A 72,089-nucleotide genomic window follows, 5' to 3' on the forward strand; every position below is an offset into this window, starting at 1 on the left:
ATGTATATTTTACTTCGCATGTTAGATTTGTCTCGGTTCAATAAAAAGCAGAGTTGGTGATGATGGTGTGCCTGCCATCCTGCAATATAGGCCGTCCGATCTATATCTAACGGATAGGAAGGAAACTATGACAATTTACCCGCACTCCTCTCCACATTTGCAGATAAGGCTTTCCCTCGTTCATCCTTTTCTCCCACAAGATCTTGATCTTCCGTGCAACGCACGGGCATCTTGCTAGTACTCCTACAATATGTATATTATTGTGAAAGATCATATACACCGGGCGAGATTAATGCAAACACGGTAGATTTTCATTACATTTCGAACTTTTATAGGATAGAAAAATAAAAGAAACCCGACCCTAAACCTATTCTACGGCGGCGACCGACGTCCTCCATCTGTGATCTCTATGTACGGGGGCGGGGTTCAAGACCCGTGAAGTGAAGGTGCGGTCTCCGGCGAGGAAGAGTAGAACACGGGATACGGACCGGCCAGTTGGCACACCATGCCCTGCCGCCTCCCATGCCCTTCTCATCCTCGGAGGAGTCCCCGACCTCGGCGGTGCCGGACGTTGGACGGCGGCAAGTAGGACGCGTGGCTGACGGTGCTCCCGTCATCGGCCGCGAGCGTGGCCACCGCTTGTGCGGTCACGTCCGCATCCGGCTACGCCGCTATTGCGTCGCGAGAGGCGACTTCAGCGAGGGCGGCGACCTCGAGCTTCATCCCCGAAGACAAGCTCTCCCGCAGAGCGTTTGCACTTGCGGTCATGGCGGATGTGGTGCCAGGTAGGAGGACGATGCGCTATGGTGTGGAGGTTAGCTGGGTGTTGCCGCTTTAAGTAGCGCATTCCGGTGAGGCCAAGCGTCCGGGTGCGTCATTAAGTCGCCGGAGTTGGTTCCTCAGGCACCGAGCCTCTTAACGACGACATACGAACGGACGGCATGAATGCGGGCAGCTGGCGCCAGCTGGGAACACACCGCGCGACGACGCGAGGGACGAGGGTTTTGGTGTGCCAGGGTAGTCAGCTGCGGTCGTGGCAATGTTGGAGATGCCCTTTTCTCACATGCAATCCCCGCATGTCATTGAAAAAGCAAGACAACCCGGCATGGTCTCAGGTCCAGAGGATGCAGTTGGCTGCGCTACACCACTCCGCGGACGCGTCGCGGCGCCCCGTGCATCCTCGACGAGCCGGGTGTTGGGGTGTGTTTGGATTGTCGCCAAAGTGCACCTTACCAAAATTTTGGTCATGACCCAAAGATTGGTCTTTGTTCGGATGGTTGCCATTTTTTGGCATGCCAATGAACTCTAGCCAACTCTAGTTCATTTTTCTTGCCAATGTCGGCCAAATCATGGGCAACCAATACCTCAACCAAAATTTTGGTCATGACCCAAAGATTGGTCTTTGTTTGGATGGTTGCCATTTCTTTGGAATGCCAATGAACTCTAGCCAACTCTAGTTCATTTTTCTTGCCAATGTCGGCCAAATCATGGGCAACCAATACCTCAACCAAAATTTTGGCTACCCAATGCTTTGATGGGGCAACCTTGGGCACAAACCAAACATACCGTTGGTCGTGCCACAGCACTAACGCGACCCTCGGCACATTGAAACCGACCGTGTCTAGCGACGATATGAGTGTGTCGCTCACCGCGGTCGCCGTGTCCAGAGGCGGTGCTGGAGCTGCGCCCCGTTGTTGGCCCCAATGACCCACATGAACGGTTGTCGGTGGCGAGGAGGTTGTGGGCCAGCTCCTCCATTGGACTAGTCTGCGCTACGTCGTCCCGACGGGTGTGCCCCACATGTCGGTTTCCCTGTTTTCCCGGCCATATTCGAGCGTCAGTGCTCCGCGTTGCGCATTAGGCCTTTCACTTTGTAGGCCAAGCGAGACAACTTATTGTTTATTTGAGCCGTTCAAGTATAATCATGTGGCGTTTGCTTATTTCTCATTCCTCTCCAACCCTCTTCTCCATCGATCATGTCGCCCTCCAGTCGAGTCCATCCTCCCGCATGCCTCATTTGAACATTCCGCCGAGTATCATTCGCATGTACCCACCCTAGTCCTCTTTCAATAGATCTCCGGACCCCGAGATGAATTCGAGAGGGAACGAGTGGGGGCACGTGATACCTAAGGCGGATTCAAAATTTTGAACCGGTGATCATAGCATCCGCAAATCATATATAAAGGGTATTCAATGTTCATTTCGTTTTTGAACGTACAATATACTCCCCCTATCCTTTCTAGTTTACATATAAGTTTTATGTGTAGTCAAAGTATCTCTACTTTGATCAAAAAGGTATCAACATTCAACAACGCCCAATCAATATTGTTAGATTTGTACTCGAGATGGTTTCGAATTTGACTATTGACAAGATTAATAGTACATGAGATGTATAATGTGAAAATTATACCATTGGAAACTCCTTTCACATATGAATTTGACCGTATGCTTTGTGTAAGTTGCATGTCATGTATTATTACTCTAACATTTGGTCAAAGTTAGCCTCGAAAAACGCATTAGACCCTGTATGCTTTGTGTAAGTTGCATGTCATATATTATTACTCTAACATTTGTGTAAGTTGCATGTCATATATTATTACTCTAACATTTGGTCAAAGTAGTATAGTGGAAGTGGATCCTCTGACGTAGGTATCCCTGCCTTACCCTCCCTTTCGGTCACTTACTGGCGGACCCCATGCTTGCTAGGCCCCGCATGTCAGTTACTCAATGGGTTCGGCCATGTCAGGGGATCCTCATCCGTAGTATACTCCCTCTGTTTTTATTTACTCCGCATGAAATAGAGGGAGTGGTGGTATAATAAATGACGTGGGCGGGGGAGTGGGAGGGACGCCGGTTTGCTCTCAACTGCGGTTCCACAAGCGAGCGAAAACGCAAGACGAAGCGTGTTCCATTCGGTGAGCGACGTGGAGGGTCCAGCGTGCCGGGCTGCAACGCCAAGGCGACAAGAGCGATGTACAGTCAAAACCAATTGACCGGTCATCACCGGAACCACTATTCACACCAGAACCTTCACTGCTCGGCCTACGCCAGCCACTGCCCTAAAACCACACCAAATCTCTAGCCCATTCCCCCACCTTTCGATTCCCTAGCCCGCATCAAGCGTCCCCTAGTTCGCCGGAGAGCCATGGTGCGCCGCAAGATCACTTACTACAAGATGCTGACGCCGGAGCGCCGCGCAGAAATCGCGGCGGCGGTCGGCGCCACAGACCTCCGTTCCCAAGCTCGCTTTGCGGCGGGCCAATCCCCGAGTTCTCCGGAGCCAAGCTACGAGGAGGAGGAAGCCGATCCAATGTTCATGGCGGAGGTCGCGGCGCAGAAGGCCCCCGATGGGTATGAGACGATGGACGTCGACTTCGTGCCAGCGTCCGAGTCCCCCATGGTGCAGGCGGACCAGCGGTTCAACATGGCGATACTAAAGGAGGACCGGGAGGTAGAGGCTCAACTCAACGCGGAGCGCGCGCATGCCACTGCCATCGAGGCTCTCCTGCAGGCGAAACCGGATGTCGTGGATGTGAACCGGGCGGCGGAGGCTCAACTTGAGGCGGAGCGCGCGGATGCTGCTGCCATCGAGGCCCTCTTGCAGGCGGAACCGGTCGTCCTGGACTTGAACCGGGAGGCAGAGGCTCGACTCGACGCAGAGTGCGCGGATGCCGCTCTCATCGACGCCCTCCTGCAGGCGGAACCGGACGTCCTGGACTTGAACCGGGCGGCGGAGGCTCGACTCGACGCGGAGCGCGTGGATGCCGCTGCCATCGAGGCCCTCCTGCAGGCGGAACCGGACGTCCTCGACTTGAACTGGGCTGTGCTCTCGTCCGTGCAGAGCGCCCGCACGCTCCGCTTGAACGAGTAGCTGGAGGCCGAGAACAACCACGGTGCGGAGACACACGTCGGCAGCGACGGCTGGTTCACGCTGGCAGCCAAAGACGACGAGGTCGTCTCTTTCCGCGAGCAGTGATAGTTTTTCTTTATATTGTTGTTTTTATGGATCTTTTGCTGTGTAAAAACATATATTTGTTATGCAAGTCGCCTGACTTGGGTCAGTCTACCATTTCAGGCGGTTGGATGAATATCCTACATCTCCTAACCCTTCTTTCCTTCTTCCTCACCTCTTCTTCTTCCCAGCAGACCACCGCACGGGCCGTACGGATACTCCCCAACATGCGGTTGGATAAACATACTCTATGAACGAAAATTATGTGTCAGCGATAGGATGGCTGAGGTTGGTTTGTTCACATGCGACAGCACATGTCAGTGAGGGTGCGTTCCCTTGGTTGGGTTTGCGGCGTGCAGGAGCGACTGTGTGAGGGTGCGGTGCGACCGCGGCATGCAGGAGCGACCGTGTGAGGGTGCAGTGCGACTGCGACAGCTGTGCGCAAGTGTACCTCCTTCTCATTTTGAAAACTTTAGGCAAGCTTGGCAAAAATGTGTGGCGAAGTTTGGCAATGCAAGGCCTAGACCCAAACAAGATAAGTACGTACGTACTAGGAGTACTAGTGTTAAAAGGAAAGGCGGGGTTTTCCTTCGCGGGATTTAATCGATACAAATCCTCATTTCATGTGTCAATTAATGCGTATTTTTTTCTCCAAAGACCAAAGAGCTAACCATCTCACTCCTCATCGCTTGATTAATGCACCGCCATGCAAACCAACCTTCTCACTTCCGCATGCATGCAGGGGATATTAATGTCCTTGGTTGCTAACCCCATCAATTTTGCCTCGATTAGTGTTAGTGGCCCTTTGCAAATTGTAATTTTGATATACTGGCCTTGTGTACAAAAAAATGGAGGTAGTAACTATATTTGACTTCCTTCCCCATTGCGGTGACGTCGACGATATCTTTTTTTTGGTGGTTTGGCGAAGTGCGTTCGACGGAGAACACCATTGAGGGAGACCACGGTAAGTCGTTCGCAAGTGCCGCCTGCAAGCCAAGACAACCGCCTTATTTGCATCCCGGAAATCCTTTACTAGTACTACTAGGAGTACTAGTGCGGTGAGATGGTTTCTCGAAGAAGACGATGGAGAAGCGAAATCAGCGAAGAGTGAAATGATGGTTGCTTTGTCCGTGCTTTTGTGATTTGACGCCTCACTGCTTTGTGATTTGTGATAGAAGGGACAAGGGAGTAGACTCTGTGCTCTATACTATACTACATGCGTCCAAGCATGGTAGAAAGAGGAGAGACGTTGCATTTTTCTATTCCTTCAATCAATCAATCAGGGAGCTTCCGTTCCATCTTTTTGGCTTTGGCAACACCGTCCACAATGGTTCCCACGATGCCAAAAGCTATTTTCACATTTGGCTACACATTGTGGATGCCCTTAACCGTACCACTTGGTTTTGCTCCTCTGTGCTATCTATACAAAGCTCAGTTATATTGATCTAAAAAATTATAGAATCAAGATTAGTAAAAAGGAGGCGATTTTGCCGCGCGGATGGCAGGGGAGGTTTCTTATTTGAGCAATGCTACATCCACGTAATGGTTTATGTAAAGTTACAAACTGATGCGATGTGGGACTATTTGATTGGATTAAAGGAGAGGATTAGGCCCACCCCACCTGAAAATCAGGGGGCATATATAGATTAGATGGAAAGTATATGTAGCAGCTACGTAGCCCTTTGTAAGTCTAGGATTAGGCTTCTTATTTTCGGAGGAAGTTGTCCTGGCGGTCTGCTAACATGCGGTCCCACGTGTCAGTGCTTTACCAAGCCGATCCGCGTCCCACATGAGGCAGAACAACGCAGAAGCAACACGTGGTTAAGTTGAAGAAGATGAGGGAGAAGCGGATTCAGCAACGAGTGAAATGATGGTTGCTTCGTCCCTCCAACTTAACTGCGGGAAAGGTGCAGCTTGTGATTTGACGCCTCATTGCTCATTACTACGCCGGAACCATGACTGGGGTGCTTCACCCCGGCTGCTCTGCACTATATTTCGGTATGGCACGTGGACCCGGTAGCTTGATGTCCCACATGTCGGCGAAAGGGACTAGAAGATTTATGAAAGCAAGCGCTCCACTCTTACGACGGAGGAGTAGACGACACGACGGCCCAGTGAACTGTCACTTGTAGTACTGTATAGTACTATAGTTTTGCTGTTTCGCACGATCCATCGATACAAACCCGATTAAACATGAAAGGGAGGGATTTTTCCCGTGCGGTAGATGATACTGGCCATACATTTCAAAGGCAATTTTAATGTATGCAAACTGAATAATTATAAGTAACAATGTCATATCTAGTAAAACTAAAAACACATATGATTTATTGTGTTAGAGTGTAGTAGTAGTGCTGTATTGCATAGTTGTTAGATGTAACATGCGAGAACGTGTAGAGATGTAGTTTTGGAGGGCCTACAGAGAGAAAAGCGTAATACGGTCACCGAACATCAGAATAAGCTGATTACGGTCACTATATACGTTTTGCGGTGATTATACGGTCACTTGCTCACAGTTCAGCATCGGATTGCACTCTGTTGACCGGCCAAATAGTCTGTGTGGCGCCATGTTGACTAGTTAAATTGACCACGTTCCTTGTGGGTCCCACCTGTCAGTTCGCATAGGCAAAAGTTCAGATAAACACAAATTTACGCAGGCGCGACAAGGCTCCAACCCGTGCGCGGGAATCACCTGGTTGTGTATGTGTCTGTCAGGGCCTGATGTGTGCGCATGCACGTGTAGGTTGAGCACTTGAGAGTGAGAGTGTGTGTTGGTCGTGTGGTGTACTGGTGTGTGCATGCATGTGTGTGTGTGTGCGTGTGAGTATTGCGTGCGTGCGTGTGAGTGTTGCGTGCGTGCGTGTGAGTGTTGCGTGCATGCGTGGCTGCGTGTGTACGTGTGAGTGTTGTGTGCGTGCATGGGTGCATGTGTTTGTGTGAGTGTTGCGTGGATGCAGTTCATGTGCATGCGTGCGTGTGTGTATAATCACCACACCAGCTCCTGTGTGTTAAAACAGATGGCTCAGCATACCAATACAAGGCCACCTTGTCCGCTGTGCCCGCGGTCATGACTTCGAACCACCGTCCAAATATTTTTTTGTCGTTTGTTTTCATTCTTACTAGCAAGATGCCCGTGCGTTGCACGTAACATCAAGATGCATTTGTATGACTTGTTTATCTTGTGAGAGAAAAGGATGAACGAGGGAAGGCCTTATTTGCAAATGTGGAGAGGTGTGTGGGTACCTTTTTGCAAAATTGCCATAGTTTCTTTCCTATCCATCAGATATAAATCGGACGGCCTATATTGCAGGATGGCAGGCACACCATCATCACCAACTCTGTTTTTTATAAGAGTGTATTTTATGTATTTTATAAGAGTGTAGATGTAGAGTAGATACAAGTCGACAGGTGGGCACGATGGTAGTGAGATAATGTGATGCAACACTAGAGGTACCACGTGGAGCGATTAACTGGTCAACTAGTCATGTCATGAGCAAATACAGAGTTGTACGGTGAGCCCGTGACTGTATAATAACCACTAAACATAAATGGTGACCGTAATGAGTGGATTCTGAAGTCCAATGTATGTATCGTGCTTTCGCATCAAATACAATGATCGTCATTGCATATATCGCGAGAGAAAGATGAAACATGCGTGAATTTTCCAAAGGGGCAACAGGGCGGACGGCAAAGAGTGGCGGACGGCAAAGAGGAAAATTCACGATGTATGTATCCGCTGGCAGACGGCAAGGAGGCAACAGGGCGGACGACAAAGAGTGGCGGACGGCAAAGAGGAGACTACCTAACGGCCCATACCCCCGCCCGTTACTCTCTGTTCTCTCCCTCTCTCTCCTCGCCGACGCGCCCCGCCACCACATCCCACCCCAGTGCCGCCGCCGCCCCCACCACTCGCCGCCGCCCGGTCGCCCCACCACCCCGGCGCCCCACCGGCCCCCCGGTCGCCCCACCACCCCGGCGCCCCACTGGCCCCCCGCCCCGTCGCCACTGCCGCCCGGCGCCGTCGCCCCACCACCGGTCGCCCGTTTTTTCCTTTTTTCTGTTTTATTAGTTTTAGGTTTATGTTTAGTTTAGATTTAGTTTTAGTTTTAGTTTTAGTTTTAGATTTAGGTTTAGTTTTAGTTTTAGGTTTAGTTTAGTTTGAGGAAAGAGGAAGAAGAAGAGAAAAAGAGCAGAGGAGGAGAAGAAGAAGAGGAAAAAGGAAAGGAAGAAGAAGAAGAAGAGGAGGAGAAGAAAAAAGAAGAAGAGGAAGAAGAAGAAGAAGAAAAAAGAGGAGAGGAGGAGAAGAAGAAGAGGAAAAAGGAAAGGAGGAGGAGGAAGAAGAAGAAGAAGAAGAAGAAGGAAAAAAAAGGAAGAAAAGGAAGAAAAGGAAGAAGAGGAAGAAGAAGAAAAGGAAAAAAGAGGGGAAAAAACCCCGACCCGACACAGCACCCCGACCCCGACCCGGCACCCCGACACGACACCCCGACCCCTAGACCCCGACCCCGACACCCCGACCCCGACCCCGACACCCCGACCCCGAGCCTGACCCGACACCCCGACCCCGACCCCGACCCGGCACCCCGACCCCACAACCCTAGACCCCGACCCCGACACCCCGACCCCGACCCCGACCCTGACACCGAGCCTGACCCGACACCCCGACACCGACACGGCACCCCGACCCCGACCCGGCACCCCGACCCGACACCCCGACCCCGAGACCCCGACCCCGACACCGACACCCTGACACCACACCCACCCTTACCCCGACACCGACACGGCACCCCGACCCGACACCCCGACCCCGAGACCCCGACCCCGACCCCGACACCCCGACCCCGAGACCCCGACCCCGACCCGACACCCCGACCCCGAGACCCCGACCCTGAGCCTGACACGACACCCCGATCCGACCCGACACCCCGACCCCGAGACCCCGACCCCGACCCCGACACCCCGACCCCGAGCCTGACCCGACACCCCAACCCCGACACGGCACCCGACCCCGACCCGGCACCCTGACCCGACACCCCGACCCCGAGACCCCGACCCCGACCCCGACACGGCACCCCGACACCGACACGACACCCCGACCCCCGACACCTCCCGAAAAGGTGTTCTTTGGCCTTCCAGAAGCCGACGGGGTCATATATTTGTGAATTATTAGTTAGGTCATATATTTTTCGATTTTGTTATGAAAAACATCATATATAATTGTGTTGATCGGGTAGTTTTAAATGTGCAGTTGTTTCATCGCTGCGAGGTTTGGTGTTCGACGACCTCGCCGTGCGTTTGACGAGCTCTGCCCCTTCGTTCGTGGGTGAGCACAAATGACATGTCCTCCTCCCCCATTAATTATTTGATATATTCCGATGAAACTTGATAGCTAGCTATATATGTGTCTTGAATCATCAGTATGCGTAACCAATATGTGTCTCCCGTTCGAAATTGTCATAGTTATAAATATGCATGCATTTGCATATTTATAACCTTGATTCTGTCGAATTGTCCAACGCTATCCATGGACAACCCGAGTATGTTTAGATTGGGTTCGTTTTCCCATATGCTTTGCTCCGGATCCGACGCATAAATTTCGTCAGTGCCTCCCCTGTTGTTCTCCGGGTACACATCCTCTCTGTTTATTGCAGAGACGTGTACAGGAGAACAGCGGGGAGGTGCTGCCAAAATTTTGCGTAGGATCCGGAGCATAGCATGGGAAAATGAACCCAATCTAAACATACTCGGGTGGGATTAGGACCTATCATTACCTATTAGAGTGTAGGTTGCATGGACGTAATAAAATTGACAAAGTAGATCAACTGATGAATATATACATGGTGAATTATATATATATATATTTGTTGTGTGTCTAGTAGCTCTGAAAGTCAAGATGAGTGATCGTGCGTGGATGTACACCGGTCACACTGGTCAGAACAAATGGAGCACTGAATGGTTCACAAAAACCAAGGGGTTTGTGCGAGCCGCATTTGCAAATGGCCAGAGGAAAACCTGGTGCCCCTGTTTACGGTGCGGCAATTGGGAAAAGAGGACAGAGGCTGAAATGGGCAAACACCTGCAGAAGAGTGGTTTTACGCCCGATTATACGGTGTGGACATTTCATGGTGAGTCTGCCCAACGTGACCGAGCTGAGGTGGATCGTCGTCGCACCGACGAGCATGGTACCGGGATGGAAAACATGGTGCAAGACTTCGATGATGCTCGGGATTCGGACGAGGAGATGGAGGAATCTGCAAAGGCCTTCAATGAAATGTTTGAGTCTTCAAAACGTCCGCTCCATGAGCACACTGAGCTTTGTCAGTTGGATGCCATCTCACAAGTAATGGCTCTGAAGGCTCAGTTCAACTTGGGCAGAGAATGCTACGATGCAATGATGACAGTATTTGGACACTTTCTACCCAAAGGCCATGTAATGCCTGCAAACCTGTACCAGTCGGACAAAATCCTCCGTGCACTGAAGATGCCCTATGATAAGATACATGCCTGTGAGAAAGGATGTGTCTTGTTTAGGCTTGACTATGCGGACTTGAACTATTGTCCCATTTGCAAGTCTTCTTGGTATGTTATGGTAGACAACGGTATGGGTGAGAAGACACAGACCAAAATCCCCGTTAGTGTTCTTCGGTATATGCCAATCGTACCAAGACTTCAACGTCTTTTCATGGTCGAAGAGACGGCCAGACAGATGACATGGCACAAAACGGGCAAAAGAACCGAACTAGATGCAGATGGGAATCTGATGATTGTACACACATCGGATGGTGTTGCGTGGAAATTTTTTGATGAATTACATGGTGACAAAGCGGCAGATCCGAGGCATCCTCGAGTCGGCATCAGGACGGATGGGTTCAGTGTGTTTGGTATGACGGCAGCCCAATACAGTTGTTGGCCCGTATTTGTATTTCCACTCAATCTCCCCCCCGGACAGATTATGCAAAGAAAGAACATTTTCCTGACGTTGATAATTCCAGGGCCCAACTATCCGGGGAAAAATATGAATGTGTACATGCAACCGCTTAAGGACGAATTGCAAAAAGCCTGGGATAATGGGTTCAAGACATACAACGCCTATAGCAAACGGAACTTCATAATGCGTGTCTGGTACATGTACTCGACGCATGACTTGCCGGCGTATGCGCTATTCGTTGGCTAGTGTGTGCATGGAAGGTTCCCGTGCCCCACATGCAAGGGAGCTCTTGAGTTTCGTTGGCTTCAGGCCGGTTGCAAGTTTTCTTGCTTCGACATGCATAGACAGTTCCTGAATCCTCGCCATAAGTTCAGGAAAGACAAGAAGAACTTCATCAGAGGTAGAGTTGTCAAAAACTCTGCACCACCTGCATTGACAGGCCAACAGACCCTGGATCAGTTAGACGCTCTCGAGCCAGATCCAGAGCGTCTAGGGTACTTCAAGGGGTATAATTCTAAGCACGCCTGGAATCACAAAACATGCTTATGGGATCTGCCTTACTTCAAAGACCTCCTTTGCCCACACAACATCGACGTGATGCACACTGAGAAGAATATCGCCGAGGCACTTTTTGGTACATTGTTCGGCATAGATGGGAAGTCAAAGGATAATACTAAGGCTAGAGTCGATCCGGAGGCGCTATGTGATAGGCCGTTACAAAACATGAAAGAACCGAAAGGAAAGCAGAACTGGACGAAGCCAAAGGCATGGTTCAATCTTGGAAGGCCAGCTATGAGGGAAATTATCTTGTGGGTGAAAATGCAGTTGATGTTCCCCGATGGGTATGCAGCGAATCTACAGAGGGGAGCCAGTCTTGATAAATTGAAGATATTTGGTCTCAAGAGTCATGATTGGCACATATGGATTGAGCGGGTAATGCCGGTGATGTTGTGTGGCTTCATCCCTGAGGATGAATGGCTAGTACTGGCAGAACTCAGCTATTTCTTCCGTGTTCTTTGTGCGAAAGAACTATCGCCTAGCGTGCTAGAAGAAATGGAAGAGTTGGCGCCGGAGTTGATCTGCAAGTTAGAGAAGATCTTTCCACCGGGCTTCTTTAATCCAATGCAACATTTGATTTTGCATCTCCCGACCGAGGCAAGATTGGGGGGGCCCGTGCAAAATCGTTGGTGCTACGCAACTGAGAGGATGCAGAAGACGCTTCGACAAAAATGTAAAAATAAACGTAGAATTGAAGCATCGATGGCTGAGGCATTCATCACTGAGGAGGCGGCAAACTTCGTGACAGCACACTACGAAGCCAAAAATCGTCATTTGCATAATCCGAAGCCTCGGTACAATGCTGTCGACCCTAAAAAGGGTGGATCCAACCTCAGCCTATTCAAAGGGAATCTCGCACCAGCCAGTGTTTCAAATCCAGTATCTTTGGATAACGAACAATGGCGGACCATTTCGTTGTATATCTTCAACAACCTGATAGAAGTGCGGCCGTACATCGAGTAAGTTCTCGGTACATAGTTTCACAACTTCTATTTCCTTTGAACTGCTCTTATTCCTGGATATTTCATACAGTCGATACGTCGCCTTATTCTCGTATGGAGCGGTGATCCAAAAAGATTCTGTCGAAGAGTATGAGCTTCTCGCAAAGCAAGGAGACGGCTATCCCGGTTTCATCTCTTGGTTCAAACAAACGGTAATTTCTATTAGACTTGTAGGCTAATTTGTAGGCGGCTATCCCGGTTTCATTCGCTAATTTGTGCGTAATGCAACAATCCTTTCATATAAAACTTGTAGGCTAATTCAGAGTCTATGGACGCCGAATTGAGACAAGTCGCTAATGGTTTTGACTATAAGGTCCGTTCATTTGACAAATACGGCATCAACGGGTATCGCTTTCGTACCTATGGCAAAGAGCTATCTATGGCCGACCGAAAGTCTACAAATTGTTGTGTATCTGCTATCGGCGAAGGAGGAACCGAGTATTATGGGAGAGTTGAAGCAATTTATGAACTTCTATTCTATGGTGAAAACCCACCGAATGTCGTAGTCTTCAAATGTTATTGGTTTCAGCCAAGGAGACTAGAAGGACTCATGAACATATAGGGCTAGTTGAAATCAACCAAAGCACCCATTTAGATGTTCCTGATGTCTATATTACGGCTCAACAGGCGACCCAAGTATTCTATCTACCGTGGGCCTGCCAAACTAATCCAAATCTGAAAGGTTGGGATGTCGTTTATGAAGTGCCGCCACGTGCTAGACTATCTCCCCCAAAGGAAGAGGATTATGAACCTCACATTAACCCAGACACATATGAAGGAGAATTCTTCCAAGAGACACGTCTTTCCAAAAAGCGTTTCAAGAACCGCTATACTTCACCCCAAAACATTGAAGTAGACAGCAACAGTGAATCCGACATCACCCCAGAGGAGGAACAAGAAGAGGTTACTGCTGCGGATGACCTGTCATTGCTTGACCGATTACGTCAAGGTGGCCTTCCACATGTTGATGCCACTGAACCCTATGAGCCCGTCATTGATTATAGTGATGATGATGATTATGCATTTATTCATGATACTGATCGAGATTATTAGTAGTGTCAGGTATTAAATTTTTTTATGTTGTACTTGATGATGATACACTTAAGTGATACACATATTATTATTCATGTCGGTCTTTTTTTTATGTTGTACTAATTTCGTTTACTGTTTGTCATGGCAGGTGTTGAAAGATGGTGGGCGCTGGTCGGGAGCGCGCCAAGGCCCCTTCTTCGTCGGCGCGTGGTCTGAGGTCTTCCATTCCAGACGCACCTCTCCGCCGAGCGTTGCTGGACAGTATGGCCACACTGCCGGGCCCTTCTTCGTCGACCGCGGTGCCCAGCAGGTGACGAGGTAGGAAGAGAGGAGGTGGGGCACGTGGTCGTGGGAGAGGAGGTAGGGTGACTGCTATGGCGCCTTCCTCGCCGCCACCGCCAGCTGTTTCACCCGAGCACGTGACTGCTAGGGTGGACTCGTCCGAGGAGGAGGCTACACAGACTCCGGTCCACGAGCCTCCGGTCCACGGGTCTTGGGCCCACGAGCCTCGGGTCGACTGGCCTTCGGCCCACGAGAGTTCAGCCCACGAGACCCCGGAGGAGCACACGTCCGGATGGGGTACCTGGCCGGATCAGCCCGAGGAGCCAAGTGGCCATGCTGATGATGGCGGGGAGCCGACCGATCTTGAGGAGGAGGGGGGCACAGTCTACCAGCGTGGTGCTACACGGCTCCCGTCCGTGCCGGCGACCCGCGAGCAGAGGTGGTTGATTTTCCCTGATGGGGAGAGATACGTAAGTGCATTTAATATTTTTGTACCTTGTGCATTCACGTTTCTTCAAATAACTAATGCGTTGGCCTTGTCATGCTGCAGGGGTTGGGACCACCATCATAGTGTCCGCCGGCCCAACTTCGTCCTTAGAGTTCTTTGCCGGCAAAACTTCCCAGGGTTTGTCACGTTGCCTGGTGAGGGTCGGCTTCCAGAGCTTGGATTGAGTTGGGAGCACTACGTGGCTGCCCCGGCCCCGCCGGATGAGATTATCGACGGTGTCGTGTGCGACACGAGGGCAGACATGGTGATCAGAAAGTTCTGGGTAATTTCTCCTTTACACATTTAAAAATCTTCAACTAGCTAGTTATTAATTGTACTAATCAATATTGTCTCATTTGATTGCAGACATTCTACAGGTGTGAGGAGGGATACGAGGAGGACGCGACACATGTTATCGAGAACGTCTGCAAGCGCCTACTCCAGAACTTACGGCACGAGGCTCGGGTGCAGGCTGTTCGAGACTACTACGCCTTGCGTGGTATCAAGAAGACCAAGCCGGCGTGCCGCGATAAGTTCCTGAGTAAGGAGCAGTACATGAAGGTAATTCTTAAGGCCTTCTACTTAAGTTCCTTCATTTAGTAATTCTTAGCCGTAGCACTCAAGTTTCTATTTGCTAACTTAGGCGCCTCCGAGATGGTGTGCGGATCGGATGGATTGTTGGGAGGTGTTGGTCGATGAGTGGTGCTCAAAAGAATGGCTAGCCCTACACAACGAGGCCAAGGACAAACGTGCCCAAATGGAAGGTGTGCCACACCATCAAGGCAGCTCCAACTTATATCAGTTCGGGCGCAACTGGGTATGTGGTTTGCTTCATGATTCATGCAATTCATTCATCATGCTAGCTTGAGCCCTTTAATTACTAATTCTCATTGTTTCTCTCTTTCAGGCACGCCACAATAAGGTGGATAAGGTGCCAGAGGTGTACGACCTGTATGCCATGGCCCACACTGCCTCTTTCAAGAAAGTCAAGGCTTTCTCTCAGTCTGACCTCGATGATGCAAACAACTTCACCAACATCTCCTCCCACAACAAGCTCGTGAGATATAGAGATGAGGGGAAGGCGAGGAAAGGGGAGGACTTTAACCCGAGCCAGGGTCCCATTGATCCAGAGCTGGTGATGATATCTGGTGGCAGGAGGTCCCATGGCTCCATAGCCATTGGAGATGGACTTATCCATTGTCCTAGCACTCTCCCGGAGATCAAGGCGCGCCAGTCGAGCTCCGCTCCTGAGATAAGGCCTCGTGAACGGCCAGTGCAACTCGCCATCAAGGTTAGTGATACGTACTCAGTTATCTTTCTCCATTACATTGTGTGCGCTTCCATCAATGATTACAAATGGTCATGTGAGTGGTGTTGCAGGCTGCTATACAGAGTTAGAGAGAAAGAACGGAGAAACTTCTGGCGGAGGCGCCGGAGAGGCAGCGGGAGTTGGAGGAGAGGACGACAAAGATGATGGAGGAGGAGAGGGCATGGAATGACATGCAGGCAAGGGCCATGTACGAGCTCCTTGTGGTAAGTTTCTTCTGCAGATTAGCCAAAACATTCATGTAGTGTTTGTCTCATTACTAACTAGTATGACTGAGTCGTCAAAACCAAATGTGCAGTCTGTGTGCGAGAAGACAGGTCAGACCGCTCCGTCGATGCCAGTGATTGCTCCTGGGACCACGGTGAGTTTTATTTGAATGGACATTACTTGCTAGTCTTAACATTTGAGTGTCATCATGCTAACAAGACATTGGAAATGATCTTTGGTGCAGCGTAACTCCAGACAAGCATCGCATGATCCTTCTCCAGCTACCGACACGAGCCAGCCCGCTCCTACACCTCCTTGGATCTTGGTAAGTTTATCTAGTGTTTTGCATAACACATGCATAAAGACCTAGACTTAGCTTTATTTCCTCCAATGCTTACCATAATGACCTAGACTTAGCTTCTTCTCCTCCAAAATGACTTAATAAGCTTACTGACCTCCAAAACCATCCATTTTACCTAAGTTAGCTCTAAAACGATCTGTACTTAGCTTACTTATGTCAAAAATTTCATAATTAGCTTAGTTAGCTCATAGACGATCCATTTTACCTAAGTTAGCTCTAAAATGACCCATTTTACCTAGGTTAGCTTATAAATGTTCCAGTTCATCCAAGTTAGCTCAAAAATGACCCATTTTACCTACATTAGCTCCTAAATGATCCATTTTACCTACGTTAGCTTTAAAATGACCCATTTCAACTAGGTTAACTCCAAAATGACCCATCTTACCTAGGTTATCTCATAAACGATCCATTTCAACTAATTTAGCTCATAAACGATCCATTTCACCAAGTTAGCTAAAAAACGATCCATTGCACCTAAATTAGCTCTTAAATGATCCATTTCACCTAAGTTAGCTCAAAAAGATCCATTTCAACTAAATTAGCTCATAAATGATCCATTTCACCTAAGTTAGCTAAAAAATGATCCATTTCAACTAAGTTAGCTCATAAATGATCCATTTCACCTAAGTTAGCTAAAAAACGATCCATTTCACCTTAGTTACCTCAAAAACGATCCATTTGACCTTAGTTAGCTCATAAACGACCCATTTCAACTAAGTTAGCTCATAAATGATCCATTTCGCCTTAGCTAGCTCATAAAAGACCCATTTAAACTTCGTTAGCTCATATATGATCCATTTGACGTAAGTTAGCTCATAAATGACATACTCTTCTTGTTCTAGTCTTCTTCTTGTTCTACTCTTCTTGTTCTAGTCTTCTTGTTCTAGTCTTCTTCTTGTTCTACTCTTCTTGTTCTAGTCACCTATTTCTAACTTTCTTATTTTGCCATTTTGCAGATTTCATTCACTTCATGGAAGCTACTCTTCTTGTTCTAGTCTTCTTGTTTATGTATGGATGGAACTTTGTTTATGTATGAAGGCTCTTTGTGATATGAATGGAACTTTGTTTATGTATGAAGGAACTTTGTTTATGGATGGAACTTTGTTTATGTATGAAGGAACTTTGTTTATGGATGGAATTTTCTGATATGAATGCCTGTGAAATATATCTATATATGTCATATATATTTGCTATGAAAATTGTTGGATTTAATAAAAAACAGAAAAAAGAGCCAATATGCAGGCTCTTTGCCGTCTGCCACCGACGGCAACGGGCTCTTTGCCGTCTGCCGCGGACGGCAAAGAAGACACGTGGCATCCAGCTGTGCTTCCTGGGAGCTGACCCATTTGGTCAGTTTGCCTACAGTGGCAGACGGCAAAGAGTAAACGAGTTTGCCGTCAGCGGCGGACGGCAAAGGCCTGCCATGTAGTGACGTGTAGATGACATCATACGGCGGACGGCAAAGACAGTCGAAAGTTTGCGGTCCGCTGGCAGACGGCAAAGGCACTAGAAAGTTTGCCGTCCGCGGCGGACGGCAAAGGCCTGCCGTTAGCCACTTAACGGACTGAGAGCACAATTATTGCCGTCCGCCCTATTTGCCGTCCGCGGCAGACGGCAAAGGGCCTTTGCCGTCAGCAGCCAGGAAGCGGATGACAAAGTAGCTGTTTACCGTAGCCTACTTTGTCGGAGCCTTTTGCCGTCCGCGGCTGACGGCAAAGGCCTTTGCCGTCCGCCGTTCATGCCTTTGCCGTCCGCCATGGCAGACGGCAAAATAGCTGATTCCTGTAGTGAAAGGGGCGTACAGGGGGGTATGCGATGGAGAGAGAGAGATGCTCTTCGTTTCTCTTTATTATGACTAACTTTGTATATAGTATAAAAATATACAAATTCACAGTGCGGAATAAGTATCATTGTGGGCACCATGCAATGCAAATTAGCGTTCGTACTCCTCCATATAACTTTGTAATGTTGTATATATGTAGAAACTCTAAAATAATTTTTTGGCCACACTTTATTCAAAAGGAATGTTGTATGCGAAATAAATGTGAAGAGAGGGCTTTTTAGATCAATGGGGTACGTGATGTAACATGTGTGAATGTGTAGTTGATGCATTTGGCGAGGCCTAGAGAGGTATGTGTGTGTATTACATATTCGAGAGAGGCATGGATAGAGGGGCCAACGGGGGGGCGTGGGAGAGATAGCACGAGAAATGAGAGTGGTCTAGAGAGAGAGAGAGACGAATATGACGTCATGACAAGAGATTCCATTCCCTTGAGTGTGTATATGCAAGGGGGGAGGGAATATAGGTACCAGGAGAAATTTTCTGTGTGTGTGGTGTTTGTGTTGGTATGTGTGGGTGTGAGAAGATAATGAGACGTGGGGGCAGAGGGTGTGTCACCGCGTGAGGTCCGGTGGGTCGAGGTGAGGCCCTTCGTTTGGTTCCGACCTGCGCCACATTGGTCGGCCCGTGACGCATTTAGGAAGACCCATGGATGACTAGTCGTACAAGACAAAGATAGCAGAATTGTGAAGGACTCTGTGTCCACTGACAAAGCCGGCTAGGATTTGTAACCCTAGGTTCTCAGACTAAGGTAACCCCTTTATTTGTGATATTACTATTCATCCAACCTAACTTTAAGGGGCATCCTACAGAATGCTCTGCTAGAATCATACTCGTCGATTAGGAAGAGAGGTGTGAGACAATGCGTGAGAGACAGGCGTAAAGATAATGTGCGTACATGAGACACGTAGGCAGGTCCATGTATATAGAAAGGGTCGATGAGGATTGTGCGTGTGTATGTTTGCGAGAGGAAGAGTGCTTGTGATAAAGGTTAGTGAAAACACTTGTAAATGGTTACGAGAGGGAGGGAGGGTTATATCTAGAGCATGTGTGCGAGAAAGACACCTTGGGAGAGAGTGTGTGAGCATGTGTGAGAGACCACCGATGGAGAGTGAAACTACACGTAAAAGACTGCTCTACACATTGATTAAAGATATAAATTGTATCCAAATATTAGGATGGGATCATCATATTTGCAATTCGTGTAAGGAGCGGTCATTGATCCATCAGACATCTAGATTCTATCGAATTTGAGCATGTCTATGTTATTATTCGACACAATTGACCCACATATTTAGTATTTTGAACTCCAGACAATGCATCGCTTTAGCAATCGAATATAAACGTGAGTATAGTTCATGTTGTGTGTGTAAAGCACATTATACATACGAAAGTTACACAATGGACATTATAAATAGCTACCTATGAACTAGCATACATTTGAATTCAACTTAAGGTGGTTTAAAAAAATCGAATTCAACATGAAGTCCATTCAATTATTTTAATTTGATATCATGGCATTTGTAAACCATACCTAAATTATGGGGGCACCAATCTTTGCTCTGATTTTGTACATAATAGCATATGTAGTCGTGTACAAAATAGATTCAAAATTAGCTCCTCCATTCCAGAATAATCGTAGTTATAGGATTTTCAAGTGTCAAAATTTCAAAAAGAAGCGGATAATTTAATGAGGTTTTCAAACATACAAGGTCAAATATAATGTTTTCTATTTAGGCCAATCCTCATAGTTCAAGAGTACTCTAAACGTGAATGCTTGTGTTTCAAAATGTCGAACGAAGCGCCAAAAGAGCCTCTACTCACCCGAAACCGCATGAGACCAATGTTTGGTAGTACAAGGAAATTACTTTTCTAATAACTCCGACCCGTGAAACCTACCGGCCCGACGTCCAAAGGTCTAAACCGGGGTAGGTTTGTAGTTTCATCTAGATGCCACACAACCGCATCCGAAAAACATTCATACACAATGGCCGCCTAAGCACACATGCGCGCGGTCGAAATCGCTCCCACCCACTATTTGGGACACCTGGGATTACCATCCTACCCCCGACCCGCAGTAGGTCCGAAATTTAAGCGGGGGGCAAAGTTTGTACTTCCCCCAAATTTCAAACAAGCGCGTCCCATCTTCTGTTCAAAAAAGCCGAAAACAAGCGCGTCCCAGACTGAAACATGGTTCCCCCCACCCGTCCGATTCCCCATTCGTACTCCGTAGGCGCCAAAACTACCTCTCCACCAGCCGCGAAACCCCGGCGTCCTCCGTCCGCCACCCCATCCCACCCATCAACCGCCGCCCTCCTCCATCACGCTGGAGCCGATACCCCGACGTCGTTGTCCACCGCAACCTCAACCGCAACGCCCTCCACGGCTAGTAGTTGAAGCCGAGGCCGAGCCGTCTGTACCCGAGCCAGTTCGACCACGCCGTCCTGCGCCTCACCGCTGCCGCTCCAACTTCGCCACCCTCCACTGCACCGGAGCTGTTCCTGCTACGCCGTCCTTCGCCGCCTCGGATCTGCTTCCCCTCTGCCGACATATGGCCACGGCGACACAATCAACAATTTGGCCATGGGTTCGTCCAAGCCTGCACCCTCCAGAACAACAGTTTCCCCGATAAAAAGAAGAAGATCGGCGCGATATATGGAGGTGACCACACCGGCAACCGAAATAGGTACTCCTCTTCCCTTATTCATGCAAATCTTACGTCTCTGCTTGCACGGTATTCATCCCACAGAAGACACTAGTTGACCGCTTCTTCTTGATACTAGATGTTCCTAGTAACTCGCGATGCACAAGGTTTCTCCTCATATACTATTTCACCTTAGCTAGAGGTCCGTCACCCCCCTGAATATCAATTTCTGGCCAGTTGATTCCCAATTAACGGAAGCATTCCCCGGTGTAACAGGCGCTAGTACGCCTATTACGCCGGGGAAGCAGCGCCTTGGTGTTTATCTTAGGGGCGTGTGCGGCCTAGAGCTACTGGCGTCCAATCTGGAGGTCGGCCAAGATTAAAGGGACGGCCTGGGGGCGCTGCCAAGCACGGCGGTGGTGTGAGGTCGATGGGAGGGCGGGGCGGCGGAGGCAGGGGTCTGGGCCGGTGGTCGCTGGCGGTTCGAGAAAGATCGTCAACAGTGACTGGCGGGAGGTAGACGAAGGCCATCTGCCCGTTCCTTATAGATCGGACAGTTCATTAAAAAAATCGACTGACCTATTTATTTCCAGTCGACTGTTATCTTAGATATGACCACATGTGGTGGTGTGCTGGAGGAGTACCTGCATTTTCTGTGCTCATATATTACAAAATCATACGGAGTAGAATCTAATTTTGTTTGCCATGCAATGTTGTAGAGCTATCATATGTCTCATGTCATTTATTTTTCAGCCACCTGCTATCTGCTACTTTTACAGTGCACTAGTTCTACACACACTTCACCCTTACTCTCACTATTGTGTTTTTATGCAAGGGTATTTCAGACTCTGCTGCCATGAGAGAAGCCAAAAAGAAAAGAGAGAAGTCGCTCCAGCTTCGTGTGCGGGTAGGCAAGACACGTTGCAGCGCTATAAAGGGTGCAGTGTCAGCAGATGGAGACGGTAAACGTAGCTCTGGAGTTGATGACCTTGCTCGCAACGAACCACCATCCCAGGTGCTTGCTTTAACTTCGCGGTGTCATATGTGGTTGCATGTTCCATATGGTGTCTAGCTTGTATTCGAAAGGCCGAAGTCGGTAAGATAAGGAAAGATATTTTTTTACACGAACCACCATCTCGTGAGCATCAGAAGACAAATAGCTAGTCAGGGCACTGGCCGAGCCAGTGACAAGCCCAGCAAAGATAGGCATCACCTGGAAGCCAACTAAAAAGCTGCGATGGTGGCGAAGAAGCCCGCCTCCCACCAGGCTCTCAGGTCCTAGATGATCATGCTCACCACTCCAGCCGGATGTCTAGCTTGTATTGCTTCCAATTTGGTTAAATTGTATCTGCTTAGCTTACACATTATACCTTTGAATATGACATGCATTTCTGTTTTTGGTACATACTAGTACATCTGTGTATTAACCATGTTCTTACATCAAAGTAATGTTCTTGTGTATCCCTCATCAATCACTTACGATGAGGCAGGCAGGCAAGGGGACTACTCCTCATTTAAAGAATGCAGCGTAAGCCTCCCGACATGATTCTCAAGAAACAGAAATGCTAGATGAAGATAGTGAACGTAGCTTTGTAGTTGATTACAGCATTTCCCCTACACTAGCATCGCAGGTGCTTGCTCTAACTTGGCAGCGTGATATGTGGTTGCATGTTGCATATGGTGTCTAGATTGTAATTCTTCCAAGCTGGTTAAACTGCATGTGCTAGTCTGCTTAGCTTATAGATTATACCTGTTAATGTGACATGACTTCCTGTATTTAGTACATAGTACATCTGTCTATTAAGCATGTCCTTACATAAAACTATTGTTTTTTTTGTATCCCGCATCAATCAACATGACGAGACACCTTTAGTATATGCAGTGCGATATTAGTTGCATCTTTCATATGATTTATAGCATGCGCTGCTTCTAATTTGTTGAAATTCCATTTATGATGGGATGCTTTTAACTTGGCAGAGTCATATTGGTTGCATCTTTTATGTGGTGTCTAGCTTGCATTGCTTCTTATTTGCTGGAATGGTTTCTGCTTAGTTTACACAAACAGTTGTGAACATGCCATGCCGTCCTGTTTTTCGTACATATTCCATCCTGGTATCATGTGTTTGCCTTACATCAAAGTAGTGATTGTCAGTATCATGCATGAATGAGTTCTGAAGAGAGAATTTTATTGCTTTTTCTTGTCGGTTTTACTTGACAATTCAAAATCAATAAAGCGGAAGGAAGTTAGCAAGGCAGCGGATAAAGGTGCTCCTTCCGAACGGAGGGCCTCTACAGTTTCTACTCCTCCACACCCCCAAGATGATTTCCAAGACAACACATGCATAGACACTCAACAAAGCTGTGTTTATGATGAGCACGTCTCCCCTAGTGCAGCATCACCGGTGCTCCCTCTAACTTGGCACTGTTATATGTGGTTGCATGTTATGTGTGATGTCTATCTTGTATTGCTTCTAATTTTGTTGAATTCCATCTGCTTACTTTACACATTATACTTGAATAAGACACGTGTTCCTGTTTCTAGAATATACAATATCTGTTTATCACACCATGTTCTTACATCAAATTACTACTGTTGTGTAACCTGCAACAATCACTTATCATAAGACACGTTTGACTTCGGAGTGTGATATAGGTTACATCTCACATTCTTTTCTAGCTTGTACTACTAATTTGTTGAAATGGCACTTATGACGAGACAGTTTTAACTTGGTAGAGTGATATTCGTTGCATCTTTCATATGGTGTCTAGCTTTCATTGCTTCTAATTTGTTGAAATACCTTCTCCTTAGTTTACACATCATAAGCTGTGAATATGCAATGCTGTGAATATGCAATGGCACTAATGACGAGAGACCTCTAACATGGTAGTGTGATGTTGTTTGCATCTTGCATATGATTTATTTCTTGTACTGCTTCACATTTGTTTAAACTCCATTTATGATGAGACACTATTAACTTGGCAGAGCGATATTTGTAGCATCTTTCATATGGTGTCTACCTTCCATTGCATTGCTTCTAATTTGGTGAAATGTCCTCTTCTTAGTTTACACATCATAGTTATGGTTATCTCTTCCGTCCTGTTTTTCATACATATTACATCCTCCTATCATGTGGTTGTCTAACATCAAAGTTCAGTTCGTCTGCATCACGCATCAATTTGTTCTGAACAACTAAATTGTTATTTGTTTTTCTTGTCGGCTTGACTTAACATGGCATAGAGAAAGTGGAAGAAACACAGAATGGCAGGGAATGAGAAGCGGATGAATCCTGCAGATTCTGCTGGTACTGATGGTGCAATAGAAGGTCAAAGTCCAGTGGAAAATTCTACAAACACGGCATCCCATGCTAGACGAGTTGCAAAAAAAGCCAAACAAAAACAAATAGCTGCCACCAAACAAGCAGAGACATCCCTTGTTCTTGCAACACCTACCACACTACTACCAGCTGCACGACTTACTCGCGCGTCAACTGAGCTAGCAGCACGTTCCCAAGCTCCCTTCCCACCTGACACTACTTCCCAAGCACTCTTGACACAAGACGAGTTGGCAATATCAGATGAACCTTGTGAGCTTCAACAGCAAGAAGGTAGTTGCTGGAGTCAAGTTACAGTTGCATGCTTCTTTATATGTAGTCTCACAGTTTGATGTACACTAACACTTCCTATGTTCGTTGTTGGACTAGCACCTAGGCGCAAGAGGAAACAAACATCAGGGATAATGCTCGATAGGTTAACTAAATCTAGAGGAGGAAGAATGGAGATCCGTATTGAGGCAGGTTTAAAAAGGCCACGTGATGCTACAGAGTCAGCCAAGTTAGTATCAGAGGCAGCGGTTGCCGTTAGGTGTCATGTACGTATCCTCCCAACATGGATTTAGTACAGGAATGACAAAGACGAAACCCAGTTCAACACCTTCCTCGACCATTTATCTGTAAGTATGGTTATGTATGGAAACTAGTAATATCGTCTTGCTCTGTCCCATACTTTCTAGGTTGCTGATAATGAGACTCCCATAATTTTCAACAGATGAGGTTCAAGTTGGATAGCCAAGATGATGCAACCAGACAAGCTTGCACCCATGTTTTCAAGTCTGCTTTGCGACTGTATCGGTATAACTTGAGGAAAACTCACTTTGAAGGCAAGGCTAACAGTGAACTTTCCCAAACATCTCCAGTGGAAAATATATCGGATGAAGACTGGAGGGGCCTTGTTAAACACTAGTCTGATCCGATGTATCAGGTACATTATATATATGTGATCAGATCACATGTTGAAGTCCTATTTACGCATGTGCCACACAAATCTATCTTCTTGTAGGTGAACTGTTCAAAGAACAAGGCCAACCGTATGAAAGTGAAATTCCAACAGACGATAGGATCTCGTAGCTATATTGCACACTGCGAGGCTCTTGTAATTAGCTGCTGTTTCACTCTTTTCGTTGTACCATATTATCAGATCTATATTGACTTGTTCGAAATGCAGAGGAAATCCCGCAAGGACCAAAAAGTACCTGAACCAAATGCTGTGGAAATCTTCAAGGACTGTCACACCAGCAAGAAGAAGGGCATGACTACACCAGTCAAAGCCGCCATTGTAACTCCTTAATCCTCATGCCTTTTAACTACTACTTACTCTGACTTGTGCCTTGAACTGCATGGTTTGCAGCCAATGTCTATTACTCTTTTCAATTTTATACACAATTGTCATAGCGTATCATTGCACCTTACAAGGTTTAAAAGAGAGGAGTGATGTTCCTTTGATCTAGACCTGTAATCTAGTTCCGTGCTGGACTTGCCCACACAACGTTACAATTGCCTGTTTGTCTGTTCTCAGTTGTTTTGTGATATGAATGATGTCATACTATGCTTACCGTATTATAAACTTTGTCTCTTTATCCTTAGCCCTCAATACAATGTGAAGAAATAGACAATACATTAGCGATGGTACATGGTCATATGTTTGGAACCTGGTTTTATTATGTACTTTGCAATAAAATACAACTAACATTTTACATGGGTTCACTAGAATAAGTTATGTATATAGAACAAAGCTATTTTGTTTGGTTTTGCTGCCTCCTTAATATCTTCTGTTCTGGTACTTCTAATGTAAAACCTCAACTTTTCAGCGAGCTATGGAAAAAATGGTGGAACCGCCACCTTCTGAAGGTGGCGAGGCAACTATAACCGCAATGTCAGCTCTTGCTGCAGTGGGTCAGTACGTGTCCACTAACAGTGCCAAAAGCATGCTCCTGCGTAATACTGGGTTGGTTGTTAAGGCAATATCGTCAAAACTGCCTCATGATCAAGATATGCAAGCTCAAAGCAATGTTGTATCTGCGCTCCAGACACAAGTCCATTCCCTAACAGAGACCCTTTGTGAAACAAGGAGAAACATTGCTCAATGTCGTCAAGATATGCATGGTTTTGAAACCAGACTATCAGACATTTGCTATGTTGTTCAGGAGCCTAGGGGAAATGAAGACGAGGGTTATGGTGCTCCATCGGACAATACAACATGAAAACGTAACAGACATGTCAAATGAACTGAGCTTCTGAACTTCTGGTGGTGCATTTATCTGCTAGACTGTTAAGTTTTATGCCAACCTTCCTTTTGTTATATAGTTGTAATTTGTTTTGGTGCGATACAAAATTTATTCTTAACATGCAGCCACCAGCTGAAGAAAACAGCAAGCCATTTTTGTATAGTGTAGGGTGTTCCCTATATTTGCACTGGTGGCGATCTTTGATGCCGAGTGGATGTAATCTGTGCAATCGCCTTAATATCCTAGCATTAGTTTCGTCCTTATTTATTTCCTACTCTTCTTTTTCCCTGGTTTGCTAGTGGCTGCAACTACCATGGGCCATATACGGGCCGTAGGATCCATGGGTCTCCTACAGGCCGTCGATAAATGGGCCTGTAATCGGCGGGCCTCGGGCCGTCGGATAAATGGGTCTACATGGGCCGTAATCGGGCGTAATTGGTATTGGCCCAGCACGGTAACAGGCCGTTAACAGGCCGTAGGGCAGCAAAGGCTTAATTCTGTCACAGGCATAACGGGTCGTTAATGGGCCAGAATATAGGACGGGCTGGAAACCGCGCAACGGGTTAACAGGCCAGAAATGGGCCGACTCTTGCCATGGGCCGAATTTGGCCCATTAGGGTAATAGGCCAGTAACGGGCCGACTCTTGCCATGGGCCGAATTGGGCCCATTAGGGGAACAGGCCAGTAACGGGCCGACTCTTGCCATGGGCCGAATTTGGCCCATTAGGGGAACAGGCCAGTAACGGGCCGGAAGTAATCGAGGGCCGAAAAGGAGCCCAAGAACGTATGGGTCGTCAATAGGCCGAAAGCTAACACGGGCTGGAAACGGCCCATGTAAATCACAGGTCGTTAATGGGTATAAAGAAAATTACTGTTCATTATGGGCTAGAGTCACCGTGGGCCTGTAAAGGGCCGAAAGATACGAAGGCCTCATATGGGCCGAAAGACGTCATGGGCCATACATGGGCCGAAAGTGAAATGGGCTGGTGTTATATTCGACGGCCCACATGACGTTGTTGGGCCGATTTCCTTTAGGGCCTAACGGGCCGTGAGTTAACAGGCCGTAAAATGGGCTATTTGCGAAGAGACCGTTAACAGGCTTTTCATGGGCCAGCCCGTTAACTTTTGACCAAGTCAAACGGGCCGGCTTTGTAAGCTAAATGGGCCAGTGGTGGGCCGTGGCACGTGTCGACATATCATAGGAGCCTATCTGACCCACTGACGAGCTGACACGTGTTTCGTCCGGCCAATAAGAATTTTACATGTGGAAATTTCCCGTTGGTCGGGGCTGTTAACGGGTTATCGAATCCAGAGCCCGACCCGATAGCTTAACGGCGTTCCGTTACGGTGGATGACACGTGTCGGTCACCCTTGAAGAAAGCACTTCTGTGACGCGCGATTTATCGTCATGGAAGTGGACACTTCCGTGATGATAATTTTGGTAATGTCATGGAACACTTCTACGACAGCACAGGTATGACTATCTTGATTCTGTCATAAAATCGTCATGGATGTACATGCATGACAAAAAACGCGACCTACTGTGACAAACACGTATCATCACGGAAGTGTATTTTTTTGTAGTGACCCGCGCAGAGCGATGCTTGACTTCGTGGGGGAGGACCGCTTTGGCTCCGTAGACGAGGAAGAACGGGGTCTCACCCGTCGGCTTGGTGGTGGTGGTGTGGATGGACCACACCACGGACTGGAGCTCGTCGTGCCATCCCCTGCTGCAAGCCTCGAGCTTCTTCTTGAAGGTCCTGGTCTTGAGGCCCCTCAGGACCTCTGCATTGGCACGTTCGGCCTGACCATTGCTACTGGGGTGCGCCACCAAAGCGTAACAGATTTGCGTTCCAAGGTTAGCACAGTATGTTTTGAAGAGGTTACTAGTGAACTGTGAGCCGTTGTCGGTGATGATGCGGTTGGGGACCCCGAAGCGGCTCACGAGACCCTTGATGAATTTGACCGCAGAACCAGCTGGGATGGTGCGGACGGCTTCCACCTCCGCCCACTTGCTGAACTTGTCAATGGAAACATAGAGGGTAGCGATATCCCCCAGGCGCTCGAGGGAACGGGCCCAAGATATCCAGCCCCCAGACCGCGAACGGCCACGTGAGTGGGATGGTCTGGAGGCCCTGAGCCGGCCGATGGATCTGCTTGGCGTGAAACTGGCAGGCTTCACAGGACTTCACCAGCACGGCTGCGTCGTTGAGCGCCGTGGGCCAGTAGAATCCGCTGCGGAATGCCTTGCCGACGAGGGTCCGTGATGACGAGTGGTGCCCGCAGTCCCCTCCGTGTATGTCAGATAGCAACTCCTTCCCCTGGTCCCTGGAGATGCAACGCAGTGAAACGTCATTTGGTCGCTTCCTGTACAACTCACCGTCCCGGATGAAGTATGCCGTGGCTTGCCAGGCCACACGCTCCGTGTCCTCCTCCTTCTCCGGCAGTGCCCCTTGCATTAGGTATTCTTTGAATTCCTTGGTCCAGCATCCCTCTTGGGGATCGAGCGCCAAGAGCAGGCACACTCCTGAGGTCGGGCCACAGGCCGGGGCTCCTGTGGCAGGCGGCTGCGGGAGCTCCTCCCGAGGCTGAGCTGTTCTTGAAAGTGGTGGTGTCGCTGATGGCTTGAAGAGCCATTCCTCAAAGACGCCGGGCTCTTGGGGTTGCCGCTTGGATTCCCTCTTGGCGATGTCGTCAGCTTCCTTGTTGGTGCCCCGGGGCACGTGCTGCAACTCCAGGCCTAGGAACTGCTTCTCCATCTTACGCACCTCCGCGAGGTATGCCTCCATGTGCTCATCCTTCGGCTCATATACCTTGTTGGAGAAGTTGACGAGGAGCTGCGAGTCGCCCCTAACGGTGAGGCGCTTCACCCCTAGAGCTACCGCAGCCTTCATGCCAGCTATGAGGCCTTCATATTCTGCGATGTTGTTGGAGACCTTCTCGCCCTGCTGAAAGCAGAGCTGCACATCGTAGTAGAGCTTGTCCTGAGTGGGCGAGATGAGTACCGCTCCAGCCCCCGCGCCTTGGTGCGCGAAGGCGCCATCGAAATACATGACCCAGCCATCTGGCACCTCACTTCCCGGTGAGGTGGACCAGTCCTCGCCTACTTCCAGCGTCGGGGCATCCGTCCACTCCGCCACAAAATCAGCGAGTGTGGCTCCCTTGATGACCCTGGTAGTGCTGAACTCCAACTGGAATGCCTGCAGCTCGATGTTCCACTCAGCGACCCTTCCAGCAGAGTTGGGGCTCCTGAGCACTCTCTCCAATGGGTAGGCTGAGGCGACCTTGATGGGGTGGCCCTGGAAGTAGTGCCGCAACTTGCGCGAGGCAACCAAGAGCGCGATTAGGAGCTTCTGAGGAATGGGATATCATGCTCTCGCATCCCGCAGCACCGTGCTAATGAAATACACCGGGTGCTCGACAAGGGCTAGCATGTTGGTGAGGCTCTTGTCTTGCGGAAGTTGGGGCGTCTACAGAGGTGGTGGAACTCTCAACGCCTGATCGCTCGCGGGAATGTCGGCGACGGCGTCCTACCGAGCTTGGTCTTCCGTTGATGCCGCTACGGTTCTTGTTGCGCCTTCCTGATCTTGTGTTATCTCGGCTGGCGGCGTAGCTTGGCGCGATGTGCCCTTGGCTTGGCGCTCTTCCCGAACCGCCACCAGCACGGCGCTGGCAGAGTACGGGGTGGCGGCAAGATAGAGCACTAGAGGCTCGAGAGGTCGTGGAGCCACCATCACCGGAGGGCTGGTCAGGTATCTCTTGAGGTCTTGGAAAGCTCGGTCGGCCTCCGGGGTCCACTCGAATGGGCCCTTCTTCTTCATCAGCTTGAAGAAGGATAGGGCGCGCTCTCCCAGCTTGGAGATGAAACGTCCCAACGCAGTTACCCGACCAGCCAGCTTCTGCATTTCCTTGAGGGTCTGCGGTGGGCTCATGTCCTCAATGGCCTTGATCTTCTCCGAGTTCGCCTCGATCCCTCTGTGGCACACGAGGAATCCCAGCAGCTTGCTGGAAGGGACAACAAACACGCACTTCTCTGGGTTAAGTCGTAAGTTCACCTGGCGCAGGCTCGCGAAGGTCTCCTCCAGATCTTGGATCAAGGTTCTCGCCTCCCGAGACTTCACCACAATGTCGTCGACGTAGGCCTCCATGTTTCTCCCGAGCTGCCGCCCTAAGGCGATGTGCATCAACTGCTGAAAGGTCGCACCCGCGTTGCGCAGTCCGAAGGGCATGCAGGTGTAGCAGTACACCCCACACGGGGTCAGGAAGGATGTCTTTTCTACATCTTCTACCGCCATCTTGATTTGGTGATACCCTGAAAACGCATCCAGGAAGCACAGTAGGTCGCACTCGGCGGTGGAGTCGATGATCTGGTCGATGCGTTGAAGCGGGAACGAATCTTGGGGGCAAGCCTTGTTGAGGTTGGTGAAGTCGACGCACATTCGCTCCTTCCCACCCTTCTTCGGCACAACAACGGGGTTTGCCAGCCATTCGGGGTACCGAACCTTGCGAGTGGCACCCGCCGCCTCTAACTTGCGGGTTTCTTGGACGATGAAGGCCTGCTTCTCCGTGGACTGCCGTCTCGCCCACTGCATCACGGGACGTACATTGGGGCATACCCTTAAGTGATGCTGAATCACCTCTCTCGGGACCCCCACCAGCTGCTTGGGTTCCCATGCGAATATTTCCTTGTTTGCGTGCAAGAACTTCACCAATGATTCCTCTTGACTTGGGTCGAGGCCGACACCTATGGTGAAGGTGGCTCCTGAGGTCCCATCCTCGTCGACCGGCACCTACTTGGTTTCTGCCTTGTCTTGGGTGAACAGCTGCTTCTTCTTGGTTGGTGCGGCTTCCTTGCCCTCGAGGGTGCCCGCACCGGTGGGCTGCGCCGCCGCGGAGGTTTTGAGGGTGAGCTTAACCGCCGCCAGGGCCTCCTTGGCGTCCCCCTTGACGATGAGGACACCCTTGCTCCCAGGCATCTTAATGAGGTTGTAGGCCGGATGGGTCGCTGCCATGAACTGGGCCAATGCTGGGTACCCGAGGATGGCGTTGTATGGGAGGCCGATGCGGGCGATGTCGAAGTCGACCAGCTCGGTGCGGTAGTTGTCGCGCGTGCCGAAGGTGACGGGGAGGCGGATCTGCCCCAGGGAGCGGGCGGTGCCGCCACCAACTCCTGAGAAAGGCTTGCTGAGGCTGAGCCGCTCGAGGGGCACGTGAAGAAGGCTGAAGGCCTCCACGGAGAGCAAGTTGAGGCCGGCACTGCCGTCGATGAGGGTCTTGGTGACGGCCACGCTGTAGGTGGTGGGCGTGGAGAGCATCAGAAGCATGCCCGAGCCGGCGGTGGTGACTGGGTGGTCTTCTGAGTTGAAGGTGAGGTCGGCCTCAGGCGCAGCCCAGCCCGGCGGAGCCCCCAAGCGCTTGGAAGCGTCGCCGATCTGGCGAAGGAATGGCTTGATATGGCGATCTGAAGGCGGTGCTTGAGAGCCGCCTAGCAGGGCCGCGACCGCGTGATGCGCTGGTGCCGCGTAGCGCGCAGTGAAGAGGCCGCGCAGCTCCTCCTAAGATGTCACCGTGGATCCTGGGAGGTTGAGCAGCCAGGCGCGGGGCTCGCCAGTGAGGGCCATGGGAAGCCAATTGGCCATGACCTTGTCGTCCCCTCCGGCCCCGAGAACGGCCTCCTCTTATGCCAGCAGGAAAGCTGACGGGTCCGCCGCGCCGTCGTAGCGCGGCGGCATCTCCGACTTGAACTTGGGCAGCCATCGCACCTGCCACAAGGCGGGGGCCAGGGCTCGGAGCCCCCTGGCCCCGCCGTCAGCGCCCGCCGTCAGAGCTGGCAATGAGACGCCTGCCATGCGGGCGGTGCGCGGCGGCGACGGAGCGCAGATCGGCGGAAGGAAAGCTACGGCACACCCCTACCTGGCGCGCCAAATGTCAGATCAGGGGTTCCGGCAAAACCCTTAAGGTTCGAACTCTGGGGTGCGCGCGAAGTTCTTTCCCTACCGATCCACGCCCTAGATTGCTAAGATCTCGCGGACGAACTCGACGAACTCACAACACAAGAGACACAAGGTTTATACTGGTTCGGGCCACCGTTGTGGTGTAATACCCTACTCCAGTGTGGTGGTGGTGGATTACCTCTTGGGCTGATGATGAACAGTACAAGGGGAAGAACGGCCTCCTCAGGTTGAGGTGTTCTTGTGTCTGGTGGGTGGCTAAGGACCAGCTAAAGATCAGATGCATCCGAATGAGTTCGGATCCAGCCCCCTGCCCCTCCGGTGGTGGCTAGTTCTACTTATATAGGCCCTGGTCCTCTCCCCAAATATTGAGGGGAAGGGAGCCAACAACGGCCAATTTGAAAGGGGACAACTAGTACAGCTTATCCTGACAAAAGCGGTCTTCGTCTGCAAAAGGCTCTGGTGGTGACGCCGCCTTGGGCTCCATGGTGACCTCCGTCTTGCCGCCCGGCTGGTCTTAGTCTCGTTAAACCGATATGGAAACCTTTGCTTGACGCCTCGGTACTCCGCGCCTGTGCTTGCTTCCTTAGCACCAAAGGGGAAACAAGGACACTGCATGCGCTGGCGCCCGCCTGGTCTCGATCGTCATGGCTTACGTCATGAGAACCTCGCAAGGTGTGCCCTGCCTTGATCTCTCTGCTCCTCGCGAGCCAACCTGGTGAGGCCGCTCCTGAGGAGGTCTTGTGTCGTCCACCTCGCGAGGCTTGGCCCCTCGTGAGGGTCTTGAACGCCTTGTTGATGAAGATGGGACGTACGGGCCCACGCGCAGAGCCACGCCATGGGCCGCAGGCAGGCAAGTCTGAGGACCCCCGTTCCCAGAACGCCGACAACTATGCAAGACTTGTGCATTTGAGCCTGATATGGTTATCACCTCTGATATTCGTCCGGAAGATGATATTGAAGGTAATATCGACATCTGGGTCGGTGTGCAGACGCCTCCAGTTATACCATTATGTGAGTTTCTCAACCGTATTTATGTCTTTGATATTATTTATTCAAAAATAGTTGACAACTAATTTCTATTGACAGCTTATTTCCATTCAAGCAAACATGTCCGACGCTTGGTAGACATGACCGCCCACTGTCCCGGGGCTGAACTAAATTGTGAGGAGATAAGTCATTATGTTTCATGGCTTGAGGATCTTGATGCTCCAAGACAAATTATTTTCCTGGACTTAAAAATCTTAATACTCAAAATGTGCGACCAATAGTGATCGTATTGAACTATGGTCACATCTATTTAGGAAAGATGGTAAGATTTTTACTATTAGTCCTCAGTGCATCTTTTGCATACATTATTTTTTAAGCTAAACTTCATTGCTAAGTATGTTACTATACAATGTTCTTCAACAGGGACTCCCGATGAATGTTGTGCCTCATTGGATTGAGACTAAAGGTCGCATGAGAATGGTTAGCTTACAGCCAAGATATCCTACAATGCACTTTAGTGCATTCAGGATTTCTAAAAGCGAGGAATGCTTAATAGTGAAAGACCGGAGCAAAATTGTGAACAATCATAGAGATGTACTAGGGGCAGCAATCAGAAGCGCAGCCCATGATTAGGAGACAGGTTCATCTGCATGCTCCAACATGATGAAGCAGGAGTGCTACACATGTTTTGTGCTATTTTACCTGAGAAAGAGTAGCAGGAGTGATTAGCTACCTAGAAATGAGTTTGAAGATGATGATGTGCTACACTATGACTATGATGATTAAATAGCTAGTGTTGGTGGTAATGCCTATGATGATTATTGTTAGCTAGTGTTGGTGGTGATTAGATAGCTACCGCAGCTAGTGTTGGTGGTGATTAGCTAGCTAGAATGAGTTTGAAGATGATGATGTGCTACACTATGACTATGATGATTAAATAGCTACTTTTGGTGGTAATGACTATGATGATGATTAAATAGCTTGTGTTGGCGGATTAGATTCAAGTGGAGGCAACATGTGATGCACATCGAAAGTACTACAAGTCCAAACTAGATCAAGTTTGGATTAGTAGTATACTTTTAACATGCACCACATGTTGCCTCCACTTGAACCAAATCCACCTTCATTTGGCACACTATTATGGACATAATGATATAACAACCTCATAATTGGTATTGTACCAAAATATGTATGACGGCGTATAAATACGCTAAAAATGAAAAAAGAATACTAGTAGCGATGCAGAGTAAACACGCTACTACTAGCTAGATTAGCAGTAGCGCGGGAGTGAACACACGCTGCGGCTATATGTCTTAGCAGTAGCGTGTGTGGCACGCGCTACTGCTAAGGAATAGCCATAGCGCCTTACTAGTAGCGCGGTGTCCCGCGCTACTAGTAGGCATTAAACCCGCGCTACTACTAGGGTTTTCCCTAGTAGTGGGCCTCTGATAATCAACACATCATAGTCCTACCTAGGCTCTCCAGAGTGGTCAGCACATCGGTCTACATCCTAAGCGCAAAGGGTATTTCGACCGCTCACCCTAAGCACTCCCGCGTGTTGCGTGGGAGGTCCAGCTTCACCTGATCTGCAGGATATCTGCTAGTCTCCGCGCCACATTTCTGAACTGTGACGTCTGAAAGAGCATTCAGAAGAAATCATACAACGCCGAGTGCCCGTAACTTATCCCGCGTGGCGGTTAGTGCGAAAAGGCCAGCGGCCTACTCAGGTCAAATATCCAAAACCATTAGTGTATTAGTAGCTCGCGGAGACGATCAGTGCTCCTGTCGCCTCGTCTCACGGTCTTACGACAAGGGACCATGCCCGTCCCTCACTAGGGCTATCTCTGCCTGCCCGGTCGTGCCGCATCAATAACTCTCACGGGTATTGATACGTCCATTTGCATCATGTTTTCCTACTATTATTTACAATGTTTTTATGCATAATAATTCTTTATGGAGTAATTCTAATGCCTTTTCTCTCATAATATGCAAGGTTTACACAAAGAGGGAGAATACCGACAGCCGGAATTCTGGACCTGAAAAAACTACGTTAGAGCTACCTATTCTGCACATCTCCAAATGAGCTGAAAATTTACGGAGAATTCTTTTGGAATATATAAAAATACTGGGGCAAATAACTACCGAAGGGCGCCACCCTCGTGAGCACAAGTCACCAGGGCACGCCTGGGCCCCCAGGCGCACCCTGGTGGGTTTTGCCCTCCTCGACCCACCTCCGGTGCCCATATTCTAGTATATAGGTCATTTTGACCTAGAAAAAAAAATCAGAGGGGGACTTTCGGTGGAGCGATTCCGCCGGGGGAACTTGGGCCGGAGCACTTTTGCCCTCCGGCGGAGCGATTCCGCCGGGGGAACTTCCCTCCCGAAGGGGGAAATCATTGTCATCGTCATCACCAACAACCCTCTCATCTTTGGGAGGGAAATCTCCATCAACATCTTCAACAAAACCATCTCCTTTCAAACACTAGTTCATCTCTTGTGTTCAATCTTTGTACCGGAACCTCAGATTGGTACATGTGGGTGACTAGTAGTGTTGATTGCATCTTGTAGTTGATTACTGTATGGTTTATTTGGTGGAAGGTTATATGTTCAGATCCATTATTCTATTTAATACCCCTCTGATCTTGAGCATGATTATCATTTGTGAGTAGTTACTTTTGTTCTTGAGGTCACGGGAAAAGTCATGTTGCAAGTCATCATGTGAACTTGATATGTGTTCGATATTTTGATGGTATGTATGTTGTGATTCCCTTAGTGGTGTCATGTGAATGTTGGCTACATGGCACTTCACCATATGGTCCTAAGGGAATGCATTGTGGAGTAGTTATTAGATAATGGATTGCTAGAGTGACAGAAGCTTAAACCCTAGTTTATGCGCAATTTCGTAAGGGACCGATTTGGATCCGAAAGTTTAATGCTATGGTTAGATTTTATCTTAATACTTTTCTCGTAGTTGCGGATGCTTGCGAGGGGTTAATCATAAGTAGGAGGTTTGTTCAAGTAAGAACAAAACCTAAGCACTGGTCCACCCACATATCAAATTATCAAAGTAGCGAACACAAATCAAACCAACATGATGAAAGTGACAAGATGAAATTCCCGTGTACCCTGGAGAACACTTTGCTTATCATAAGAGACCATTTTGGCCCGTCCTTTGCCACAAAAGGATTGGGCTACCTTGCTACACTTTATTTTCCATTACCATTACTTGCTCGTTACAAATTATCTTGCTATCAAACTACCTATTACCGACAATTTCAGTGCTTGCGGAAAATACCTTGCTAAAAACCACTTGTCATTTTCTTCTGCTCCTCGTTGGGTTTGACACTCTTACTTATCGAAAGGACTACGATTGTCGGGGAAACGACACCTATGGGATCACAGGGAATCCCTACTACGGTTGACGGGGCGCGGGGCTGTGGAAAGAGCGGGTTTAGAAGATCAACGCGGGGGAATTTTATCCAGGTTCGGGCAGCAAGCGATGCGTAATACCCTAATCCTGCTTTGGTGTATATTTGGTGTTCTTGAGCTCTTGAACTAGCTGCGGTGCATGCGAAGTCCAAAAAGTCAGCATCCTTCCTCAGTACGCCTCGGGCCTCCTTTTATAGTTCAAAGGGGTCGCCACAGTGGCACACAGGAGGTGGAAAGTATGTACAGTGTTCAAGTCTATCGCCTGGCACCATAGGACAAACACATTTTATGCGCTGCCGACGTGCCCTCTTGCTTTATCGGGGACGGCAAGGAAGCTCGTCCCGTCTGTCGCCGCCTCGCCTCGCTCCGACGCGCGTCCACGCTGACGAGGCGTGCAGCGCCACGCTGGCTAGCCGGCTGCTGAGCTGGTGCGGTGGCAGAGTCTTCACGAATATCTGCATGCCACCACGCAGGTGCTTGCTTAGTTGGCTTGGAAGCTGCACGCTGCCACGCAGGTGCCTGCCTAGTTGGCGGGCTGACTGCTGCGTTGGAACAGCGGTGGAGCCTAGGCAGGTGTGGGCCTGGCTGCGGCCCTGCAGATGTCCCCGACAAGGGTCTTGCCGGGGCCCAGGTAAGGGTCTTGCCGGAGGTCTTGTGGGCGTCCCCAGCAAGGATCTTGCCGGGGGTCTTCATCTTCTGGTTCTCATCTAGTCTTGTAGGCTTTTGGTCTTAAAAAAAACCTGCATGCCACCATGCAGGCACCTCCCGAGCCTTGGTCTTGATGTTGTCGATGGTGTCAGGACTCCTAGGCTCAAGGGTGGTGGCCTTGTTGGTGTTGGGCAAGTCGCCCTGGCAAGGCTCTTGCCGAGGCTACGCAGGCTGCCCCGGCAAGGCTCTTGTCGGGGAAAGCCCCCCTTGTCCCTTTGCTCCTCGCGCCTCTGGTTTGGGCGCTGCCCTGGTAGTATTGTTCTTTGCTTCCTCTGCCCCGCCAAGCGCGGCCGCAGGCGTGGCTACAACTGCCCGTGCACAAGTAAAGGGGTACAGAAGGCCCCTACTTTTGTACACCGACAGGAGCCCCCGGGCCTGGGCCACATATAAGCGCAGAGCGTTGTTGGGCCAGGCCCAGAACGGTGCGCGGGCACGCGTGGAGGAGTTTTAACTGCGGTAACTACTTCGCCAATTGCTCTTCCCCACGACCCGCGTTGAATGCGTGACGTGGGGGTCGTGCGTGGAGAGGTTGCAGCACGCTTGCGTCACATCGTGGTGAATAATAAAGAGGCGGCCCGTTTCTTCCCCATAAAAAGGAGAACCGCAGGGGCGCTGGTCATTTACCCTCTGTGCCTTTTCCAATCTCGGAACCGCCATTCCTCTCTTCTTCTTCCTCAAGCTCTTGCCTCTGCTCGCGGCCGCCGCGCCCCCATTGCCCTCGATCCCTCGTCCCCTCTCAGCCGCCATGGCACCCAAGACAGACAAGGGCAAGGGTGGGGCCAAAGATGCCAGGGAGAAGGAGGCGCCGGAGAGCGAGTTGACGGCGCTTCGGACGCAGCGCGCCCGCTTCCCCTCAACGGTTGATGCGGTCACCCTCAAGGACTACTTCAGGCCCCGGTGGGGGAGGGAGATGTCGGGGCACCCTGCCACGCGTATCTTCCCCGCCGACTTCGCCAAGGCCGGTCCAAATCGGTACCCCTTCTTCGTCAATTACTTCTCCTGCGGGCTCTGCCCCCTTTCTCTGATTTTTTCAACGACATCATGCACACCAACGGGTTCCACCTTCTAGACCTTACGCCAAATGCCGTGGCGTGCATGGCCTTCTTCGCCCATCTCTGCGAGGGCTTTGCCGGAGTGCTCACCAGCATGGCGCTCTTCCGCCATTACTTCTACCCTCGCATCCAGCCAGGGGGCGCCATCTCTGGTTGCATCACTTGGATCCCGAGGGCCCATGGCAGGGGCACGTACCCGGAGGGCGCCCAGAAGGAGAGGTGGGACGAGTGGCGGGGCCGGGGGTGCTGGATCGAGGAGAAGGATCCACAGGAGTTCTGCCGGGTTCGCCGGAGTCCGCCGGTCCGTCGCAAGGACTAGGGCGACTGATACGTCTCCAACGTATCTATAATTTTTGATTGTTCCATGCTATTATATTATCTGTTTTGGATGTTTAATGAGCTTTATTATGCACTTTTATATTATTTTTGGGACTAACCTACTAACCAAAGGCCCAGTGAAAATTGTTGTTTTTTTGCCTATTTTAGTGTTTCGCAGAAAACGAATATCAAACGGAATACAAATGGGATGAAACCTTCGGGAGAGTTATTTTTTGAACAAACGCAATCCAGGAGACTTGGAGTGGACGTCAAGGAAGCAGCGAGGAAGCCACGAGGCAGGGAGGCGCGCCCGGGGGGGAAAGTTCGCCCCCCACCCTCATGGGCCCCTCGTGGCTCTCCCAACCGACTTCCCTCGCCTATATATACTCATATACCCCGAAAACACCCAGGAGCACCATGAAAGCCAATTTCCACCGCTGCAACCTTCTATACCCGTGAGATCCCATCTTGAAGCCTTTTCCGGCGCTCCGCCGGAGGGGGAATCGATCACGGAGGGCTTCTACATCAACACCATAGCCTCTCCGGTGATGTGTGAGTAGTTTACCACAGACCTTCGGGTCCATAGTTATTAGCTAGATGGCTTCTTCTCTCTCTTTGGATCTCAATACAAAGTTCTCCTCGATCTTGTTGGAGATCTATTCGACGTAATTCTTTTTGCGGTGTGTTTGTCGAGATCTGATCAATTGTGGGTTTATGATCAAGACTATCTATGAACAATATTTGGTTCTCCTCTGAATTCTTATATGTATGATTTGATATCTTTGCAAGTATCATCGAATTATCAATTTGGTTTGGCCTACTAGATTGATCTTTCTTGCAATGGGAGAAGTGCTTAGCTTTGGTTCAATCTTGTGGTGCTCGATCCCAGTGACAGAAAGGGAAACGACACGTATTGTATTGTTGCCATCGAGGATAAAAAGATGGGGTTTATATCATCTTGCTTGAGTTTATTCCTCTACATCATGTCATCTTGCCTAATGCGTTACTCTGTTCTTATGAACTTAATACTCTAGATGCATGCTGGATAGTGGTCGATGTGTGGAGTAATAGTAGTAGATGCAGAATCGTTCCGGTCTACTTGTCATGAATGTGATGCCTATATACATGATCATGCCTAGATATTCTCATAACTATGCACTTTTCTATCAATTGTTCGCCAGTAATTTGTTCACCCACCATAGAATATGCTATCTTGAGAGAAGCCACTAGTGAAACCTATGGCCCCCGGGTCTATTTTCCATCATATAAGTTTCCGATTTATTTTGCAATCTATATCATAAAAATACCAAAAATATTTATCTTATTATCTCTATCAGATCTCACTTTTGCAAGTGGCCGTGAAGGGATTGACAACCCCTTTATCGCGTTGGTTGCAAGGTTCTTATCTGTTTGTGTAGGTACAAGGCGACTTGCGTGTAACCTCCTACTGGATTGATACCTTGGTTCTCAAAACTGAGGGAAATACTTACGCTACATTGCTGCATCACCCGTTACCTTTCAAGGGAAAACCAACGCATGCTCAAGAGGTAGCAGTGACCTCGACGCCAACGACAAGAAGCTCACGGTCGCCACCACCAGGATCCATCGCCTCACCGCGGCCGGGCTCACCCTCGAGATGATTGGGGCTGACTTCATCCGCCGCCGGATTGCCCCACTACACAACAAAGGGGAGGCCAGCCTAGGACTACAGGAATGCGGCCGACGTCATGAGGGTTTGCCCCAGCCTGAAATACAATTTCACGATGCTGGGGCATGCTCATTTTTGCCAGAGGCTCTTCCAGCTCAAGGTTGATGAGGCCGGCGGGGTCGAGAGGACCGGCAAGGCCGAGAAGGCCGGCAAGGCCGTCAAGGCCGGCAGGTTCCTGTTTGGGTTGCCAGCAGGAGTGGTCCTGTTGAGGAATAACTCTCGCCAGACCGCCATCATCGCCATGATGCCGGACTTCAACGTGCACGGCCTCGATCCAACCTGGGGTGAGCCGAAAGCAGAGGAGGTGCGGGCATTCTTCGACAACTTGTCGGAGAATTATGTTCATGATGAGCCACTGCTCATCCGCGACACCACCGAGGAGGAGCTGGCGTACATCACCACCAGGGCGGAGGAGGCGGCACTTGCTCAGGAGCCCGGCAGCGTCAGCACCATGGAGGTCGAGGCCGACACGGCTGCAGAAGAGAAAGAACTCGCCGAGTGGGCTGGGTCTGCCGGGGAAGCCAGCGGCCTCGGCGCCGGGGCCCCCCCTTGTTGAGGAAGCGGTCGAGGAGTCGGCCGAAGGGGAGAGCGAGGTGGGTGGCTCCTCGGCCCTAGGGAGGAGACGCGTCCTGCGGTGGGCTAGCTCCGGCGAGCCGGTCCAGCCCGGCAGGACCACACAGCGGCAACAGGCAGAGGCACAACCCGCGCGCGAGACGGGTGCTGCGGTAGCGAAGAAAGTCGCGGCCGCTGCCTCTTCTTCATCCAAGTGGAGCAGGACGCCATCCCCTTCTCCTCCTCCTTTGGACGGCACCCCGGAGGCTGTTTTTGACCTCGGGTCTTTCAGCCCGAAGAGGAAAAGGAGGCCAGAGGAGGTGTAGGACGAGTAAGCACCTTGCTCTTTACCATCCTCTGGTTCTCCATCACCCACATTATCTTTTCCTAACTTGATCTTGTCTTCTCACAGACACGGAGACGCTGGCCCAGAGGGCGGCAAAGAAGGCCAGGGCTTCGACCGGCGACAAGCCCCCGGCGAGCACCCCACGCACGCCGGCGTTGGTGGTGATCAGCCCGGACAACAGCCCTCGGCGCAGCCCCTACTTCAGCCCCCAGCGTGAGTTCATTACTCATTCCTCGTTGACGGGCATTGGGGTGTGAATTCTTGATGCTGACCTTCCCGGGGTTGCAGGAGGAGAGCGGCAGCAGGAGGAGCCACTGAGGGCTACCCCCAACACGCAGCCCCCGTCGACCACGCCACCCGCAGGGGCGTCACCGACAAGTACACCCACCGACGAGCCCACGCACATGGAGGGAGAGGGGGCCGACATGGGCGCTGGTGGCTCCGTCCTGGCAATGGATATTGGCGGGGAGGGAACTGCTTCCCAGCACGGCACGGGTAAGTTGCCTGCCTTCCGTCTCATGTTGTCTTTGTTATGCGACGTTTCTTTTTTACTTTGCCCTGAACCTTGGCCTTGGTCTTGCCTCATCTTCCCTTCTGGTTTCCAGACCCTCCCTCGATGGACCAGGAAGATATCGACACTGTCATCGAGGAGGTCGCCAAGGACGCCGAGGCGAAGGCCGACAAGATTGCTGCTGGGGAGGCCGCCAAGACCGCCATTGAAGAGGGCGCCAAGGGGCCTGCCAGGGAGGCCGACAAGGCCGATGCGGAAGAGGCCGGCAAGGCCGCTACCGAGGAGGCCGGCAAGGGGCTTGCCAGGGAGGAGGTGGCCGACGACCAACCTTCCTTCCCTACAGCCCCTGCCCCGGGCAAGTACATGAAGGTGGGCGACGACCTGTTCGTCCACCTCCCAGGGACGGCGAGCACCAGGGCGCCAGCCGAAGGGGAGGTGTTCGATGATGAGGCACTCGCCATCGCCGGGCTCCAGGTTGTCGACGAACTGAGCACCGGCGGTTCCCAAGAGGAGAAGCTTCTCCGAGCCATGAGCACCAACTTCTAGAAGCTCCAGGCGCAACACCGTGCCCGCCAAGACAAGGTGAAATCCAAGATGGCGGCGGTGGACAAGGCGGAGGCAGATTTTGAGGAGCGCGTCACTCAGATGCAGGTCTGGTTTGGCGAGGCTCGGGATGAACTGAGGGCTGCCCAGGGTGAGCTGGATGAGCGCAAGCGGGAGCTCATGCTGAAGCAGGCCGATATCGAGAAGGCGCAGGAGATGGCGAAGTAGCAGGCCGCCAAGGATGAAGCTGCTCGCTAGCAGCATCAGGCTCTGCTGAACAGCCAGGAAGAAGACCTCGCCGCTCGCGAGCAGGTTCTTGCCGCCACACTCCGCGGCAAGGATGAGGAGGTCGAGAAGCTCGTCGCACAGTGGACCCAGGAGCTGGAGCAGAAGCACAAGGACGCACTCGAAGCTCTGGACCTGGACCACGCCGGCAAGGTGGAGAAGCCGGAGCTGGAGCGGGATGGGCTAAAGAAGGATATCTTGGGGCTGACGGAGGAGAGGGACATGGCCAACCGCGCTCTTGCAGACTCGCAGGTCGCCATCTTCGACAAGGCCAAGCTACTCTCCAAGGCCAACGACTCCATCAATGATCTGAAGCTGAAGCTGGACGGTTTGGAGGGGACGCTTTCGGAGGCCTGGGCCCGTGAGGAGACCCTGACCAAGGCCCTCGAGGAGGAGAAGCAGCTGAGGAAGAACGGCGCTGCTACCTCTTGAGCACTGCGTTGGTTTTCCCTTGAAGAGGAAAGGGTGATGCAACAAAGTAGCGTAAGTATTTCCCTCAGTTTTTGAGAACCAAGGTATCAATCCAGTAGGAGACCACACGCAAGTCCCTCGTACATACACAAACAAATGAGAACCTTGGAACCAACGCGATAAAGGGGTTGTCAATCCCTTCACGGCCACTTGCAAAAGTGAGATCTGATAGAGATGATAAGATAATATTTTTGGTATTTTTATGATAAAGATTGAAAGTAAAGATTGCAAAATAAAATAGATTGGAAACTTATATGATGGAGATTAGACCCGGGGGCCATAGGTTTCACTAGTGGCTTCTCTTAAGATAGCATAAGTATTACGGTGGGTGAACAAATTACCGTCGAGCAATTGATAGAAAAGTGCATAGTTATGAGAATATCTAGGCATGATCATGTATATAGGCATCACGTCCGCGACAAGTAGACCGAAACGATTCTGCATCTACTACTATTACTCCACACATCGACCGCTATCCAGCATGCATCTAGAGTATTAAGTTCATAAGAACAGAGTAACGCATTAGGCAAGATGACATGATGTAGAGGGATAACCACAAGCAATATGATATAAACCCCATCTTTTTATCCTCGATGGCAACAATACAATACGTGTCGTTTCCCCTTCCGTCACTGGGATCGAGCACCGCATGATTGAACCAAAAGCTAAGCACTTCTCCCATTGCAAGAAAGATCAATCTAGTAGGCCAAACCAAACTGATAATTCGAGTAGACTTGCAAAGATATCAAATCATACATAAAAGAATTCAGAGGAGATTCAAATATTGTTCATATATAATCTTTATCATAAACCCACAATTCATCGGATCTCGACAAACACACCGCAAAAAGAGTTACATCGAATAGATCTCCTAGAAGATCGAGGAGAACTTTGCATTGAGATCCAAAGAGAGAGAAGAAGCCATCTAGCTAATAACTATGGACCCGAAGGTCTGAGGTAACTACTCACACATCATCGGAGAGACTATGGTGTTGATGTAGAAGCCCTCCGTGATCGATTCCCCCTCAGGTGGAGCGCCGGAAAAGGCCCCGAGATGGGATCTCATGGGTACAGAGAGTTGCGGCGGTGGAAATAGGGTTTCGTGGTGCTCCTCGATGTTTTCAGTGTATATGAGTATATATAGGCGAAGGAGGTCGGTCAGGGGAGCCATGAGGGGCCCACGAGGGTGGGGGCGCGCCCAGGGGGGCCAGGCGACCTCCCTGCCTCGTGGCCTCCTCGTTTGTTTCTTGACGTTCACTCCAAGTCCTCTGGATCACGTTTGTTCCAAAAATCACTCTCCCGAAGGTTTCATTCTGTTTGGATTCCATTTGATATTCCTTTTCTGCGAAACACTGAAATAGGCAAAAAAACATCAATTTGCACTGGGCCTTGGGTTAGTAGGTTAGTCCCAAAAATAATATAAAAGTGTATAATAAAGCCCATTAAACATCCAAAACAGAATATATAATAGCATGGAACAATCAAAAATTATAGATACGTTGGAGACGTATCATACGCCGCTAACCACAAGGACGATGTGGCCAGCGTAAATCTCTGGATCAGCCGCCTTGTCGACGTCGCGGAGAAGCTCACCGCCCGGCTAGTCATCATGGGCATGCCGGACAACAGGCTCTCCCAGGAGAAGAATGTAAGTCCCAACGCCAGGCTGACCTTGTTCTTCGAGCGCATCCTCGACGCCCTGGAGGAGCTCTGCTCCAATTGAGCAGCTTATCTGGCCAACGAGGCCTGGAGGCTCTGCCGGGGCGCCCTGACCAAGGTGCTCACCAAGGTGGCGTTCTGGAATCCCACCATTGACTTTGCGAACAAGCTAGAGAGCTTGCCAGAGGATGCGGACCTCACGGCGCTCAAAGAGCGCATCGAGCCCATCATTAGCTGCGTCGCCGGAGTCAAGAGGCTGGAGGGCCAGCGCCGGGACTAGGCACCCCGTTTCTCATCGCCGCTGCGAGTTCATGACCAAGACAATTTTATCTTTAGTTAGAACCGCATCAACTATTGATGTAATATAACTCTGCAGTACTTTGAAATGAAGCATGCTATCTTCCTGTTCGATCTTTCTTTGTATGTACGCACCCTATGCTTACTTGGATAGGCGTGCCGGCGCGTAAACCCATGCTACAGTGCTTTGAGGAACAGATCCTTAGCAGCCTGCCGGGGGGCGCTTGCTGCCGGGCAAGCCACCTTACCGTTCTCAGCGTGGCCGCTCAAACTGTTGAGCAGACTCGAAACAGAACAAGGGCGTTTGCCAACAGGGGAAGGGTTCCTTCGCATGCAGGTTTTCCACACAAAGAACAAGATCCTTCAAGGAAGATAAACTTATAGAAAGGAAATTGCTCAAGGTTTGTGCGACTTAGCTTCTCATGGTCGCGCGGATGGTTGTAGCGGTTGCGGATGGCACCAGAGTGTGGCTGATCGACGTCGCCTTCTCCTCTCGAGCCATCCCCATGAGGGAGTCGAAGCGCTGGCTTCGAAACCAGATTTTCACAGCTTGCGCCCCCTACCTGGCGCGCCAAAGATGTCGGGGAAACGACACCTATGGGATCACAGGGAATCCCTACTGCGGTTGACGGGGCGCGGGGCTGTGGAAAGAACGGGTTTAGAAGATCAACGCGGGGGAATATTATCTAGGTTCGGCCCGCAAGCGATGCGTAATACCCTAATCCTGCTTTGGTGTATATTTGGTGTTTTTGAGCTCTTGAACTAGCTGCGGTGCATGCCAAGTCCAAAAAGTCCGCATCCTTCCACAGTACGCCTCAGGCCTGCTTTTATAGTTCAAAGGGGTCGCCACAGCGGCACACAGGAGGTGGAAAGTATGTACAATGTTCAAGTCTATCGCCTGCACCGTAGGACAAACACATTAAATGCGCTGCCGACGCGCCCTCTTGCTTTATCTGGGACAACAAGGAAGCTCGTCTCGTCTGTCACTGCCTCACCTCACTCCGCCGCGCGTCCACGCTGACGAGGCGTGCAGCACCATGATGGCTGGCTGGCTGCTGAGCTGGTGCGGTGGAAGAGTCTTCACGAAGATCTGCATGCCACCACACAGGTGCTTGCTTAGTTGGCCTGGAAGCTGCACGCTGCCACGCAGATGCATGCCTAGTTGGCAGGCTGACTGCTACGTTGGAACGGTGGTGGAGCCTAGGCAGGTGTGGGCCTGGCTGCCGCCCTGCAGATGTCCCCAACAAGGGTCTTGCCGGGGGTCTTGTGGGCGTCCCCGGCAAGGATCTTGCCGGGGGTCTTCGTCTTCTGGTTCTCATCTAGCCTTGTAGGCTTTTGGTCTTCACAAAGATCTGCATGCCACCATGCAGGCACCTCCCGAGCCTTGGTCTTGATGTTGTCGATGGTGTCAGGACTCCTAGGCTCAAGGGTGGCGGCCTTGCTGGTGTTGGGCAAGTCGCCCTGGCAAGGCTCTTGCCGGGGCTACGGAGGCCGCCCCCGCAAGGCTCTTACCGGGGAAAGCCCACCTTGTCCCTTTGCTCCTCGCGCCTCTGGCTTGGGCGCTGCCCTGTTAGTCTTGTTCTTTGCTTCCTCTACCCCGCCAATGTGGCCGCAGGCGTGGCTACAACTGCCCGTGCACAAGTAAAGGGGTACATGTCGGATCTGGGGTTCCGGCAAAACCCTTAAGGTTCGAACTCTAGGGTGCGCGTGAAGTCCTTTCACTCCTACCGATCTACGGCCTAGCTCGCAAAGATCTCGCGGACGAACTCGATGAACTCGCAACACAGAGAGACACGAGATTTATACCGGTTCGGGCCACCATTGTGGTGTAATACCCTAATCCAGTGTGGTGGTGGTGGATTGCCTCTTGGGCTGATGATGAACAGTACAAGGGGAAGAACAGCCTCCTGAGGTCGAGGTGTTCTTGTGCTCTATGAACTTGTGTGGGTGAGAACCCAGTGAATCAGTCCCCCTCTACGGTGGTGGCTAGCTCTACTTATATAGGCCCTGGTCCTCTTCCCAAATATTGAGCAGGAAGGGAGCCAACAACGGCGAGCAATTTGAAAGGGGACAGCTAGTACAAGCTATCCTGACAAAAGCGGTCTTTGCCAGCAAAAGGCTCTGGAGTGACGCCGTCTTGGGCTCCATGGTGACCTCCGTCCTGCTGGTCTTGGTCTCGTTGCACCGATATGGAAACCTTTGCCAGATGCCTCGGTACTCTGCGCCCGCGCTTGCCCTCTTAGCACCAGAGAGGAATCAAGCACACTGCGCGCGCTGGCGCCCGCCTGGTGTCGATCGTCATGGTTCACGTCACGAGAGCCTGGTGAGGTTTGCCCCGCCTTGATATCCGCTCCTTGCGAGGCGGCCTGGAGAGGCAGCTCCTGAGGAGGTCTTGCATCGTCCGCCTCGCGAGGCTTGGCCCCTCGCGAGGGTCTTGAATGCCTTGTTGAAGAAGATGGGCCATACAGGCCTACCAGCCAAGCCACGCCATGGGCCGCAGGCAGGCAAGTCTGGGGACCCCCGTTCCCAAAATGCCGACAGTAGCCCCCGGGCCCAAGGTGCGCTCGGGCTTGGCTTCGAGGTGAAGCCAAAGGACAAGTGCGGAGCGCCGCGGGTCCCAAAAGCCTGTGGCCTTGGTCGACGCGTGGCGGTTGATTGGGCGTGGGCGTCTCCACTTCCCCATGCTGCCTCGGCAACTGCTCGACTTGACAAGTCCCTGCGACATGCAAGGAAAACCATCATTACCTGTGATCGTGGGGGCGCTGGTTGGCCTTCTCTTGCTATAAATGGGGAGGGGGCGGAGCCCCCGTCGCCCATCTCTTCCTCGCTCGCTTGCTTCTTCTTCCTTGCTCCGTTGCTAGCAGCGCCACCAATGGCGCCTCGAAGGAAGTTCTCTGCCGTCGAGAAGGGGAAAGCCCCTTGCGAGGGATCCGGCTCCCCGACGCCCAAGCACGGACGCGGCCGTCCGCATAAGCACGTCGCGACCCCCGTCGTGGCCCACCGTCGTGGCGGTGCCGCGGCACGCGGAGGGGGTCGTCTCAGCCATGGCGGTCCAGTTGATGAAGGGAGGCGTGCCTTGGTGGCACGTCCTCCCCGTCCGCGCTTCCATTCGGCGGAAGTGTCGCCGGAGTTAGTCGTCTGGTCGGAGAACCCGGCCGGCAACTGGCTCCAGCTTTCGCGCTTCTTCGTCGACGAACTGCCGACCTCTGGTCCAGGCGGGCTCTGGTTGCAGGCGGATGGCTGCTGCAGCAAGGCCTCCTGGGTCGTGGTCGAGACTTCCGCCGCGGGCAACATAGCCCTGGCCCGCAGCTGGCAGAAGTTTGCCCGCGCGCGTGGCTTGGGCAGGCGGTGCACCCTCCACTTCAAGTATGATGGTGGAGCGACCCTCTATGTGAGGGTGTTTGGGGAAGATGGCCGCCGCGCCGGGTGATGTCCCGAGGCGAACGACAACAAGGAGGTGCTCGGCCTTGGCGACGGCACGCACTTGGCTGAACAGCCTCAAGCCCTACAGCATCAACAGCTGGGTGGACTTCACGGAAGTTTTCATCCGCAACTTCACCAGCACGTACAAGCGGCCTCCCAAGCCCCGCCAGCTCTCCTTGTGCGTCCAAGGGCCCAGCGAATCAACTCGCGACTACCTCACGCGTTGGGCCGAGCTCTGCAACTCCTGTGAAGGGGTGCACGAGGTTCAAGCCATAGAGTACTTCACCGCCGGGTGCCGAGAGGGCACCCTCCTCAAACACCGACTCCTCTATGATGAACCGACTACCATCAACGAGCTGCTGATCATAGCAGACAAGTACGCCACGGCCGACTCTTCAATGAAGACCGAGCTTCGAGTGGACGCCTCAGGAAAGGTGCTCGCTCCGGCTCCCAAGATGCCGGCTGGCGACTCCCACCGACGCCCTTGCCGGAACGACAACAAGCGCAAGGCCCATATGCCGTCTTCCACCAGTCGGCAAGTAGCCACAGTCGAAGACGAACAACCTGAAGAGCGGCCCGCGCCCAAGAAGCAGAAGGGCGGCAGGCCGGCTTGGCAGCCGGCTTTCTCCTATGAGCAAACCCTTGATGCCCCCTGCAAGTTCCACAGCGGCGGGAAGCCGTCCAACCACATGACCCAGAAATGCCATTGGCTCACACGGATCTCCAAAGGCGAGGGGCTGGTGCCACCTCCGCCTGCTGGCCCGCCGCCTCCAGCTCCTCAGCAGCCGGCTGTTCGACCAGCAGCCGGAGCCATCCAAGACGAGTTCCCCGACGAGCACGCCGCCTACGTCGTCTTCACAAGCCAAACTGAAGACAGGCGCAGTCGGCACCGACAGCACCAAGAAGTCAACGCGGTCGCCTCCAACAACCCAGAGTTCATGCATTGGTCTGAGAAGCCTATCAGCTGGAGTCGGGCCGATCACTCAGATGTGATGCCGTCTCCCGGCTCTTATGCATAGGTGTTGGATGCCACCCTCGCGACAGAAAGGCGAGCTGCCCGTTTCTCCCGTGTACTGATTGACGGTGGAAGCAGCATCAACATCCTGTACCGCGACACCATGGAGAAGCTGAACATCAAGACGAAGCAACTCATGCCAAGCCGGACAGTGTTCCATGGCATCGTACCCGGCCTGTCCTGTTCACCAATCGGCAAGATCAAGATGGATGTTCTCTTCGGAGACAAGGATCACTTCAGCCGTGAAGCAATCTGGTTTGAAGTAGTGGATCTAGAGAGCCCCTACCACGCGTTGCTTGGCCGACCTGCTTTGGACAAGTTCATGGTTGTGCCCCACTACGCCTACCTCAAGATGAAGATGCCGAGTTCGAAGGGGATCATCACCATAGCCGAAGACTACAAGAAATCCTCCGAGTGTGCTGCGGCCAGCAGTCGGCTGGCCGAGTCCCTCGTGATCGCTGAAGAAAAGAAGATGCTGGACCGAGTCGTGGCCATGGCCGGCAAGCAGCCGGCCCTGTCCCCTGACCCCATGGAATATGATGCTCAAGGCTCCTTCCAGCCGGCCAAGGAAACAAAGAAGATACCTCTGGACCCGGAGAACCCGGAGAGATTTTCTGTCATTGGTGCAAACCTGGACAGCAAATAGGAAGGCGAGCTCGTTGATTTCCTCCGTGAGAATCGGGACATCTTTGCATGGTCCCCAAAGGACATGCTGGGTGTTCCGAAGGATTTCGCCGAGCACAAGCTACATGTCCGAGCGGACGCAAAACCAGTCAAGCAACCTCTCCGCCGACTGTCGGAGGAGAAGAGAAGGATTGTAGGGGAAGAGATAGCCCGGCTCCTGGCAGCCGGCTTCATTATGGAGGTGTTTTTTCCAGAATGGCTTGCCAACCCGGTCCTCGTGTTGAAGAAAAACAATAAATGGCGCATGTGCATAGATTACACTAGCCTCAACAAAGCCTGCCCCAAAGATCCGTTTGCCTTACCACGAATCGATCAAGTGATAGACTCCACAGCCGGATGCGAGCTGTTGAGTTTCTTGGATGCTTACTCAGGCTACCACCAGATCAAGTTGGATCCAGCCGACCGCCTGAAGACCGCCTTCATCACACCATTCGGAGCTTTCTGCTACCTGACTATGACATTCGGCTTGAGAAATGTCGGTGCCACTTTTCAGCGTTGCATGTAGAAATGCCTCCTCAAGCAACTCGGCAGAAATGCCCACGTCTATGTAGACGATATTGTGGTGAAGACGGAGAAGCGCGGCACCCTGCTGGAAGACCTCAGAGAAACATTTGCCAACTTGCGCCGGTTTCAGATCAAGCTCAACCCTGAGAAATGCGTGTTCGGAGTACCAGCCGGCCAGCTCCTAGGCTTTTTGGTCTCCGAACGCGGCATCGAGTGCAACCCAATGAAGATCAAGGCCATAGAGAGAATGGAGATTCCTACCAAGCTGCGAGACGTCCAGAAATTTACCGGGTGCCTGGCCTCCCTAAACCGCTTCATCAGCCGGCTAGGAGAGAAGGCTCTCCCCCTGTACCAACTCATGAAGAAGTCATCCCACTTCGAGTGGAACGACCAAGCAGACCAAGCTTTCCACGAGTTGAAGAAGATGCTAACCACTCCGTCTGTCCTGGCAGCACCGACTGAGAAAGAGCCCATGCTCCTTTACATTGCAGCAACTAGCCGAGTGGTCAGCACAGTTATTGTGGTCCAACGCCCCGAAGAAGGCCGGGCTCAGTTAGTCCAGAGGCCGATGTATTATTTGAGCGAAGTACTGTCCACCTCGAAGTAAAACTACCCGCACTACCAGAAGATGTGCTATGGAGTATACTTTGCCGCCAAGAAGCTGAAGCCCTACTTTCAAGAGCATCCCATCACGGTCGTATGTACTGCCCCACTCGCCGAGATCATAGGCAGCCGGGATGCATCCGGCCGGGTGGCCAAGTGGGCCATTGCGCTGGCTCCTTACACGATCTTCTACCAGCCCCGCACCGCCATCAAGTCCCAAGCATTGGCCGACTTCCTTGTCGACTAGGCCGAGACCCAGTACCTACCGTCGGCTCCCGACTCCACTCATTGGCGGATGCACTTCGATGGATCCAAGATGCGCACCGGCTTGGGAGCCGGCAATCATCCTCACCTCTCCCAAGGGCGACAAACTCAGATACACATTGCAAATCCATTTTGCCGCCTCCAACAATGTGGCCGAGTACGAGGTGCTCATACGGGCTCCGGCTAGCCAAAGAGCTCGGCATCCGCCGGATCCTGTGCTATGGCGCTTCAAATCTGGTAGTCCAACAATCATCCAGCGACTGGGATGCCAAGGACGCAAACATGGCGAGTTACCGATTCCTCGTTCAGCAAATCAGCGGATACTTTGAAGGATGCGAGTTCCTCCATGTGCCACGGGCCGACAACGAGCAAGCAGATGCCCTGGCACAGATCGGCTCCACCCGACAAGCTATACCAACCGGCGTCTCCCTCCAACGCCTCCTCAAACCGTCTATCAAGCCGTCTCCAGAATCAGACTCCATCTTCGTACCGCCTGCCCCTAATGCAGTCGGATCCGACTTGGGGAACCCAGCAGGCGGCTCGGGGACTTCGACAGGCGGCCCAGGGACTGCCATGGTCGCACCCGGCTCGGGGACTTCAGAACCCAGCCCGGGGGACTGCAGCAGTCGGCCCGGGGACTGCAACGACACAACAGGCGGTGGCCGACTCCAACTCTTCACCACCGAACCCACCCACCCGAGTCACAGTAGCTGTATTGGCAATAGAAGAAGTCACAGCTCCATCATGGGCCCAACCCATCCTCAACTTCCTGGTAAACAGAGAGCTGCCGACTGACGAGATCTCGGCAAGACCAGTTCAACGCCGAGCCGGAGCATACACAATAATAAACAGAGAACTCGTTAAGCGCAGCGTCACTGGAGTCTTCCAGCACCGCGTCGAGCCAGAGAAGGGCATAGCAATCCTCAAGGACATCCATCAAGGCGAATGCGGCCACCACGCGGCCTCAAGATCACTTGTCGCCAAAGCTTTCCGCCATGGTTTCTTCTGGCCGACTGCTTTGGAAGACGCCAAGGAATTAGTCAAATGCTACAAAGGGTGCCAAGTCTTCAGCTCCAAGCAACACCTGCTGGCTTCTGCACTCAAGACCATCCCCCTCACCTGGCCCTTTGCCGTCTGGGGGTTGGACATGGTGGGCCCATTCAAGACGGCGCGCGACGGCATGACTCATCTGCTTGTCGCCGTGGACAAATTCACCAAGTGGGTTGAAGCGAAGCCAATCAAGAAGCTGAACGGGCCGACTGCTGTGACATTCATCGCAGATATCACCACCCGGTATGGCATACCACACAGCATCATCACCGACAATGGCACGAATTTTGCCAAAGGAGCACTAGCACATTTCTGCGCGACACAGGGCATCCGACTGGACTTAGCGTCCGTTGCCCACCGCAGTCAAACGGCCAAGTCGAGCGAGCAAATGGCCTCATCCTCTCCGGCATCAAGCCCTGACTGGTCGTACCACTGGAGCGTTCGGCCGGCTGTTGGCTCGATGAGAGCCGACTGTCCTCTGGAGTCTGTGTACTACCCCGAACAAGTCAACCGGCTTCACCCCTTTCTTCCTTGTATATGGTGCCGAGGCTGTCATCCCAACCGACATCGAGTTCGACTCGCCTCGGGTCACCATGTACACGGAGGCGGAGGCCAAGGAAGCGCGAGAAGACGGCGTCGACCTGCTGGAAGAGGGCCGGCTGTTAGCGCTCAGCCGGTCCGCCATCTACCAGCAGGGTTTGCGCCGTTACCACAACCGGAAGGTCAGGCCAAGATCCTTCCAAGAAGGCGATCTTGTGCTCTGGCTGATGCAGCGAACAGCCGGCCAGCACAAGCTCTCGGCCCCTTGGGAAGGCACCTTCGTCATCAGCAAGGCCCTAAGCAGCGACTCCTACTACCTGATCGACGCGCAAAAGCCGAAGGCACGCAAGAGAGATGATTCCGGCAAGGAATCAGAACGACCATGGAACGCCAATCTCCTTCGAAGATTTTACAGTTAAAAAGCAGTATGTACCACGCTACCTTTTGTATTAAGCACAAGCGAACGGGGCCCCCGAGGTGCACTCGGGGACTACCCTCTTGTATTTATGTATGACGAGTGTCATACCTATGAATGTATTATTACATTTGATTTTCTGTCCGGCACCGGGTTCGATCAGTCGGCACGGGGACTCGCCGCCTTGAGTTATATTAAAGTTCTGCCTGCAGTCAGACAAGTAGTGTGCCGGCGCCCGAGCCCTCTCTTGTTGAAAGTCCAGCTCGAAGAACCGACTGTCCGACTGGCAAGAGCCAAAGGCAGGAAAGGATGCCCACACAAAAAACGGCTGAGGACTAACGAACTTATATAACACAAGCCGGCCTCCCACCCCGCCTACCGGCTGTCAGAACAGCCGGCTGACCGGGTTCCCATTCACCTTGCTACAATCTAAGAAAGCTAGAGTACTTGCCCTCCCAAACGGCCGAGCACTTCTCCAACCACAGACTGTAGAGCAGCTCTCCGGCTGGGAAGGCGGCGACCAAGGGAGGGCGGCAAAGGAAACAGCCAAAAAGATGAAAAGCAAGAACAATCAGAAGCCAAGCACATGCATGGTTATATTTACACAAAAGGCCTTCAAAAGGCCGGCATTCAACATAGTTTGAATACACCCCCAGTGGGTGGAACTGCGCAAATTTAACAAAATATTGTTCAAAGAGTAATAAAACAGCAAAGTAAAGGCGGCGGATTAGGCTATGGGTGCAACAGGCGAGCCGGGCTGGTCGGTGGAGACGGCAGTGCTGGTTGGCGAGTCTCGGCTTGATCATCACCGGCCGCAAGCGGCGCACTCGCACGCGCCTCATTGCTGGAGGCACGATCAAGCTGAGGCTGGCCAGTTGCTCCACCGTCTGGCACGGCATCTTCACCATCCTCCTCCTCCTCCTCTTCGCCCTCGTTGCTGGAGTCGATCTCCTCTGCCGAGTCCTCACCATCCACCGGGTTCAGCCCGAACCACTCCTCCGGCTGAGCAATGCCGTCATCATCCACCTCAGGGGCAAAGGCGCTGGTGTCGGTGTAGTCGGTGATTGCCGAGGCGCGCTGGATGATATCCGGCCACACCGCCTCCAACTCCTCGTCGGCCTCCTGCCGCCAGGTGGCCAGTTGGTCCAAGCTCAGCTCGGGATACCAGGCTTTGACGAACTCCAGCGCCCGCCTGGCGCCTGACCAAGCTGCAGAAGCCTTCTAGGCCTCGAAGCGGCCAACCGCTACCTCCAGCCAGTCGGCAGTCCAACTGGGGGTACGGGGAACCACCTCGCCGGGCCAGAGGGCGGCCAGCACTTGCGCCCCAACGCGCTGAAGACGGTGGAGCATGCGGTGAGCCGGCTGGAGGCGGGCTTGGATCGCCAGAAGCTGTTCTTCAAGCGACCGACGAGCATTCAGCGCGATCTCAGCACCAGCCTGCCTTTGCGCCTCGCGGTGGGCCTCGATGACTTGGTTGGCAGAAGTAGAGTAACCAGGGAAGTACTCTGCACAAGTAAGAAAGGAAGAGAAAAAACACAAAGTCAGAGAATGAACCAAATGGCAAGCGGCAAGCAAGGAACGAAGAAGAAGGCGGCCTACCGTCAACCAAGTCTTTGATCTGGCCGTAGCCGTTGATCAGAGACTGCCTTGCCTAAGCCCAGCTCGCCGCCTCGGTCTCGTACTCGGCCTAGAGGGCGGCCTCGCTGTCCTGCACCGCCTTCAGGGCCGCCTTGGGGCTCTCCTCCTGGTCGGCCAGCCTCTTGACCAAGCGGTCACGCTCCTGAGCCAAGGCGTCGAACTCGGCTTCCTTGGCGCGAAGGGCGGTCTGGGTCCCACCCAGCTGCTCCCTCAGGTTGGCATTGGCCTATGCAGATATGGCAAAGAAGAAAAAAGCAATAAGAAAGAAGTCGCCAGGAAAGATCCGACCCGACTGCTCAGCAATCGGCCCGAATCTCGGGGACTACACCCAGTGGGTGCACTGACACGCCCCCACGTGAGATAAAAGATGAAGCACTTACTCCGGCTCTCAGTTAGATCAACGGTCTTCTAGGTCAGCTCCCCAGCCTGGGAGTTGAAGGCAGCCGCGCGGAGGTTATGGTAGTCCCGCAAGTCGGACAGGGAAGCGAACAAGAGCAAGATAAGCAATCAAAGTCTACTAAGAAGTTCCAAGCCGCCTGCTCAGCAGCCGACTCGGAACTCGGGGACTACACCCAGTGGGTGCGCTGACGCGCCCCCACGGAAGAAATTAAGATCAAGAAACAGAAAAGTGTGAAGACTCACCCGAATGGCCGTCCGTGTCGCAAGGAACTCTTGATTGTACTGCCTCAGCACCGCGGCCTAGGACTGAAGCCGGTTCCGGACTTCTTGCGCCGCCACATTCACCACGGCCGTCCCACCACCCAGCGTACACCCCGAGCTGGCGCTGGCCGTCTCCAGATCCTGGGCCAATGAGCTAGAGCCCGCGGCCTTCTGCGGGTCCGGCGCCGAAGTCACCTTCCCCGCGCGCTGGCGCGATGGCGACCGGACCACCAGGTCCGTCCTCGCAGCCGGCTCGCCTCCAGCCGGCTGCACTGTCAAGCCGGCTGCCTCGGTCTGCCCCAGTCGGTGCCGCCTCCCTCTCCCGGACGACGATGTCGTCCTCCTCCCTCTCCATCCCCGGCAGGTCGCCACCGACTTCCTCCGGCGGGGGCTCCGGGATCTCGGGCGCCACGGCGCGCAGGGGACGACAAACAAGGCCCCGGCCGCTGTCTCTGCGGCTGCAGCCTCCGTGTAACACCCCGAATGTTACTTTGCTTTATCGTAACTCCAACTCTTGCCATTTTCGGCTATGTGATATGTTATTTCCTTCGTGGTTGGGTTTTGTATTTTGTTTTGCATTTTGTTCATGTCATGCATCTCATCTCATAGCATCATCCGCATTGCATCCGCATGTTTTCTTAAAACTCTTTGTTTGTTCGTAGTTGCCGCATCTCTCAGTTGTCCGTTCCGAGACCAACCCGGGTTTTCGAGTCCCTCTTGTATGGCCGCTTAATCTCCTTGCTCAGTGCTCAAACCCCTCGCGTGCGCATCCGAAGCTGTCACGAACCTGACCCGAGCTGTCATGACTGTTGGGTCCGGATCATCCCCAAACATCTATAAAACATCTCCGTTTTCTTAATTGGGTCCCCTAACCTATTTATCCGAGACCGTCCGATTGAAATCGGAGGGTCCTTTTAGCCCCTAGTCTAGCCACCCTTCCTATTTAAACACTCAAACCCTAACCTATTCTGTCCAATCCATCAATCCTCCTCGCCGCCGCCACTCCTCTTCCTCGGGATCCAAGCCCGCAGCCACCCTCTCTCTCTCCTTCCCTCGTTTTCAGCATCGGACCAACCCGAGCCCGCACCCGATCCAGATCCTCTCCCGCCTCCGACCACCTTCCTGGTTTTGCGCCGCCGACCAAACACATCCTCCACCTTCTCCTCATTTTTCCCTCCTGTCCAATCACCACCGCCGTCCAAATCCTGCAGGAGCCCGAGCTCCTCTTTCCGTCGCCATGATCGCCCGCAGGAGCACCAATGCCACCAAGCCGCTGTCCGTCGTCCTCTGCTTCACGCTGCCTCCGGCGAGCAGAAGCCTCGCGCCTGCAGCCTCTCGTCCCGCAGCACGCTCGTCCTCAGATCCCCACGCTAGGAGCTCCTTCCCTTTGCTCGCTTCGACCCTGGGTCGCCGGAGACACCAGGGGATCTCCTCTGCCTCACCCCGTTCGCCCGCAAGTTCCGCAGTGCCACCGGAGCTCCCTCCGCCGACGAGAACCACCTGTAGATGAGCCCCACGCCGCCCGTTCCTTCCTTTCCCGCTTCTCTCTTCTCCCTCTCACATCTCTGTCTTGTTTCCTTTTTCCGTCAGCGAACCAGAGCCGGAGCTTGCCGCTGCCTCGTCCAAGCCCGTTCCCGGCCAGATCCGGACGCCCAGGACCTCGCCGCCCCTGCGCCCCGCTCGCCGGAGCTCTGCTCCCAGCCACCGCCGCCCTGCTCGCCTCCTCTGCTTCGCCCTTGCACGAGGAGGACGACCCAGCGCCAACACCCGTTTCGCCGTTGACTGCGCCCCCTCCACCTCCTCGTTCGATCCCGCCAGTGTGGACGAGCGCAAGGGCCCTGCCGCGCCTTGCCCTGCCGCGTGGGCCACCGCATCCCCAGCTGGCATGTTGGCCCAATGTGAGCAGTCGCCCAGCCCCTCCTCTCTGTTGGCCCAACATGCACCAGATCCGGCCCGACACGTTTTTTTCCCAGTTCTGGACGATTTTCCTAATTATCCAGAGACTGCAGTTTTACAGAAAAACCCTCAAACATCATGCATATAATAACTCTTTAACAGTGCATCATATGTAAAAACATTATATATGAAAAATGCTTAGATTTCTGTCTAGTTTCATGTTATGCCACTTTCATCCATGTTAAAAATGTTTAACATGATGTTTGTCTTTATTTTGCATAATGCCATGCTAAAATGAATTATTTCATAACTAATTAACCGTAGCTCCAAATTTAATTAACTTTACATGTAAATGGGGTAGAGAAATGCCTAGTTTAACATGGTGCATTTTATTTTGCTATTTAACAAATTAAAATATGGTTTAGGGCAGAACAGTAGCAAATTCGAAATATGCATATGAGGATTTTCCGGAATTATTGTTTGTTATTCCGGCCTCATTTAAACTTGCCTAAATAGGTAGTTTTCATATGCTTCACCTCTTGCCATGTTTAATAACATTTAATATTGTTGGGTACATAAACGAGAGAGAACTAAATAATTGATGTGGTGTTTCATCAATATGCAACTCGTTGCATATTGAGCTCCACTTAATTTGTAGTGTTGTTTGTTGCACTTTGCCATGCCATGCCTCACTAAACCGGACATGCATCATACTTGTTTGTGCATCATGCCATGTGTATGTGGTGGTTGTTTACTATGTTGTTTGTTTCTTTCCGGGTTGCTTCTCTCGTTAGCTTCGGTTTCGTTCCGGAGTTGTGAGGATCCGTTCGACTACGTCCGTTTGTCTTCTTCATGGATTCGATCTTCTTCCTTGCGGGATCTCAGGCAAGATGACCATACCCTCGAAATCACTTCTATTTTTGCTTGCTAGTTGTTCGCTCTATTGCTATGCTGCGCTACCTACCACTTGCTCTTCAAGCCTCCCAAATTGCCATGAAACCACCTCTAACCTTTGAAACCCTTCCTAGCAAACCACTGTTTGGCTATGTTACCGCTTTTGCTCAGCCCCTCTTATAGCGTTGCTAGTTGCAGGTGAAGATGAAGATTGCTCCATGTTGGATTATGTTTATGTTGGGATATCGCAATATATCTTATATTATTAATGCATCTATATACTTGGAAAAGGGTGGAAGGCTCGGCCTTATGCCTGGTGTTTTGTTCCACTCTTGCCGCCCTAGTTTCCATCATACCGGTGTTATGTTCCTTGATTTTGCGTCCCTTACGCGGTTGGGTGATTTATGGGACCCCCTTGATAGTTCGCTTTGAATAAAACTCTTCCAGCAAGGCCCAACCTTGGTTTTACATTTGCCTCACCTAGCCTTTTTCCCTTGGGAGTCACACATCCCGAGGGTCATCTTTATTTTAACCCCCCGGGCCAGTGCTTCTCTAAGTGCTGGTCCAATCTGAGTAGACTGCGGGGCCCCCTCGTGGAAACTCGAGGTCTGGTTTTACTCGTAGGATGTCTCATCCGGTGTTGCCCTGAGAACGAGATATATGCAGCTCCTATCGGGATTGTCGGCACATCGGGCGGCTTTGCTGGTCTTGTTTTACCATTATCGAAATGTCTTGTAACCGGGATTCCGAGATTGATCGGGTCTTCCCGGGAGAAGGAATATCCTTCATTGACCGTGAGAGCTTATAATGGGCTAAGTTGGGACACCCCTGCAGGGTATTATCTTTCGAAAGCGTGCCCGCGGTTATGTGGCAGATGGGATTTTGTTAACGTTCGGTTGTAGAGAACTTGACACTTGACTTAATTAAAATGCATCAACCGCGTGTGTAGCCGTGATGGTCTCTTTTCGGCGGAGTCCGGGAAGAAAACACGGCATTTGGGTTATGTTTGACGTAAGTAGGAGTTCAGGATCACTTCTTGATCATTACTAGTTGACGACCGTTCCGTTGCTCCTCTTCTCGCTCTTATTTGCGTATGTTAGCCACCATATATGCTTAGTGCTTGCTGCAGCTTCACCTCACTACCTTCTCCTACCCATAAGCTTAAATAGTCTTGATCTTGCGGGTGTGAGATTGCTGAGTCCTCGTGACTCACAGATTCTACCAAAACAGTTGCAGGTGCCGATGATACCAGTCCAGGCGATGCTACCGAACTCAAGTGGGAGTTCGACGAGGAACTTGGTCGTTACTATGTTTCGTTTCCTGATGATCAGTAGTGGAGCCCAGTTGGGATGATCGGGGATCTAGCATTTGGGGTTATCTTCTTTTCATTTGGTTTTGACCGTAGTCGGTCTATGTGTGTATTTTGAATGATGTATGATGTATTTATGTATTGTGTGAAGTGGTGATTGTAAGCCAACTCTCTTTATCCCATTCAAGTTCATTACATGGGATTGTGTGAAGATGACCCTTCTTGCGACAAAACCTACAATGCGGTTATGCCTCTAAGTCGTGCCTCGACACGTGGGAGATATAGCCACATCATGGGCGTTACACTCCGCCTAAGCCTTGGCCGCCGCATCGGCTTGTGCCTTCGCCGACTCCTCCACCATCTCCTGCGCCGCCTTGGTAGCGGCCGCCCTCAGCTCCTCCGCCTCCCGCTCCTCCCGCGCTTCCCGCGTGTTCCGCTCCGTCGCTGCTTGAAGCTCGGCAGGGGTCCACACGGCGGGTGCTTGCGGATCCTGTCGCCGATCCAACCACGGAGGCGGCAGCGGTCCGCTCAAGAAAGAGTGGAGCCCTGTTTGATGAATCAAGACAAAGACTTAGAAGAAGAGTATCGACGAAAAAGAAGAAGGAATATGCGAGAGAATCGACACTTACGCCGAAACCTTTTGTGGCTCCTTCACCACCTTGCGGAAGCGGGCCGCCTTTGCGGCTGCCTCATCCCGCTTGGTCGCCGCTGCCGTGCTCTTGGGCCTCTTCGGCCGACTGTCGAATAGGCTCGGTGCGGCCCTGCGCTTCTGCGCGCCGCCTCGGGCAGCCGGCGCGGTAGCCGAGCCCGCGCCATGGTCGGACGCCGGCTGGCGGCGCAGGATGATTTCCGCCTCATCATCATCCGGCCAGTCGTCGAAGCTGGCTCCAAGCCCGGAGCCGCCTGCTTCGCCTCCTCCCCCCTCGATGTTGTCGTCCATAGCGGCCGCCCCCAAGTCGGGGTCGTCCAGGTCATGCGCCACCCGGTCGGGGAGAAATTGGCGCTCCGCCCCCGCTGCCCCGGCCGCCAGCCGAAGGAGAGGGCTCTGCCGAGACAAACCGACTGGTCAGAGTTGGCCAAGAGAAACTTGGTGACAAAAGTAAAGAAGAGAAGATAAAGAAAACTTACCATAGGCGGGGGATGGGCATGGGAGTACGGCTCCTTGCCAAACCGCCACTCGTCGGTGAGCTTGCGGTTCGCGAGGTAGTTCACCATGAGAGCTACCTCGGAGTGAGGCATCTCCTTGGTGCACATCCGACTCGGATCGATTTGGCCGCTCATTTGACAGATCAAATGAGGGTGGCCTTGGAGCAGGACCACCCGGCGCACCACGAAAGCGGCCAGCAGGTCGGACCCGGTAAGGCCCTCCGACTGGATCATTACCCGGAGTCGGGCGACGGCGGCGACTGCAGCCGGCTACAGAGTTCTGGCCCGATAGGACCACTGGGGCTGCCTCCCAGCCAGCGGGCCGGCTACATAAGACGGCAAGTTGACGAAGTCACCTTGCGGGGCGACGTTCTTCACGTAGAAGTAGGATTTCTACCAGACCTTCACCGACTGGATCAGCGTGATGGCAGGGAAGGGGTTGTCGGCTACCGGCCTTCGCACCGCGATGAAGGCGCCGCTCTGAGCCGGCACGCCCTGCATGCGGGTGCCGAGCTTGGACTGGAAGAATTCCCCCCAGAGCTCGAGGGTGGGAAGGACGCCAAGGAAGCCCTCGCACAGAGTGACGAAGGCAGACAACAGCACCACCGTGTTTGGAGTGAGCTTGTGTGGCTGGAGCTGGTAGAATTCGAGGAAAGAGCGAAAGAAGGCACTCGCGGGCAGGCCGAGGCCGCGCAGGAAGTGCGAGCGGAAGATTACCCGCTCGCCTTCCTCCGGCGCCGGCGAGATCTCCTTCTTCGGCGCAAGACCGACCCGCACCTGGTCCTCACCGAGCAACCGCCGCGTCTTGCGGAGGAAGTCGATGTGGTCCACGTGGATGTTGGAGCTGTCCCAGTCTCCGCCGTGCTGCATGACAGCAAGAAGCTGATGAAGAAAGGGGCTGCAGCGACGGAGAGAAAGAAGAAGAAGATGGCGGAGCGAGGGTGAGTGTGCGAGCGTTTGCCGCTCCCCCTCCTCCCCCTATTTATAGCCTCGTGCGGCGGAGCCAAGGAGGCGAGGCGTGGGGGAGAACGTGGGATTAACTGCGCCCACTCCCCCACGTCCCGCGATCATTGCGCCCTAACGGCGTGCGGGAAACGCCGTTGGAAGGCGAACGGCCCATTTTGGGCCACAGAAGATCCACACCTAGGCCTAGGCATGGAAGTGGTGGGCCCCGGCCTACGGCGGCGTCCCGTCGTGTGCATGGGCTGGCAGGCTTTTCCGGCCGAAGGGTGCCATGTGGCACCCGGGCGGCAAGCGGCCGGCTCGCAACCCAGCGTGCACGCCAGCTGGCTCCCGCCTTCAGACTTCAAAACCTCGCCGAGACGGCGCACCTGACCAAAGCCGGCTCCTAGCTGCTGGCTCTTCAAGATAGGAAGCTGATTGAGCTTCTCGTCCTCCTTTCAGCCTTGAAGCACAACCAGCTTTGGGGACTACTGTCGGAGTAAATGGCCACGGGTAGCCTAACCGACTTCCCCTGGCACTTCAAGAAATTATCAAGCCGATCGAGCCTTCAAGCATCCAAAACACAGGGCCGCCTTCCCCTGGTCGGCTATCTCACAGGCCGACTACCGGAAGGCGACCCGACCTCAAAAACCTTCCCGAAGAAAACCATAAGATTGCCGACTCCCAGAAGCCGGCCACAAGAAGACCGACTCATAGAAGCCGGCCACAAGAAGACCGACTCCCAGAGGCCGGCCAAGACTGCACCCTCAAGAGCCGCACCCACATAACGGTGATGAGACGGGGCGTGGCCACAGTACAGCCTGCCACCCCCGAATCCTGGAGCTCGCGTGGCCACAGTGCGCTATACGGGTCGGCCATTCCCCGTCCGGCGCGGCACTGTTGCCATGTTGACCATGACGCCACCCACGACAGGCAGCAGCACGGCCCGCGGGCGGTGGGCCCCTTCAGCCAGAGAGATGCTCGAAGGCGGCCAAGCCTCCCCCAGTCGGCCTAGGGCATAGCCGGCTCCCAATAGCCGGCCACCCCCTCCCTCAAAGTATGTGCATCATTAAGGAGACAAGACGAGGTAAGGCTACAGTGAGAGCCCGCCAGGCGGCGGCACTGTAGCCATGCTTACCTCGACACAGCCCTCGTCATCAGGGGTGAGGCTATAGTAACCAGCCACCGACAAGACCCCCAGGCGGTGGGGCCGGCCTGTCGGCCAAGAGGTCGGCAGCCGGCGGGACCCACCAGTCGGCGGGCCCCAGCGGTCGGCGGAGAAGCCGGCGAATACAGGCACTGATGGCTAGGACCCACGTCTAGCCGGATTACCATTGTACCCCTGGGGGTAGGCTTATATAAACCCCCAGGGCACCCATGCAAAGGGTTGATCTCGGAGATAGTTTTACACACCACATAGAGAGAAGAGGAGAGCTAGCCTTGCCCTTCTTACTCCTCTAGCCAAGCAGCTCAAGGAGCACTTGTAGCTACTTGTGTTGATCTAGTGATCATGCGGAGACCCCGCAGAGCAGGATTACGGGTGTTATCTCCACGGAGAGCCCCGAACCTAGGTAAGATCCGCCGGCGTGCATGTCTTCGCCTTATCCCGTTTCCAAGCACCGGCGACGTCTTACTGGCTCCCACAATGATAAGCCACCCGTTGGCATATGTTGCACCTACCACCCGACAGTGGTATCGCCGCAGCGCTTGCCGGTACCTTACCGCCCTCAGGGCAGCTTCGCGATGACGTTCCTCCCCCAGCACGAGATCCATCCCCCGTAGACAAGGACGAATGGGGTCTCGCCCGTTGGCTTGGTGGCGGTGGTGCGGATGGACCACAGCACGGACTGAAGCTCGGCGTGCCAGCCCCTGCCATAGGTCTCGAGCTTCTTCTTGAAGGTCCTGGTCTTGAGGCCCCTCAGGACCTCCGCGTTGGCGCGTTCGGCCTGACCATTGCTCCTGGGGTGCGCCACCGAAGCGTAGCAGATCTGCGTTCCAAGGTTAGCACAGTAGGTTTTGAAGAGATTACTAGTAAACTGCGAGCCGTTATCTGTGATGATGCGGTTGGGGACCCCGAAGCGGCTCACGAGGCCCTTGATGAACTTGATAGCAGAGCTGGCTGGGATGGTACGGACGGCTTCTACTTCCGCCCACTTGGTGAACTTGTCAATGGCGATGTAGAGGTAGCGGTAGCCCCCTGGCGCTCGAGGGAACGGGCCCAAGATGTCTAGCCCCCAGACCGCGAACGGCCACGTGAGCGGGATGGTCTGGAGGCCCTGAGCCGGCTGATGGATTTGCTTGGCGTGGAACTCGCAAGCTTCGCAGGACTTCACCAACTGCCGCGTCGTTGAGCGTCGTGGGCCAGTAGCATCCACTGTGGAACACCTTGCCGACGAGAGTCCGTGACGACGAGTGGTGTCCGCAGTCCCCACCATGTATGTCAACCAGCAACTCTTTCCCTTGGTCACTGGAAATGCAGCGCAACGTGACATCGTTCGGTCACTTCCTGTAAACCTCACTGTCCTAGATACAGTATGCTGTATGCTGTGGCCTACCGGGCCACGCGCTCTGCGTCCTCTTCCTTCTCTGGCAGCGTCCCTTGCATCAGGTACTCCTTGAATTCCTTGGTCCAGCATTCCTCCTGGGGCTCGAGCACTAAGAGCAGGCGAGCTCCTGAGGTCGGGCCACAGGCTGGGCCTCCGGTGGCAGGAGGCTGTGGGAGCTCCTCCCTAGGCTGAGCTGTGCTTGAAAGTGGTGGTGTCACTGATGGCTTGAAGAGCCGTTCCTCAGAGACGCCGGGCTCCTGCGGCTGCCACTTGAATGCTCTCCTGGCGATGTCGTCGGCTTCCTTGTTGGTGCCCCGGGGCACGTGCTGCAGCTCCAGGCCCAAGAACTGATTCTCCATCTTGCGCACCTCTGCGAGGTATGCCTCCATATGCTCGTCCTTTGGCTCGTATACTTTGTTGGAGAAGTTGACGAGGAGCTGCGAGTCGCCTCTGATGGTAAGGCGCTTCACCCCCAGAGCTGTCGCGGCCTTTAGGCCAGCTATGAGGCCTTCGTATTCTGCGATGTTGTTGGAGACCTTCTCACCATGCTGAAAGCAGAGCTGCACGGCGTAGTAGAGCTTATCCTGAGTGGGCGAGATTAGTACTGCTCCAGCCCCTGCGCCTTGGTGCGTGAAGGCGCCATCGAAGTACATGACCCAGCCGTCCGGTGCCTCGCTTCCTGGCAAGGTGGATCGGTCTTCGCCTTCTTTAAGTGTCGGGGCATCCATCCATTCCGCCACAAAATCAGCGAGCGCGACCCCCTTGATGACCCTGGTAGTGCTGAACTGCAACTGGAATGCTTGCAGCTCGATGTTCCACTCAGCAACCCTTCCAGCTGAGTTGGGGCTCCTAAGCACCCTCTCCAATGGGTAGGCCGAGACGACCTTGATGGGGTGGCCCTGGAATTAGTGCCACAACTTGCGTGAGGCCACCAAGAGCACGAGCAGGAGCTTCTGAGGCATGGGGTATCGTGCCCTCGCGTCCCGCAACACGGTGCTGACAAAGTACATCGGCTGTTCAATGAGGGCTGGCACGCTGTTGAGGCTCGGGTCTTGCGGAGACTGGGGCGTCTCTTAAGGTGGAGGAGCTCCTGAGGCCTGACTGCTTTCAGGAATTTCAGCGTCGCCATCTTGCCGAGCTTGGTCACCTGCTGCTGAGGCTTTTGCGGCGCCTTCCTGACCCTGCATTACTTCAGCTATAGCTTGGCGCAGCACACCCTTGGCTTGGTGCTCCTCCCGAACCGCCACCAGCGCTCCGCTGGCGGAGTACGGGATGGCGGCAAGGTAGAGCACTAGGGGCTCGAGAGGTCGTGGTGCCACCATCACTGGAGGGCTGGTCAGGTATTTCCTGAGGTCTTGGAAGGCTCGGTCGGCCTCTAGGGTCCACTCGAACGGGCCCTTCTTCTTCATGAGCTTGAAGAAGGGTATGGTGCGCTCTCCCACCTTGGAGATGAAACGCCCCAACGCGGTCACTCGTCCCGCCAGCTTCAGCATCTCTTTGAGGGTCTGTGGTTTTGACACCGACAGTGGGCTCATGTCGTCGATGGCCTTGATCTTTTCCGGGTTCGCCTCGATCCCTCTGTGGGATACGAGGAATCCTAGCAGCTTGCCGGAACGGACACCGAACACACACTTCTCCGGGTTAAGCCGCAAGTTCACCTGGCGCAGGCTCTCGAAGGTCTCCTCCAAGTCTTGAATCAAGGTTCTCGCCTCCCGAGACTTCACCACTATGTCGTCGACGTAGGCCTCTGTGTTTCTCCCGAGCTGCCGCCCCAAGGCAATGTGCATCAGCCGCTGAAAGGTCGCGCCCGCGTTGCGCAGCCCGAAGGGCATGCAGGTGTAGCAGTACACCCCACACGGGGTCAGGAAGGCTGTCTTCTCTACGTCTTCCACCGCCATCTTGATCTGGTGATACCCCGAGAACGCATCCAGGAAGCATAGCAGGTCGCACTCGGCGGTGGAGTCGACGATCTGATCGATGCGTGGGAGCGAGAACGGATCTTGGGGGCAGGCTTTGTTAAGGTTGGTGAAGTCGACACACATCTGTTCCTTCCCGCCTTTCTTCGGCACTACGACGGGGTTCGCCAGCCATTTGGGATACTGAACCTCGCGAATGGCACCCGCCGCCTCCAACTTGCGGGTCTCCTGGACGATGAAGGCCTGCTTCTCAGTGGACTGCCGTCTCGCCCGCTGCTTCACGGGGCGTAAATTCGGGCATACCCTTAAATGATGCTGAATCACCTCTCTCGGGACTCCTACCAGCTGATTAGGCTCCCACACGAATATATCCTTGTTTGCATGCAAGAACCTCACCAATGCTTCCTCTTGACCTGGGTCGAGGCCGGCTCCTATAGTAAAGGTGGCTCCTGAGGGTCCGTCCTCATTGACTGGCACCTGCTTGGTTTCTGCCATGTCTTGGGTGAACAACTGCTTCTTCTTGGTAGGCGCGGCCTCCTTGGCTTCAGGGGTACCGGCGCCGGCGGGCTGCGTCGCCGCTGCGGTCTTGAAGGCAAGCTTGAGTGTCGTCACAGCCTCCTTGGTGTCCCCCTTGATGGTGAGGACGCCCTTGCTCCTAGGCATCTTCATGAGCTTGTAGGCTGGGTGAGTCGCCGCCATGTACTGGGCGAGAGCTGGGTACCCGAGGATGGCGTTGTACGGGATGCCGATGCGGGCGATGTCGAAGTAGACCAGCTCGGTGCGGTAGTCGCGTGTGCCGAAGGTGACTGGGAGATGGATCTGTCCGAGAGAGTGGGCAGTGCCGCCACCAACTCCTGAGAAAGGCTTGCTGAGACTGAGCCGCTCGAGTGGCACATGAAGAAGGCTGAAGGCCTCCACGGAGAGCAAGTTGAGGCCGGCACCGCCATCGATGAGGGTCTTGGTAACAACTACGTTGCAGATGGTGGGCGTGCAGAGCATTGGGAGCATGCCCGAGCCAGTGGTGGAGTTGGGGTGGTCTTCCGAGCCGAAGGTGAGGTCGGCCTCTGGCACAGCCCAACCCGCCGGAGCCCCCGGGCGCTTGGAAGCGGCACCAATCTGCCGGAGGAACGGCTTGACGTGGCGATCTCAAGGCGGTGCTTGAGAGCCGCCTAGCTGGGCTGCGACTGCGTGGTGCGCCGGCACCGCGTAGCGAGCAGTGAAGAGGTCGCGGAGCTCCCCCCAGGATGCCACCGTGGATCCAGGGATGTTGAGCAGCCAGACGCGTGGCTCGCCGGCGAGGGCCATGGTGAACCAGTTGGCCATGACCATGTCATAGCCCCCGGCCTTGAGGACGGCCTCCTCGTACGCCAGTAGGAACAGTGATGGGTCCGCCACGCCGTCGTAGTGCAGAGGCATCTCCGGCTTGAACTTGGTTGGCCACCACACCCGCCGTAGGGCGGGGGCCAGGGCTCGAAACCCCGCGGCCCCGTCATCGATGCTGGCCATCAGAGGCGATGGCAGGGCGCCGGCCATGCGGGCGGAGTGTAGATCGACGGATGGGAAGCTACGGCGCACCCCTACCTGGCGCGCCAAATGTCGGATCTGGGGTTCCGACAAAACCCTTAAGGTTCAAACTCTAGGGTGCACGTCCTTTCCCTCCTACTGATCTACGCCCTAGCTCGCTAAGATCTCGTGGACGAACTCGACGAACTCGCAACACAGAGAGACACGAGATTTATACTGGTTCGGGCCACCGTTGTGGTGTAATACCCTAATCCAGTGTGGTGGTGGTGGATTGCCTCTTGGGCTGATGATGAACAGTACAAGGGGAAGAACAGCCTCCTGAGGTCGAGGTGTTCTTGTGCTCTGTGAACTTGTGTGGGTGAGAACTCAGTGAATCTGTCCCCCCTCTACGGTGGTGGCTAGCTCTACTTATATAGGCCCTGGTCCTCTACCCAAATATTGAGCGGGAAGGGAGCCAACAACGGCGGGTAATTCGAAAGGGGAGAGCTAGTACAAGCTATCCTGACAAAAGTGGTCTTCGCCTGCAAAAGGCTCTGGAGTGACGCCGTCTTGGGCTCCATGGTGACCTCCGTCCTGCTGGCCTGCTGATCTTGGTCTCGTTGCACCGATATGGAAACCTTTGCCAGATGCCTCGGTACTCCGCGCCCGCGCTTTCCCCCTTGGCACCAAAGAGGAAACAAGGACGCTGCGCGCGCTGGCGCCCGCCTGGCACCCGCCTGGTGTCGATTGTCATGGCTCACGTCATGAGAGCCTTGTGAGGTTTGCCCCACCTTGATATCTCCGTTCCTCGCGAGGCATCCTGGAGAGGCAGCTCCTGAGGAGGTCTTGCGTCATCTGCCTCGCGAGGCTTGGCCCCTCGCGAGGGTGTTGAATGCCTTGTTGAAGAAGATGGGCCGTACAGGCCTGCCAGCAAAGCCACACTATGGGCCGCCCGCAGGCAAGTCTGGGGACCCCCGTTCCTAGAACGCCGACAGTACAGAAGGCCCCTACTTTTGTACATCGACAACGATTGATCCCCTATACTTGTGGGTCATCAAGACTATTTTCTGGCGCCGTTGCTGGGGAGTGAAGTGCTATTGGTAAGTGGAAATCGGTAAGGAAAAATTATTACTACATTCAACAATTTTATCCTATGCATCTAGTTCATCGTGATCAGAATTATATATACAATTTTTGGCTTCTGAAGGAGAAAGTATCACTCTAGATTGGGGAGGCTTAAGTTAATGGTATATTCATGCCCCAATCATGAGCTCTCGAGAGAAATTATTATTCAGATTTTATGCTCGGCTTTCTCGGGAGGATCAATCCATGCTCGATACTTCTTTGCACTGGTTCTTTTATGAAGAAGACTATTGAATTCAGCTGGGACCTTTTAGAAAGAATTAAACGCAACTATGAAGATTGGGAACTTGACAAAGGTAAAGAGTCAGGTATTAAGATTGAATTTGATTGTGTTAAATCATTTATGAATACCAAAGCTTTTCACAAGTTTAGCACTAAATATGGACTTGACTCTGAGATGGTAGCCTCTTTTTATGAATATTTTGCTACTCATGTTGATCTCCCTAAGGAGAAGTGGTTTAAATATCATCCATCTATTAAAGAAGAAATTAAAGAACCGGTCATAGTTAAAGATGAAACTATCATTTACAATGTTGATCCAGTTGTACCTACTACTTATATTGAAAAACCACCTTTCCCTGTTAGAATAAAGGAACATGCTAAGGTTTCAACTGTGGTTCACAAAAGTAATATTAGAGCACCTAAACCTGCTGAACAAATTAAAGTGGAACCTAGTGTTGCTATGGTTAAAGATCTCCTGGCAGAAAATATTGATGGGCATGTTATTTACTTCTATGATGAAGCTGCTAGAATTGCCAAACCTGATGAAAAAGATAAACATAGACCTGTTGTTGGCATGCATGTTGTCTCAGTTGAAATAGGATATCACTGTTATCATGGTTTATGTGACTTAGGTGCTAGCATGAGTGCTATTCATTTTACCTTATGTCGAGAAATTATGAATGACATAGCACCCGCTGAAATAGAAGACATAGATGTTACTATAAAACTTGCCAATAGAGACACTATCACACCACTTGGGATTGTTAAAGCTATTGAAGTCTTGTGTGGGAAAATAAAATATCCTACTGATTTTCTTGTTCTTGGTTCCCACAAGATGACTTTTGTCCCATTATCTTTGGTAGACCTTTCTTGACCACCGTCAATGCTACTATAGATTGTCACAAACAAACTGTCAGTGTTAGCTTTGGTGATGAGTAACATGAATTTAATTAATTTATCCAAGTTTAGTAGGCAACCTCATAAGAAAGAATTACCTAATAAGGATGAAATAATTGGTCTTGTTTCTATTACCGTGCCTCCTACTGTTCCACTCGAACAATATTTGCAAGCCCACGAAAATGATATGCATATGCATGAAAGAAATGAAATAGATAAAATTTCCTTCGAACAATGACCCCTGCTAAAACACAATTTGCCTATTGAAACTCTAGGAGGTCTTCCTCCACCTAAAGGTGATCCTGTGTTTGAAATTAAACAGTTGCCTGACACTATGAAACATGCTTATCTTGATGAGAAAAAGATATACCCTGTTATTATTAGTGCTAACCTTCCAGGACATGAGGAAGAAACATTATTGAAAATTCTGAAGAAGCATCGAGCTCCTATTGGGTATACTCTTGATGATCTTAAGGGCATTAGTCCCACTCTCTGTCAGCATAAGATTAATATGGAACCTGATGCCAAACCCGTTGTTAATCATCAGTGGCGTTTGAATCCTAAGATGAAAGAAGTGGTAAGAACTGAAATACTAAAACTTCTGGAAGCAGGTATAATCTATCCCATAGCTGATAGTAGATGGGTAAGTCCCATTCACTGTGTCCCTAAGAAAGGAGGTATTATTGTTGTTCCTAATGATAAAAATGAAATTATTCTACAAAGAATTGTCATTGGCTATAGAATGGTAACTGATTTTAGAAATTTAAATAAAGCAACTAGAAAGGATCATTACCCTTTGCCTTTTATCGATCAAATGTTGGAAAGATCATCTAAGCACACACACTTTTGTTTTCTTGATGGATATTCTGGTTTTTCTCAAATACCTGTTTCACAACCTGATCAGGAGAAAACCACCTTTACTTGTCCTTTTGGAACTTATGCTTATAAATGTATGCCTTTTGGTTTATGCAATGCACCTGCTACCTTCCAAAGATATATGACTACTATATTATCTGATTTTTGTGAAAAGATTGTTGAGGTTTTCATGGATGATTTTTCTCTTTATGGAACTCTTTTGGTGATTGCTTGAGCAACCTTGATCGAGTTTTTGCAGAGATGTGAGCAAACTAATCTTGTCTTGGATTGGGAGAAGTGCCACTTTATGGTTAATGAAGGTATCTTCTTGGGGCATAAAATTTTTGAACAAGGTATTGAGGTGGATAAAGCTAAAGTTGATGCAATTGAGAAAATTCCATGTCCTAAAGATATTAAAGGTATTTGTAGTTTCCTCGGTCATGCTGGTTTCTATAGGAGGTTTATTAAAGACTTCTCTAAAATTTCTAGGCCTCTTACAAATATTTTACAAAAGGATGTTCCATTTGTTTTTGATGATGATTGTGTAGAAGCCTTTGAAACACTGAAGAAAGCCTTAACTTCTGCACCTATTGTTCAACCACCTGATTGGAACTTGCCTTTTGAGATTATGTGTGATGCTAGTGACTATGCTATTGGTATTAAATTAAATGTTACCTACTATGCTAGTAAAAATCTAGACAGTGCCCAAAGAAATTATGCTACTACTGAAAAAGAATTTTTAGCAGTTGTGTTTGCTTGTGATAAATTCAGATCTTATATTGTTGATTCCAAAGTAATTGTTCACCCAGATCATGTTGCTATAAAATATCTTATGGAAAAAAGATGCTAAACCTAGACTCATTAGGTGGGTTCTCTTGCTACAAGAATTTGATTTACATATTACTGAAAGGAAGGGAGCTGAGAACCCCGTAGCTGATAACTTGTCTAGGTTAGAAAATATTCTTGATGACCCACTACATATTGATGATAGTTTTCCTGATGAGCAACTAGCTGCAATGAACGTTTCTCAT

Source organism: Aegilops tauschii, chromosome 7 (genome assembly GCF_002575655.3).
Source record: "Aegilops tauschii subsp. strangulata cultivar AL8/78 chromosome 7, Aet v6.0, whole genome shotgun sequence".
NCBI lineage: Eukaryota > Viridiplantae > Streptophyta > Magnoliopsida > Poales > Poaceae > Aegilops > Aegilops tauschii.